The 60948-nt window shown below is 39.3% G+C and overlaps 3 protein-coding genes and 1 long non-coding RNA gene across 11 annotated transcripts; 3 read left to right on the top strand and 1 right to left on the bottom strand.

Moving 5' to 3' along the window:
• Positions 1–10262: 10262 nt before the first annotated feature.
• On the top strand, positions 10263–18908 carry lpar2b (lysophosphatidic acid receptor 2b). Of its 2 annotated transcripts, XM_079337383.1 has the most exons (5): positions 10263–10720; positions 12078–12572; positions 14341–14600; positions 18019–18119; positions 18419–18908. In XM_079337383.1, exons 1-5 carry the CDS (start codon positions 10465–10467, stop codon positions 18504–18506), a joined length of 1200 nt encoding a protein of 399 aa, XP_079193509.1. In that variant the 5' UTR covers positions 10263–10464; the 3' UTR covers positions 18507–18908. The 2 variants fall into 2 exon arrangements, with proteins under 2 accessions (XP_079193509.1, XP_079193510.1); XM_079337384.1 differs by having other exon boundaries at positions 18019–18908.
• A 62-nt stretch (positions 18909–18970) lies between these two features.
• Positions 18971–20121, top strand: LOC306819782. Its single transcript, XR_013778610.1, has 2 exons — positions 18971–19272; positions 19344–20121. It is a non-coding gene; the product is annotated as an uncharacterized lncRNA (long non-coding RNA).
• Positions 20122–23216: 3095 nt separating this feature from the next.
• On the top strand, positions 23217–42831 carry LOC306817878 (calmodulin-regulated spectrin-associated protein 3-like). Of its 7 annotated transcripts, none has more exons than XM_079335114.1 (20): positions 23217–23473; positions 23637–23904; positions 29314–29591; positions 30004–30144; positions 31290–31376; positions 31534–31569; positions 32069–32116; positions 33924–34062; positions 34495–34634; positions 35048–35141; positions 35241–35292; positions 35554–35615; positions 35698–35728; positions 35899–38350; positions 38449–38561; positions 38729–39015; positions 39109–39208; positions 39884–39996; positions 40375–40493; positions 40682–42831. In XM_079335114.1, the coding sequence occupies exons 1-20, from the start codon at positions 23432–23434 to the stop codon at positions 41009–41011; spliced, it is 4932 nt and encodes a 1643-aa protein (XP_079191240.1). In that variant the 5' UTR covers positions 23217–23431; the 3' UTR covers positions 41012–42831. The 7 variants fall into 7 exon arrangements, with proteins under 7 accessions (XP_079191240.1, XP_079191244.1, XP_079191239.1 ...); XM_079335119.1 differs by having other exon boundaries at positions 23453–23499; XM_079335118.1 differs by having other exon boundaries at positions 23437–23904; positions 36001–38350.
• A 2020-nt stretch (positions 42832–44851) lies between these two features.
• soul5l (heme-binding protein soul5, like) lies at positions 44852–51990 on the bottom strand. The gene is made up of 7 exons (XM_079335167.1): positions 51773–51990; positions 50954–51013; positions 48830–48911; positions 48294–48414; positions 48069–48208; positions 46597–46760; positions 44852–45969 (listed from the first exon to the last, which is right to left on the bottom strand). Coding segments are annotated over exons 1-7 (1158 nt in total). The 5' UTR covers positions 51775–51990; the 3' UTR covers positions 44852–45380.
• Positions 51991–60948: the final 8958 nt, after the last annotated feature.

Genomic DNA, 60948 nt, shown 5'->3' with positions numbered 1-60948 from the left:
AGGCCCGATACAGCAAACTGGAAACTCTGATCGCTGGAACACACACTGAGACACGCAAACATGCTTGTAAGGAAAGCAGATTGTTCATGTTGGACAAACACCCCTGTCACATCTTTCAAAACCTCCACGAGCTCGGCCTTTAGTGTAAACAGGAAAGTGTGTTAGCTTTTTCCTCACCCTGCCTCTTCACTCCTTGCCATCTGTATCATCTCCTGCCATTTCATCTTCCTGTTATTTCCCCCTTTATCTTTTCTCTCATTTTTTCTACTCATTTTCATTCAAGCAACTGAAGTACCATATACTTTATAAAGCAATCTTTAGTGCAAATAGCGCAGCCTACGCTACAAGCTTCATCCCCATTAAAACAGCATGAAACTATGAAAGACAGACAAAACAACCAAAGACACAATCATTTTGTCTCTGACGTCTTTGTTTGTGGTTTTAAACTAATCAAGAAGACATGAAAGACTTTGCAAAAACCCCCCATCACTCCAAGTTTTATACAAACAGAAAAAGAAAAACTGAAGTCTTTTAAACAATTGTCACAGTGCAAGAACAAGCTCAAATGACTAAATGAAAAAGTAATGTTGAGCTCACTTGCATAGCCTATAAGGTTGTACGCTACAATGCAATGCAATATTTTACTTTACGACGCAAGACAGAAGACTCTCCTACTGCTGGTTGTTAAAGTTAAGTGAATTGTAGGCTTGAAACTTCTACCTAAGTCGAGCAACTCAGAGGGATTTATTAAGTCTGTACAGCCCATGAATTCCTTCAGCAGAACCACACTTGTGTGTCTTAGTTTCGCCTTTTTAGTGATGCTTTGTTTCAAACATTGGTTATGTGAATGATCCTCTCTCAACTCTGCCCTCTCACTGGTGATCTGTGCTGCCTGTAGGCCTCGTGCCCTCATCCTCTGAATTAAACATGAACCTGACAGCCCATTGTTTCTGGTGTTGTTTCTGCGGCTGTCACTGTCCTTATTGTAGAGGAAGATTTGGTTTTTAGAAGACTGAGGACAAATCAGTACAGTACCCCTATTACACAATGAAGGTCCAGGATTTGGAAGGTTTCGAAATGTTTCCGTATTTGTAATTTAATTAAATATGCAGGACAGCATGTATACTTGTAAAATAGTTACAACAACAATATCTTAATTGTTTGTTATTTCCACCCTTTTAATATTTGGTAATCAACAATAATAGCCTCTTTTTAAAAAAATACTTTCATTCCATTAACAGCTCTTCTCCCTGGTTGTTTCATAAAATAAAACTTTATAGACAGATGTGATATCACTTTTAAAGCAACAGCCTGCATGTTTAAACCAAGTATTCTGCTACAGAAGAACAATGTTGGCATAACAATAATCTCCTGACACACAACAACCTGCAGAAATCGTACGATGGTGGAAAAAAATGAAGTGATTCAGACCAGGGAATGGATTAGTTATGCTTTGCACTGAAAGACAAGCTGAAACGGCAGCTGCTCCAATGGAGATTTAAAAGAAAAGATTTGTGTATAGTGGTCTTTCATAGTGTAAAGAGACCACTCTACCCTGTAATGTAGTGGTGAAGAAGAATATAAGCTATATTATAATATTTTATAATATAATATTTGAGGTGCCGGCACTTTAGATGGTTGTTTTCCTGTTTTCAGGGACTTTCTACCCATTAACTTTAAAGCAGGGCCAGCGGATTTAAGTATTTAAGGCATTTCCCTGTTATTCAATAGAACACAGTTGAAAGATGACAGACAGGAAACACGGAGGAAAGATACAAACACAAAGGTCCACAGCTGGAGTTAGTTGAAGATTTTAAATGTGGTGTCAAGTTTCTAAAGTTAATTAAAATTTTTGTTGGTGTAAAATTTTTCTTAAAAATGTCTTCTCTGTCTGAATGTTGTATTGAGCTGACCCTGAAAACTAGTAAAAAAAATAAGTTAAATGTTACAGATAATTTTTTTTAAAAGTTAAGTACAAAGTCTTTAAAAAGTGGAGCACAAGAGTAAGTACTGCTGTCCAAAACTGTTATTTGATCATGTAGGCACTTTTTTTTATAGCTCTTGTAAGAATGTATTGTTTGTTTCCTTAACAGTGCCTCAAATAATCAATGAGAAAGTGAGAAAAAAAAGGTTAGGCTTATTTAGTTTTCTCGTGCCCTTACTTACTTTGGCCAACAATTATCCACTTCCCACCTCTGTCAAATATCCGAAGAAATTCCCTAGTCGTTCTGTCAATCAACCTCAGCTCCACTCACTCCTATTGGCTGTTTCAACTAATCGTCAGTCAGGGAGGAGGATACCACGCGCTCAGGTTGGCAGAAGCCGCATACCAAAGATCTTCAGCTTGCTCCTTTGTCACACACAGAGAGGCAGCAGCAGCAGCAGCGGCAGTTCGTTCGTGCCGCACCCATCCTGCTCCCATTGCGCGGATCACTGCGCGCAGGTAACAACCGCCCGAAACTACCGGAAGCAAGGAGAAATTCCAAAAACAGGTGAAGGACACTTTTTATGACAAAAGGTTGACTTTTTGAGGACGGAAAGAAATGGCTGAAATTGAGCCCTGATTAAAACAGACTTAGAGACAAAAGGCTAAGTCAATTTGAAAAGGGAGTTCAAAGTGCTCGTGGAGGTAAACTCAGGTAGACTACGTCCGTGTACTCGACGAGGATCTGGATTTACTTGGCAAACGAGTTCGTATACACAAGTAGCCTAAAGGTGAGTTACGATTGTTCTCCCTCTTGCAACGTTTTATTTCTGTGTAAAATTCCTACAGGCTGACTATTGAATGTATGAAGTTGGAGAAGCTCAATCCAACAACAAGAGTTTTCATTAGTATGCTATCCTCATACATCTGCCCTGTCTCTGAAGTCTGGGGTTCATTACAGCTTGAACATCCCCATCACTGTCTGTTAGATCATGCCCTTTCTGAGAAACTATGACATTTTTTAATGCAACAAAGAGATATGTCTTTTTCTCAAAACAAAAAAGGCTACGCTGTTATCTTCAGCTCCAGATTGAAGATACAACATTTTCTGTATCTCCCTTTGGACACTAGTTGGGTGTAACCTGCACTTTGTGGCCTAAAGAAACTATTTTATCTTTATAATAGTAAAATATATATAAATGGTGTGCTTTTACAGTTTACATTTCATAGTGCAGGTGTTACCTGGATGATGTAATGCAATCCAGAACAACTTTCCTGTCATAAATCCTGTCATTGTGAAGGCTGTGAAATGGTTGGTTAGATTGTGCTGACTAACCTTTAGGTTTCTGAGGTTGTAGATGGTAGTGGTGTTGGATTACTTTAGGCTAATTTGTTGTTTGTTTGTTTGTTTTTTTACATTACCAGTGATTAGAGGTCATACAACAATCTATAGGGTGCATAATAAAGCCTTGACATGAATAGTCTTTTTAAAACATTTATGAACCTTTGTGTCAATCATATAATATCACAAAACAGTCAATGCAACTTGGTTCTTTTTGTCAGACAAAACACACATTCAAATGACTTGTATTTACAAAGACGTTATTTGTAAAGGAACCATGTGCAATATTAAACTCACGGGGAACACCTTACTGACCTATCATGCTTTCAATACTAAAATACAATACTGTTGACATCGCTGATGCACTTTGAATGGAGGACTTTGACTTGTGGTGGAGTTCTATCACAGTGTTGTACATTTCAGCACATAAGAGCTTCAGATTGAACCTGAACATGTTCAACACAGTTTTTTGTATCTTTAAAAGGAAAGCCTCAGCCTTATAAGGTATTAGATATTATACGACTTAGATGTTTGTCAATAACTGCTTAGGGAGGCTATTGTAGGCTTTTTCTGTTCGTTGTCGCATCAGCTGGGTGCTCTGCTTCACGTGTGAACACCAATATTTACTCTCTCTCCTTCTTGACAGACGGATTAGATGCACAGTTGGGGGGAAATCGAGTGTCCCACAGTTAGTGCTGTTTGTCATGCTAACGATAACTAAACACATGTTGTCAGCATTTTTATCAGCTCGTCATCTTCTCGTCTTTATCATTAAGAGAAAAAAAAATGCCGTTGATGAACATGCAAGTGTTTTTGTTATGGTATTAAACTGCAATGAAGTAGATAGTTTTCACATCTTAATATTTGAGTCCAGCAGTTTTATGGCTATTCATTGTTGGTTTGTCGACTTATTGTTTCAACCAGTCTGTGGTTTCCACACAGTAACTTGTCTGACTCTCATACACAGTCCAACCTGATAACTAGAGCTGACTATCACTCCTTTTTTGGTATCAAGACTCGTGTGTCTGTATTTCACTTTTAGACACTAATAGAAGTACCAGAGCTGCCTCTGAACGTCCTGTCTGAATTAGCATAGTGCAGAATTGTTCTTTGATGAGGTGGCTTTTGCTCATTATCATCTTCTCCGTTTTTTCAGAACTCTGGCGACTTTTGTTGAAAGCAGTTATCTAACACTAGCCTATTGATTTATTTTTTTCAAAGTGAGGAATATGAAACAACTTGCACTTAAGTGGCCAATAAATTCAGACGGCTGCCTCAGTAGTGCACAGTTAGGGACAGTTAAGCCCACTATCATATAAAACAACTCATTGTGAAATCATAAAGTGAGTAGATCAGTTGTCAAAGACAGAGAGCAGAATGGACATATGTCTAAGAACATGTGAGTGAATCCTGTTTTAAACTCAGGTTAACAATCTGACCAATGCCTCTCTCCAGGGACATGATTCTGAAATGTAGGTGATGTTTAACTTGGTTTTTTGTTCTATTTGTGTCAACACACAACATGGATTTAATCTTCTTTAGAAGTGTGAATTTTTGAGTCTTTTGTAACATTCAGGTGAGGTGAGGTCTCTTTATTTGTACCAATAGGTAGATAAGCTCTCGAGTTTCAGTTCAAGTTTCTGCAGGGGGAAGTGTCTGTGCATGTGTCTGTATGATTAAATAGTTAAAGTTAAACATAACGCAGATGCTCCCCTGTTGGTCTCACCATTTTCACATCTGAACCCCACAGCTGAATAGACGTGGTTTAGAGAGAGGCGTTAATTACAAAAAAAGAACCGCTGAGAGAAAACTAAGCAGACTTTTGCGTTCTACCTGGAAATAGAGGTTGAAACAGTCTTGACACTCAACACCACTTCCTCTGCAGTATTGGTTTTAGTAACAGATGCGTGTGTGTTGTCAATCTTTTTTATCACAACAAAAAAAAAAAAAATAGCTGACTGAAGTTGACATGCTGAGGATCTACTTTCAGAGAGAAAGCGAGGAGGAGGGAGAAGAAGAAACTCGGGTGTGGCTGCTCTGGTAATGACCGGTTTGCATTCAAACTAGTGTTTACTGATTCAACCCAGTCCATTCACACACAAACACAGGCATATGGTGCATGAAAACACAGTCATGCAAACGCAGTCCCCTAGAGCCACACAGAGTGAAAGCACCACAGTGAGCCTGCATGGTGACTCATTAAAGTAAAGGTTCCGGCAGTTTCTTTGGAAAGAGACACACAGCTCTTACACAATAAGATCAAGATTCAGGTGGTGTCAAAAGAAATAGACACGGAAAGCTTTCATTTTTAGTATTATACAATTGGTTGGAAAGCAAAATTGGAAAAGCTTAAAGTGCACAAACATACAGGCATCCACAGCTACAGACGGCTTGTGTTCAAGTAAGAGGGACAATGTACAGTATACAGTATGTAGGAAAGATTAACAGCAGATTTATATTCCACAGTCAGAAAGTAACTTCACACATGTAAAGAAAAAATGTGTTTTGCGCAGTGGAGAAGGATAATACACTGTTGATTATTGCACAAGGAGACGAGGGAGGGAAGAAGGTTCCAGTGAATGAGTGCGCCAACGAGCTGGACTGGAACATGGACGATGACACAATCAGTTTGAGACTGTTCTCTATTAGTATCTAGATTAAACAATGCAGCCAGATAGTTTAGCACAAATACTTAGGGGAGTGGTGTGACTAAGTCCGGTTTTGCTAGATGTTAATAAAGATGTTCTGCGATAAATGTCTTTTAGAAAACATTCAAATGCGTCTGATTCCAAAAGCAAATGCGTTTTAACGTTTCTCCTCTCAATTTCATTAGCACTTTACTGGACTATTTATTGGCTGTATCCAGTATCTGGAATGTCTACAGTAAGCCAGTGAGAGGATCAGAGCCAAAGAAGCTCTTAAATTATTCTCCTTAAACAGAAAAAAACCCCTTTTTAATTAGTGAGCTTTAGAAATCAAAACCCTGTGTAGTTGTGATGGTTCAATAACAAAGTAAAAATGAACGCAAACAAAAAACAGATGCCCCATACCGAATACATGTCTCTTGCCTTTTACATTCGTAACACGTACAGAAAACTAAATGGAGTTGATTATTGTCTGCTGATTGATGCAGGGCATGCACTCGATTCTATCCTCTTTTCTTGAACTGTGCGAGGAAGTGAGCTGCCTTCAGCTGTTAGGAAACGGGTGCGATGAAGTCACGACTTCTCTTGGGACTCTCTGCTGATTGAGATCTGGATTGTTCCTCGTCTTGGCGTGGTGCTGCAGCTGCTGAGGTTCGAAACCTGTTGCTGAGCAATCGTTGTCCGGGCACATGTGTCAGAGAAGACTTTAAACTTTGATGACTCTTAATTACTAGAGGTGCACAGGCCACAGATCCACTTGTCAACATGTCGATATGAATTCAGCCTTTTCAAGCCTGTTGACCCTTTAACTCAGATCAGTCTTTGTATGCTCCAAAGAAGGGCAGTAAGTAAGAACTGTGTTGCACGACTGTGACAAAGAGCTTTGGGACCTTTGCTACAGTAGTGTCATGTATTTCGTCTCACTTGACTGCTTTTTAGTATCTGTTTGCAAGGTCCATCGAAGAGGACAATCTAAGCTATTTGAAACTTGTTTTAGCCCAGAAGGTGCTGGGCGAAAATCTGCCATAAAGACATTGCGTGACTCTCCTCTGAATATGACGCAATTTTACAAGTTTGGTTTTGTGACCGTTGTAAAAGTCAATATCCTGTTCTTTATGTTTCAGAGGAGAGGTTGGAGTTGAGATGATAAATGTTGTCTTAATACAGCTTTAAGCTAATGGAATTAAGATAGAAAGTGTTTATTCAAACTAAAATCTGTCTGACTGAGCCTGGCTCACACTGCTGGAGTTTTCACATTCTTCCTGATTTTAAATTCGAGTCGAATCACACACGAGGAGAATCTTAAGAGAATTTCTTCTCCATAATCTCAAGCATGCACACACTACAGTATGATATCAAAATCATGGCACATCACATACTACAGGATTTTACTGACATCATCGTGCCTGACGGAGGAACGCACCACCTCACATGACCGTGGAATCAATGAAGCCGACAGTTACATTTGTCCGATGCATCCAGTGTTCACATGCAGGTTGCGTCTTGCCACCGGTCGACACATACTGCCCACTTATTACTGTCCTCTCTCACAGTGACCTTTACGTGACGTAATTGTCAAGATTTTAAATTCTAAATATCAAAATAAATAAATAAATAAATCAGATGTTCGGCTTGGGTGTCTATATGACTCAGACTGTCAGATCTTGTGGTTAGAAAAGCAGTTCCAAGAAGCCTTGAGTTGGAAACAACCCTGCGAATGTCAGAAGAAATCACACCTCAAATCGGAAGACCCGGTGATTATCTGTTGTTCCATCCTAACTGACCAGAAGATAACCAGTGGCGAGCTGTGGTCATGTCCGTATGCGTCAGTTTCTATCTTCAATTGATCTCAAAATCTGGAACAGCACCAAAGAATCGTGATAAAATGTGATCAGGTCAAAAGCAGCGTTTAATTTCTGTAGATCGATACCCACATAAAAATACTGGTATCTGCGTCAGAGCAAAATGTTCGAGCAGTGAATCTCTCTTTAACTTTTCACTGAAAAGAGTGAGAACTGAACTGAAAAGTTCACCAAAGACAATAGATGTTGGTGATACAAATGTAACCCACATTGTTTCCGTGTGAGTTTCCCTTGAAATGATCTGGCATGTTTTTAACATTTCCAGGCTGAACTCAAGCAAAGTTGAGGGTGTGATTGTCATGGAAGTCGGCTTAAAAGTTGAAGTCATAATCTCTTTTAAGCTTTTATTTAAAGACAACATGGTGATAGTGACCGAGACACAGAGACAATTAGAGGGGTCAACCGCAGAGTTTATTGACTGTCCAAAAGAGATGGGGGGGGGGGGGGGGGGGGGGAAGAAGCAACTGTGTGAGCACGACTTTGATCTGAAGGGTCTGGTGTCAAAGATCAGTTGTAGTTCTCGTGCTTGATTGACAGCTCACGTGCTGCAGAGGAAGACCTTCATGAGAAACAGAAAAAAACAAAAACAAAAAAAACCGTGTCACTTCCTTTTCTGTAAACCTTTTCTGAGAACATATTCAGCTAATGTTACAACCTAACACATCTGCATGAGCCCACACCATAACCTCCTATATTAATCTATTCCTGTGCAAGCAAGTCAAGATTTTTTATTTTTTTTTACTTTGCTCAACTGTTTAATGCGTCCTTTAATCAAACAATTGTCTGCCATCCTCGTCCATTATCTCATTCTTAAACCTCCAAAGTTCTCTCTCTCTCTCTCTGCAAATTGTTCTGTTTTAGATTTCTTTCTCTGCACATCCTCGGCTGGAGAGTGGGTCACAGAGGTTCCCTCCCTGTGCCTGCGTGCGTGCGTGTGTGTGTGTTGTGCATGTTTGGATTGAGATAGAGTTACATAGCTGGATTGTGTAATTGTGAGGTGTGTCTCTGCTGTAGGGAGCTGCTCTGCTGTTTCCATTGTCGACCAAGTTGAACTTGAAAGCGATGGTACAGTGTGCGCCGTGGTGCTGCGCTGGTTTTACCATGAAAACAGGTTGCCTGTGAGGGAGAGCTGTTGACTCAAAACGCACCGCGCAGCTCATACACGTTTACTGTAAATACAGAATTAAAGCACTTTGTTGTGGGGCCGCATCTTGAATTGAAGACTGGACTCTGCTGTGGCTGCTTTCAGTCTCAGCTTCATCATCATGAAGCTCTTCTTCTGAGGTCCTGTTGTGACTTGTCAGCCGGGAAAGATGTTGCTCATTGAGCTTTACTAATATGAAAATTACTGCTGGTGCTGCGTATCAAGATATTCTGGTTAAACATAATTAGCAAACAAGTAAGTTTGTGAATACACCTTTTTTTATGATGACTTAGCATAATTCACCTTTTTCAGATTTCAACATTTCCCATATCTCATCTGGATTAGCCTAGTGGATTGCACGTTTGTCCTCGTGTGTGTTGAGGACTTTATGGTACAAAATATTTTTTGGTCACGTAAGCAGAAAGTATGAACTTGCTGCTGATTATGCATCTGTTATCAGATTGATGTTATTTCTACTTTTTTCTACTACAGCAGTATTAGTTGTACCATTAGTGTAAAAAAGCTGAGGACCTTGTCATATTATGACCTCAAGTTAATAACAGATTGATTGACATGTTGTCCTTCTCATATTCTAATGTTAAATATTATCCGCTGATATAGCTATTCAGCTATATAACTTTCAAGTGAGACTTCTAATCAGCACTTTCCACAGACACGGAGCCAAACTTAACCAGCCAAATGCCTGAGAAAAGCTTTTCTTTCTTTTTTTGCCTCTGTGGTATCATATCTATACTGATACTTCTAGTGACAGATGATTTTGTAAGATGATCAACCAACTGTGAACAGAGGTTACTTGACTAGACTGGAGTTTCACAGAGTGTGAGAAAAAGAAGCCATGTGCCATCATAATAATTCAATATTGGGACGTATGATAAAAAACAACATTTTAACAAGTTCTATTAAATTATGTCTTTGTGTCCTTCTACTTGTTGTATATCTAGGTTTGCATTAAATCCAAAAAGCCATTTTTCACTAAAAAATATGTACCTGAAGGTAGCTGATAGCTTGAGCTTCATCTGACTGCATCAAAATGTTAAGCATGGTCAATATGCACAGGCCTCCATCCGATGGTTCAAATGTACACATGCTGAGTTAGAAAACACTGCCTCTTTGGAATGTCTTTATACCAATCAATACTTATTTAGCAATTATGATTATGATTGATTGTTCAGTCTTTCAGTCTGTTCAGAATTTGTCACGAATCAAGACATTTTCCAGATCATCCCTAGACCCATAATGTTGCTACCCAATACGTTGGGTATATTGATAAGCACTTACAGTACGTTCTTATACTAACACTTCTTTTCTCCGCAGATTAAAAACCCCGTGATTCCAGAGTTCCAGTGGAGGCCTCAGACTTCAAACTGGATCCCTCCAGTCCTCACCTGTCCAGCTGATGGCATGCGGATCCCCAAACTATCAGGACGGGCGAGTCTGAATGAAGCCCTAAACTTTCCTCTGTTACACCGCTCTCCTCTTTTTCCTCTCTGACTCTTTTCTGATCATCATCCACGTGACATCTCAAGATGGACATCCTAACTGACGACGCGGAGGGTTGCTACCTGAACAAAACTGTCAAGTTTTTCTATGAGAAGAGTGGGAAAAACATCAGCAATTTCTGGCGAACACGCGACTATGTGATTGTCACTATGGGCATGTCGGTCTGCTTCATCGTCATCTTCTCAAACCTTTTGGTCATGGGCGCCATTTTAAAGAACAGACGCTTTCACTTTCCCATCTACTACCTGCTGGGTAACCTGGCTTTGGCAGACCTCTTTTCAGGTACAGCAGTTTGGATTTTCATATGGTCTTACTTGAAATGATCGCAGTATGATGCAAACCCAGGTCTGATAGAGGAAGAGATCGATCTTCATTGCCTTTTTCATAAAACAAAAACAATGAAAAGCAGTTAAGCAGGTCATGAGCAGTAGCAGCACAGCCAAGCACACAAAAATAGGTCAAATAATGGTACAGTGGTAATAAAAAAAACTGTTCTAGTCTTCAAGTGAAAGTTTTGCAATAAATAAAATCTAACCAATAAGTGATCACGTCTTAATAAAAAAAAATCCTTTCATATATTACATAAAGTTTTATAGTTTTACACAAGGTTTTAGTCATAAACAGCAAACATTGTTACTAACTAGTTTTTCACTTTAGCGTAAGGTTAACAGTTCCTACATTCCTCGTCGTAAACAGACTTTTTTTATTCCTCGAAATATCAAAGGCATTGAAAAGCAAGGCATCTTGAGATCATTTCATTTGTATATGTGTAATTATTTGTATTGTGTTTATCTAGTCATGCACTGAAGGCACGGCATCTACTTTGTCTCTGTGGAGTCTTTTTAATCTCATGATAGAAATCACACACAGACATTACTGTCTTTATACTTGCTGATGTCTATAGAGAACCGAAACAAACGGTTTCATATAGCATGAAGCTCTGAATGTACCCATTCTTAGTCTTTTTGTCCCTTCTGACTCTCCATTGTATTCTCGCACCTCAGTATATCATGGGTGTTATTATTAGTACTAAGAAAAAGCGTCTTCTAAAGAAATGACGCTTGGTTGACCCAACAGTCTGATGACTTAGCTTTGTCATTTTGGTAGCTCTCACCGAAGAATGAGATTTGCCACAGACTCTTTTAATGAATGGATAACACTTAATTATCCTTTTATAGTAGTAGTAGTAAATAGTTACATTACAAAATGTGATTGTCTTTATCAATGCAGTAGAGTGTTTGGTTTAAAGGACTTGCAATGCTGCATGTTAAAAAGCTGTGGAAACAGCGCCTTAGAGAATAAAGGCTGCATAGATTTGATCTCACACTATTTGTTCTTAAGACATCCAAACCTGCCTCACACTTTAAGTTAAACTAAAATAGTTTTTTTTTTTTTTTTTACTTGAGTGTTTACAATTCTTCTTAAATATCTTCTGCAACAATAACTGTGCACTGTAGTAATGAAAACTAAGTGAGACATTTTATTGTTCACATTGTAAATACCAAAAATGACAAGATTGAAAAATTGTTAGAACGGGTTCATTTTTAATACCTATATACATGCATGCAAGTCTTAAAAGAACAAAATAAGCCACCATGTAAAACCTTTGTGTATTGACCCCTGGCTGTCCTCTCTCCAGGTGTCTCCTACCTGCACTTGATGTTTCATACTGGTCCCTGGACCATTAAGCTGTCTAAGCAGCAGTGGTTTGTGCGTCAGGGGTTGATCGACACCAGCCTGACAGCGTCGGTCTTAAACCTGCTGGCTGTGGCCGTGGAGCGCCATCAGACCATCTTCAACATGCAGCTGCATAGTAAGATGAGCACGCGGCGGGTTTTTGTCATCATGATCTTCATCTGGCTGGTGGCCATCATTATGGGCCTGGTACCCACCATGGGCTGGCACTGCCTGTGTGACCTGCTGAACTGCTCCACCATGGCGCCCATGTACAGTCGCAGCTATCTGGTGTTCTGGGCCGTCCTTAACCTGCTCACCTTCTCCATCATGGTGGCCGTCTACACCCGAATATTTCTCTATGTGAGGCACAAGAGCAAGCAGATGTCGCAGCACACCACCCAGATGAGGCACAGAGAGACTGTGTTGAACCTGATGAAGACGGTCTCCATGATCCTGGGTGAGGAAACACTGTTATTTTTAAACAACTTCAAATGCTGTTTACTTTAAGTACAATAACTGAGGATGTGATGGCTTTGATGTACAGTATGTGTAACAGTATAGGACTACAAATTTAAAAAAGCCAATTTATTACTCTAGTTTTTTTTTTTAGTCTGGGATACATTATAAAAATGCCTGCCACAATTCCCAGAACCCAAAGTGACATCTCCAGAGGGTTTCTTTATGCAACCACAAGTCTTACACTCAAACATGCTTCATCTGTTGTCTTGAACGGCAACGAAAAAGCAGCAACTTCCAACATTTAAAAGGCTGAGTCCAGCTAATGTTTGCTTGAAAATGACTTTAAGATTTATAGCCCTTTGATCATGAAAACGGTTGAATGTGAGAAATTACAAAGGAAGGAGTGGGGGGAAAATTGCAGTCACACCGCACACCAAGAAATGTATTATTGAAGGAAAATAATTAAGATCGACTGAGCAATAATCTAACTTTAAGTCAGCTCAGACTATCTGTTGACGGACAAAACACAGACATGTGTAATACTGTTAACAAGGTATACTTGCATTGTGAGACATCTTTAAACAGAATAAAAAAAATGTTGTTGGAACTTTAAATTGTACAGAGATTACTACATATTGCTTTGATGCTCAGATGTTGTCATATTTGGGGCTGACAGTACACACACACACACACACACACACACACACACACACACACACACACACACACACACACACACACACACACACACACACACACACACACAGGCATGCAGTCTTCTCTCTGCATGTTTGTTCTTGTTCAAACAGACTTTACTCCCCCAACATATCACCCCTTCTCCTGCCTGATTTCTCTTGTTTTCTCCTGCACTTGCTCGCTCCTCTCCTCTCTCTTTCCCAGCCTCCCCTTTTTCTCCGGCTCTCGCATTTTGAACTTTCGATAAAATTCCTCAACATTTTTAAAATGTTACTTTTCTTTCTCCCGTCGCCCAGCAGCCAGTATTCAGCACCTCTGGCATGTGAGGAGGGCGAGGAAAACCCTGAGCATGCCCTGACAGTGAGCTGCATAGTTCAGTTTCTGTGACAGAAAACAGCTCCTCTTCTGCAAATACGACCCCACCACACAGCAGTCTTCTATGTTTGTGAGGACCTCCTCAAAGGTTTTCACCTTCACTTTGAGGTCTTTTTTAAGTATAATTAGGATATATTGACTTTTTTTTTTTTTCAGGCCGTCATATTTGTCTTCCTGAGTTAAGACTTGGATTCCGATTTTAACGTGAGGGCCGACATGTAGTTGTGACACTAAAGGTTATGATCAGGGACTAAGGAATGCATTACACACTCTTCATGTATGTGTGTATGTTACCACATCGTTTCCGTCTGCAGCTCATGCGTTTACATTATCCAGCTCTGTAACGTTGTGTGTGTGATGTGTGTGGTGTGTGTGTGTGTTGATGTGCACGCGCATAATGAATTCCTGAGCTGCCTCATCAAGTATTATCATAATGAAATTTGATAATACAGACTAAACCCAGTCCAAATGCCAACATGTTATGTATCTGTGTGCACACATTGTCCAGAGAGGAATTTAACAGTACATTCCCTTTCTCCCTTAGCTGTCCCTCTTCTTCTTCTTCTTCTTCTTCTTCTTCTTCTTCTTCCCTCCTCTTTTATCTTTCACTCCTCTTGTTGATTTTATCACTGTTATTACAAGTCTCCTAACAACTTTACGTACTCTCCTCTCACTCTCTGTCCTTACCCAATCAGGCTGTTTTGTGATCTGCTGGACGCCCGGCCTGGTGGTGCTGCTGCTCGATGGACTGGGCTGCGACCACTGTAAGGTGCTGCGCTACGAGAAGTACTGCCTAGTGCTGGCCGAGTGCAACTCTTTCGTCAACCCCATCATCTACTCATTCAGGGACAAAGACATGAGGAGGACCTTCAGGGAGATCCTGTGCTGCCTATGTCGACGGGGCGGCAACAAAAAGAACAGCTCCAAAGTTCTTTTTAACACCCTGGACCACGAGGTATTGTCTGAGAGCAATGGCGGCGAAGACGACAATCACAAACAAAACAGCCACTCGCACTAAGGACTCTTAAAGAGAAATCACAGTGAGAACAAAGCTGAAAGCATGACCACTGCAGTCACCAGTCAAACTGATAAGATGGCCACTATAAAATGCCAGGTTACTTTTAAATTCAGCTCCTTAGTTTTACTGTTTACTCTAAAAAACTCCTTAAACTTATGGTTTAATATAATTTTTTAAAGTGAAGAAAAAGTCAAAAACCTATGGTTTGAACTTTAGGCTGGTCCCATCCACTAAACCACCCTGTGCATAAAGTATTTTACAACTCAGTCAATCATTTGCTAAAATGGTCTGATTCACTCATACTTCTCTCCTGACTGGTTTCTGTTTTTTATTTTTTTTATGTACAAAACTCATCAGCACTGGCTGATCAACACAGTTGGCAGCTAGCTGGTAGGCATAGTATTGCATTTTTACATTTTTTAATAACTAGAGACCCTCAAATAATCCTTTTTCGCTGGTGAAGACCAGCATTGATTTTAGACTTAGGGAGTTATTTGGTCAACAGATAAACAAACCAAACTGAAAACTTAAGTTTAGACTTAACTGCCATAGTTCAAGTTAGAAACTTAAAGAGATGATATGTTGATATTTCTCTTTTGTTAACACTCCTGTATGTTTCTGCAGCCCCCAAGTGGCCACCCAAGTCTTCTATTGTAGGGTTAAGGAGACATCATTGTCGTTTTCTTTCTTTTATCGATTTTGAGTTCATTACCTTCCTGGAAATAGCTAAAAACAGAGATTATGAGCTTTGCATATAAAACACAAATGCACCTCTTTCTTCTTACCATAAACAGACTGTTATTAGATTCAAACTTGTTGATTTATTGTTAAAAAGCGTAAAGCATAGTTAGACTTTAAGAACTGTTAAGTCATTGCTGTTAACATTTTGTCTCTCCTGCTTTGAACAAATCTAAATGAATGTGCTTCTGCTTTCTGGGCGCTCTAAACGCTGTTGAATATGAAACCTCTGTTGTCCTGCAGTATCACTGTAACCACTGGAGTCTGATGTTGTTGTGTTTCAGCCTGCCGTCTGCTGAAGCTTCTTTGGCAGCACTGCTTAAAGTTTGAATTAATTGTGGAGCTTTGTGCAGACTAATGCAATGCTAATTAACAACGGTAGATACACAAGTGAGCAAATACAAGATAGATATACAAGACAGCTCAGCACTCGGTATGGTAGTTCTTGAGCGTGAGTTTTTTTCCTCTCTGCCTTTATTTCAATTTTATCAGATTTGTGTGACAATTCCGAGCACACATGGGACATTTTGTGCTCATTGTACCCGCAAATGTTATATTTTGTTGTGTAATGATTCCTTCATGAGAAAACTATATTATGAGCAAACCAAAATCACTTTTATGCTCAATAAATCTTTGGAGGGTTCTCTGTCATCGACAGATGTTCACAATAACAACTTTCTCACACAGTTTCTGGGACCTGCAGACTGTTGCTCAATTGTGGAAGTTTCTGATTGGGTCTTTAGGCTTAAATCTGGTATGTAGTACGAGTGCTTGCATGACTGGACAGCTGAATGAACCTACAACAGAGTCAGGAGACCCCTAAAAGTGAAATGTTGCTCAAAGTACCATTCGTTGTTTGAAAGCCAATGAAACAAAGAGACCCAAATGACCACTAAGAGGCTCAAAACGACTACAACCATATTCAAATGACCGCTACGAAATATGAACGGCTACAAAAGACACAGTATGCAGATGATCACTTCGAGGCACGGAACCCTGCTAAGAGCTGAAACAAACTACAAAGATCACAAAACAAGAACAAACGAGCACAATAACGTCTAATCATTTGTGAGGTTATTTCCCCATGCATGTAGGAGCGATGAGGAACTTTTTAACTTCAAGTCGCCCGTGTGTCTCCTTTAATTCAAGCATGAATATCAGGCATTTTTCTTCCCATTGATCATTATTCAATACAAATGGTCTCTTTGCGTGCGAATATATTGTGCTCAAAATATGTCCCATGATGCACTCGAAAAAAGAGACGCAAGTGTAACCCTATACACGTGTGCGACTCCGTTGAGTCAGGATGTCAAAGTTTCCGAGAGACGAATTAGACGAAAAACATGAAGGACGGGGATGACCTCGATCAAACCCCTCTGATCTCGTCAAACTTCAACGTCACGCTGCCTCGTACTGTAAACACGTTAAATAAAGTCCAATTACACAAATGCCCTGAATCACCCCGCTGTCTAATGTTGCTTCGTTTTATATGGAGCACCACATTTCTCTGTCGTCTGTGAGCTGTTTGCTAATGTGTGTATGCATGTGCGTGTTTGTCAGATGGCGTGCTCTTGTTAAACGTGTCCAGATGTGTGCTTGTGGTTGGAGTGGGTCATGCTCCTCGCCACATTTCCTCTGACTTGTTATTCTGGCATGTGTGTATGTTGGAGGCATGCTCTCTGTCATTCACTCTCTCAAACACACACACACACACACACACACACACACACACACACACACACACACACACACACACACACACACACACACACACACACACACACACACACACACACACACACACACACACACACACACACACACACACACATACATCCAGGCTGTTCTGTTAGCAGGAAGTGCTGTCATAAGTGTGTGGTCTTTTTATTGTTAGTGTGAATATTGTTTCCCTTCTTTCTTGTTGGTGACATTAGATCAGAAAAGAATCCTAACAGAAGGAGGCGATTGTTCGGACAAACGTGCATTTTTTTGTGTTTTGATAATAAAACATGCAGGGATTCATGCTTTTAAAAGGAAGCAAAACATTTATAGATGTTGGAAATGATTAACTATAAATGCTCCTGAAGTGAGTGCCTTTTTAGAAATCTTTTAAATATTCAAAATATATTCTTTGCCTTTAGGTTTCACATACATCAATATGATCTTTCTTGCTATTTTCATACTATTATAGAAGTGTTGTTTTGACAGTTTAGGAACATGTTCATATTGTTCTGGGTTTATTTTTGTACAACATTGTTACACTAATATGAATAAATGCCTACATGTATGCTGTCTGTCTGCTTTTCAGCTTGATCGCTTTTTGTGATAACCAGTAAAATAATCGTTTTGGACTCATGCCGCCAGACTATGTGGAAATGTTGTTGTAGCAATAAACGTGTTGTTTTGTATCTTTCTCTCTGAGCTTGCCTTTTCTCTTGTTGCTAGTTCAGACACGACTAACCCAATTTCTCTGTTCTGTTCTCTTTTCCTTTCTCTTCTTCACCTAATCCTTACTCCTTTGTTTTTTTCTCTCTCTCTCCCCCCCCCCCCCCCTCCTGATTCCTAACCTCATTCCAACTTCCTCCTCACACTCTTATCTTTCTCCCCACCTCTTCAGAAGTATAAGTCTCGTACCACTGAGCTGACAGAGAGGAGCAACGGGACGCTTCTCAAGCGCGAGGGCTTAGAGGACACGCCTGTCTCCTCAGAGAAGTGGAAGTAATGCATAAAACCACAAACTTTCAACACAACAGACACAGACACTTTACGATGAAATCCTTCCGTCTGTTCATGTTCACATAAACAAGCCATAAGACCTCAGCGTAGTGTGTGACAGGGTCACAAACTGTTTATTCTATAGGCTTCTTCTGACAGCACACAATGGTTCTATATTTTTTTTGTCTTCATCACTGGGCAAGAGGACCTTGGAAACTTCTAATAATCGACTAACACTACCTTGGAATGAGAATTTAAATGATTGGCAGAAGAGGCTGATTTGCACTGTCATCGACTTTCAGCAGAAGAAAGGAGACAAACCATCCATTCCTCATCCACTCTAAACAACATTGGGGCACGTTGGAGAGCGTACATCCTGTGGAGACATAAATGAAACTCCATTTTTCCCTAAACACATGCGGGGGAAAGGGAACGGTCAGGATAACTGGAAGAAACTGTCAATGTTTGGAAGAGCCGACTGAAAATGTGTTTGTTTGCATGCCAACTCGTTCAATTTGGTTTGAATAACAACAAACGGCTTGAACTTGTACCCTCTAATCATCAGGGTTGTAATGTTCAGTGTGTTGAAACGACTGTATGATCCACTATGTGATCATTTTCAAGCTGCAGTTGTAGTTGATGTTGAAATATTCTGCATTTCTGTTCCTCAGCACGCTCTAATTGATCAGTATAGGTATGACTAGAATTATCTCACCACACAACCAAAAACAAAACCGTATCAACATAACATTGGGACTCAGTGAATAGTAATTGGTAACATTGTCTATGAAATAACATGATGCCATGATCTCCTGGACCCATTTCAAAAGTAAACTGATGTGAAAATGAATATGTAGATTGTATCAAATCTCAATTTATTTATTTTTTGAAGAAAATGGAATTCAGCCTAAGGACTTTATTAAGCAGTCCAGCCTTAGTTTCGTCTACATAAAAGCCTAGTTTGTGTTGTACAACTTAAGAGTTGTACTCGGATGACTTTGATACACATAGTTAGGCAGAAGGTTCGATTCATGGCAGGAAATATTAATGATCAAACTATGATGTATTATTTAATTACCTTCATATTTTAGACATTTTTGAAATGTTTAGCTTTAAATAGCTGAATCTCTACCATGGCATTGTAGATAAATGAGACGTTACAATAAATAAAATACCCATCATAAATTCACCAAGTAAGTCAGTATTTTAAGAAAAAGCTATTTGCAGCAGCTCTTTCAGTTTATGTTGATTTTAGTTCCCCCTGTGGGCCAAGTATGTGGTGTGAAGCCCCTTTCAGAGCACAGGTAAAGTTAACCCAATCCAACTTGTATTTAAAACACCACAAATCAACTGGATTACCTGATTCTGATGAGGTGGATTTCCAAATCCAGATTATTCTAATTCCAATTAAACCTTTTAAACAATTGGGTCCCGGATTTTATGAAGGATTGTTAGTTGTAACTAATGGATTGGTTAAATCAGTGACCACTGTTGCTCTGATCATTCACAGAACCTGTTTAGTACTACATTGGGGTTTCCAGGTTGTTAAAAATATGAACATCTTGCTGTTTAAACCATCTTATTTTAATTATGCAAAACTTCAAGTAATGTGTGTCCTATTCTTTAAAAAGGGTGACAACTATCTGATGTTCCAATTGTTCTTTTAGTAATAAATTGTGCTGACCACACATCATGGATTAGATCCTGTTTGCAGTACAGGGATTTCGACTGGTCACAAGTGTTTCTAGTTGAAGACTGTTGGCCGTCCTTTTTTTTTTAAACATGAGTTTTTTTACATGTTTTTTTTTTACTACTGGCACTTTTTTGCATCCTGTAAATTCTCTCTGTGCTGGAACCACAAACAACATGCATTTGTAAAATGATTGTGATATAAACATTTATTTAAGATCACAGTAACTGTATATATTATGTATAGTATTTAGTGCAGTTTGGAAGATTTTGCCATGTCAAAAAAAAAAATTAAAGTCTCATGAATCCAGATGTATTTAGTTTTAAATGTTTTTTTCATTCATAGACTAAGCAAACAAGACAAGTAAGAAATTATATGCAATTTTAGAGTTGATATATTCCAGCAAAGATATATTCTAACTGGTGTCAAGACGTTAGCAGGAAAGAGCCTTTACGAGTAAAAGTCCAAAATCCAAGGTGTAGAAGCTTTGGGAATTTCGTGCAAGTCTCAATGAGTCTGTTTGAAGAGACTTCAGCTTCTTTTAACTGTCAATCGGTCTCATTTTCTTACAGTTGTTCCTTGACTGAGGTAAAGAAAACTTCATGTTGAGCCCTGAGCTTGTTCCAAGGTTCTTCATCTGCTCTTCCTTGGCCTTCTCCTTCCCTCCTGGTGAAGTTTTCTGCATCGGCTCTTTCCCTATGTTCCCCAGAGAGAATCTTTTCAGTGATATTGGCTCTTTCTTGTCTGTTGGCAGAGAGAACCTCTTCTGGGAATGTTTCCTCTTCTTCAGGTTATCCAGGTTCAGTTTACCCAGAACACTCTTCTTTTTCTTCTTCTTGTTATTTGGCAGTGCCCCCTTCAGGTGACTCCAGGCTTTGTTCAGAGACGATTTTTTCTTCCTCTGCCAGAAAAATGTTTGCTTGGAGGAAGAACCACCCATCACCAGGGTGCCTGCAGAACATTAAACAAAAGTCTTTTTAAGGTCTGCAAATTCACATTTTAATTTAATGCCTATGAGAGCTTTCAAAAAAGGAGAACATCAGAATGTAGATCAATTAATATGTAATTAATAGTACATATGCAGTGGAATTCAAATTGAAATAACTTGTGTTCAATGGTTGTGATGTTTCTCTGCTTACAGACAAGATTATGTTCTGAATAACCATTTAATCATTCAATACTAAACGTGATTTTGTCTACATTGTAGCAACTAAGTTTATAAGAACCACTGCTTCGATCTATTTAATCTCCACTGATAAAATATTTGACTTCAGAAGTACAGTGAAGTAGTGCTAAATATGTTATATTCACAAGCTTCATGTTAGTTTTGTTCACTTATTAGTTCATACAAAAACAAAAGTGTTTTTTTCTTACGTTGTTATGTAACACATCACAGACATGACAGAATAAGACATAATGACAAATAAAAACTGAGTCACATTGAGTCATTTAAGTCAACATGTGGCCTTGTTTACACATCAAACACAAAAAAATAATAGCCTCCATAACAGAAACTGTTCTTACTCACCTGGTTCCTCTCAGCAGTCCTTCAGGGACGACAGGGTCTTGTGGCTTGTTTTTGTCCTGGTTCCAATTCCATAAAATGCAAGTTTTGATGTGCCAGATCGGATGGTGACAGAGTCTAAATCCGAACCAATGGAGAGATCAGGAGATCGACAAAGAGAAACGAGCTGACCTTTTCTTTTAAAATCTTTGAGGCTACCAAACTGGTTCAGTGACATTCCCAAAAACTGACAGTTTCTGCTGTTTCAGCGACGCCTTAAATATCAGGACCTTGAAATGTAATCAGGCTCTTACTGCACGTTAACCAGAATCAGAAATTCTACGAATCCCGGGGGGAAATTGGTGATTTCAGCAGGTATTTTGACTCTTAGCAGGGCAGTTCAGGTGTTACAACTCAACTTTTAAAACATTGTTTTTGTTTTTCCCTACTGTGATGTAACAAAACTACATACAAAAACTAAACATCCATCTGTAGGCCACAGCAACACTCTAAAAGTAACATTTTGTTTGTATTAGATAAAGTCCCCTTTAGAGTAGTACTGTTCAAGTTTTGGTAACCCTAACCTGGATCAGGTTGAACCTTTTAAATTTTTCCTTAGAAAAGCCCAGATGACAGTGAGTTGGATAAAATGATTATGGGTCGAAAAAAGAGTCGCTCAAATCTGTATCTTTCCTGCATAAATTAAACCATTGGAATAACTGGGCCATGAGGTTATGACACTCATCTTAAACATGTTTACTTAGGAACAAGAAGGAACTTCATAAGAAGATGTTTTGTCTCTGCTGCTTGTGTTTTTTTGGTTTTGTTTTGTTGGTTTTGTGTGTGAATGTCTTTCAATGAAACTGAGAAAGATAAAGAGTTGTATCAGCGTCTTTATTTTTTTAAGTATAGTTTTGTAGACTTCTTGGATAATGAATGAGACATAAAATGTTGGCGATATTTGATAGCCTGACTCTGAGCAACATGTGAAAAATCACCAAAGTGGATGGGGGAGGCGTTAGCTGTGCATGTGCCTCATGTACAGAAGCTGCAGTACCCCAGGCGGGCTCAAATCCAGCCTGTGGCTCCCTTCCCGCATGTCATTCCCCAGACCCTCTATCCCATGATTTATGATTTTATATACTGTCCTATCTCAAATAAAAGCATAAGAATCCCAGAATTAAATCTAAAAAAAAGAAAAATCTTTAATGGGGCTTTGCAGTGTTTTGTGTCTCTGAGCTTTTGTGTCAGATTGAGGCAGAACGTGCAAACATGAACTAGATTTTAAGCCACATGGGTTTTTTTTCCACTTCAGAACCGTTTACAGGGTCTAAATGATGACTGCTGTGTTGTGTTGTCTAGTGTTGTTGTACCAGTGGTTATTTAGAGTTTAGATACTTTGAACATGTCTGTTAGAATAAACATCAAGACCAGTAAAAACAATAACCTTATATTAGATTTCATTCGATTTTGTACACAATGCATGAAATAAGTGTGTTTCTTAACACACTGCAGTTTAATTGATCCAAATTTGTATGCAGTATGATGGCATGGACAAGTACTTTTCCAACATATCTGCACAACATTACAATACTACTTTAACAATGTATTATATCAGAAAATAAATGCAAAGATGCTGTGCACCTTTCTCTCTAAAAGTGTTGCTGTGGTTTGTTCCTAAAACTGTAAAGGTTTATTTCCAGTATGAAAGAATATAGGCTATAGATATACCTGTTGGTTGCACTCTCTGCTTATTTAATGTGCTGCATTTACATAACCTTTTGTGATCTCAGAATCACGAAACTCAACTGTGTAAATTTTTCATGAACATTGTGTAGACGTTTCTTGTCTTGTTATGCTCTTTGCAATACACCAGGCTATGTCGGTACCTTGCTTAATTGACACCCCCTTGTGGCAGAAAGGAGTAATGTAACTGACAAACCTCTTCCCAACCAATTAAAGAAACTGTGAGCTACTCTCGCAAACCTAAAAACAGTGATTTTTATTCCATGACTTCTTCTTTGCCTCCTTTTTCTGCTTTTGGCCCATGTCAAATAAAAATCTAAAGCAGATAGGTCTATACGGGTTTTATTTCCCCCAAAATCGTCTTTATTGGTCGACATGAGACGTTCAGGGGGCGTGGAGCCGGACTGCCAGCCTAACGTGAGGGGATTTTATTCTGCCAGAAAGTCTGTTTATTTTTTTTATTCAGCTATAGGTTAATACAAGGATACATATTTCTATTAGACCTATATCTTCCTCCATGCTCTCTCTTTTAACTTTGTATTGCCTGTTTGTCATTCTGGTTTTTCAATCTGCGTTACAGTGTCCTCCTCCCTCCTCTCCTCCTCCTCCCAAGTCTCTCCTCTTCTTCCTCCTCCATCCCTCCTCCTCTTCACAGTTCCACGGCGCTGCTGCTGCTGCTGCCTGCGTGCTCTCCGTGTGGCGTGCCTCGGCCATGGTGGACTCTCCGGGTGCGATGAAAAAGACCTTCTCGGTGCCGGAGATCAAACCGCTGGACCAATATGACTTCAACCGGGCCAAAATCTGCACCAGCGTGCGGTGGCTGCTGTCAAAATCGTACGGCTCTGCAGGTACACTCTATTTTAGTCTCATCTATGAGGGGCTGTTTGGGTGGGGCGCTTAATAATTGATCATGGTTGCCTAGAGCCCATATGGTGCTCTCGACTTGATTTGTGGTCCAGAGGAACCTACTGCGTCTTCCTGCGGAGCATCCGTGTTATATCAGCCGCTACAATGATGCTCCATTTGCTTCTCAGTGCACGCGGTATGCAGCTTTATGGTTACCGTGTTATTGATGAAGAGCATTTTCAGCTAATTACCAACATGCGAGTCCTGTCTGGAAGGATCTCCTCAGTGCTGCGTGACGAGGAAGGAGCTGAAGGCTGTCATCGCTGCAGAGAAACAAAGCCTTTTGTCAGAGCTGAGCTGCAACATGCCTGTGGAGGGATCGTCAGACAGACACGTTATAATCTGCAAATAAACAGCTTTATAGTCCGAATGTTTTTGAAACAGCTGCATACATTTGAGTTGTCTCGCTGTAAATGGGTCAGGGCCGCATAATATTTGTGTCAGTGTTACGCACGCACGTTCTGCTGTAGCGCGTGGAACTCAGTGAAGGTGACATAGTGGGCTTTTAGACAATGGGTTTTGCTGCAACTGCATATTTATCTATCCGTTAAATAGAGCTGTAAAGAGTGAGCTCACAGTTTGTTTGTTTGTTTGTTTGTTTGTTTTTTTAAAATAAAGTAAAACACCTCAGTACTATTACTAACGTCTACTTGTCAGTACTGATAAAGCCTTACATTAAACGGCCAAATTACAGTAGATGAATTTATGTAGGCGGGGCTCTTAAAAAGCAACCTATCAGTGTCATGCCAACAAATATAATACTATTATTTACCTCTTAACAGGATTGTATAGTTCAAGTTTCAGTTAACACATAGCTCAGAGATGTTGTCTAAAGTTAATTTGTGCTATCGTTGTGTTGAATGACATCTTCTGAATGTCTCTTTTAGAGATGAGACAAATCTAATTCTCAAAAACATCAAGACTATCTGACATCCATAAAAGTTCGAAACAAATATCACACAAATATAGGCTACTACTTTGTCAGACCATCCCTCAAAATCCTGCAGAATTTAAAATCATATAAAGCTGGAAAAGCAGGAAACAGAGCAGAAAAACCTACGTTTTTAACCCTTACGTTTTTAGAAAAAAATAGCTAACATAAACATAAAATGTATCATCAAAATAGTTCATCAATTCTGTCAGTCAGTTTAAGTATCAGTGCTGTTTCTCAGTGGCTCACCCTGGCCAAATATGAGTTCTATTTAAAATGAAGAGACATGAATAGAAGCTTTATGAGATTAGTTTGTATGTCTCAGAGATATACTCTTTAATTTGTTGTATTCAATGACAGCATAAAGAATGCACCATTATTTATGCTGTCCTTTTGAAGATGCAACATCTCACAATCTATAAATCTTTTTTTCCCGAGTATTAATAAAGAATTTTTATTCTTATTTATTTATACTTATTTTGAAGTGTATTAAATGTTGAAAACATGGGTTTATAAGTCATATTGTCAGACGATCTCTTTCAAACGATATATTGAATTTTAAAAAACAATAACAATAAAGTTAATAAATAACAATACAGTAAAACAATAAACCCTCACTTTGAAATGCTGGACATAGATTATTTAGAAACATTGTTTAGTGATTGACCTAAGTGAAATGTTTTTTATTAAAAGTGGTTGATATGTTGTCTGTTGTTAACTTGATGCAAACCTCCAGTCAATTATGAACTAATGGACAGTGATGTCACTCTGTGATTGGCTCGAGCAGCAGAGTCTTCTTCTTTGTGCAATAAGCCGTGTACATGTCTCAGTATAATAGCTTTGGACAGAAATTCCAGTCATGTTTGTGTCCACTTTGCCTCTCAGAAGACAGGAGGAGAGATGAGATGAAAACCTCCCAGCAGGATGCTTCATTGTTGTCTTTTAACTGGAAAATGCCCAGTGGGTGTCTCATTGAAATTTAATGGAGGCCCAGAAGAAAATAGCACACACATGGATCTCATACAGACATGTAATCTTAAATCTTAATAATAAGGAAGTCTTTGTCTTTTTGTGGTATAAAATAATCAGCTCTGTCAAATGAAGTAGGATTCTAAATAGGCTCTATAAATTGCCCTAGTTGCATATTTTGATCAAACCAAGAATTTCCTCCCTGAGATCATACTGTCCGTCTCAGGTTTTGAGCTTTTAAATCTCTGTCAGTTCGCAGAGATAGGTAATTTGTAAAGCAGAAATACAAACTGAAATCTGAAATCAACTTCTCTGAAACTTCTCCAGGGTTTTCCATCTGGGAAGCTTTTTTCTTATATGATTATTGAAAGTTAAATCCAAAATGCAACGGGACTTGGTTGTTGTACTTCAGCTAAGTGTTTGATTTATAAGAGTAAAAGTCAATATTACTACTTTTTTACAGTTACATTACATTACATTACAGTTTTTTTATGCAATTTTACTGAAATTTTATAGAACTGAAAACAATTACTCTGGGAAATGATTGGTTGGTTAAATGATTTTCAAAGCTATTAGTTGTACACTTATAGGCTGGTGTAGTTTTGAGTCCTAAAACCAGGAAGTGAGTTAGCATTTTAGCGCCGTAGGTTCCTAACTCTAAAAGTCAATGGGGATTTTGAATGGGTTTGTGTTTAGACACCTGAAATAAGGTCTGTGGTTAACACAAGCTGAAGAGATGTTGATGTTTTGTTAGACAAGATAAACTACGTGCGCTAAGACCCCACTTGTGAATTTTAAAGTTTTTACGTGAACTTTAAACGGCGGTTGCTAACGAGTAGCTAACTGAAACTACAGTGGTTGTTGCAGACATTACACGTCATCACACCGGGAACTCTCTCACTAATCCTCCTTACAGCCTCTATTCATGTTTTTCAGTGCTCTTGTAAATATTAGGTTAATAAACAACTTATTAAGCTAACGTTTAGCTATCTTTTCAAATCCGCTGATTAGATCGATCAAGCATAACGGTCGTGACGTCATTATTAACCGACCGCGGTGTAGTTCGCTAGCGCATAACGTTAGCTTTTTACTTCTCTCGGCTGCATTAACTCTTCAAACTTCATATAAATGATGTTCATCTGTAAAGATTATCCCGCTGAACAAAACAGCAATGCATCAGAAACATGTGTTTGACACAGAGCTTATTTTCTGCAATGATCCAAAATCCAATGCAAAAATCCCATAGGCGAATTTTCGTAGGAACCACCGGTGCCATTTTTTCGGGTTGGCCTACAAAAATACGTCATTACTATACCAGTCTATATCTGTGAGCATGTTGTGGAAGAAAAGGTTTGATATAATGAGCCATTTTGTGAAATATTTAGCAAACATCTGTGCGTCGTAACAATGCTGAGTTGTTTCTGTGTTGTTTTTCTCTCTGATACAATCAGTCAAACATTAAATGGGTTAGCTGGTTCCTGCTCTGCAGTCCAGTCCCATCGTCTCTGCTGTGATTAAGACAGCATGGCCACTTTCCAGTTTCACCGTCCCCATAGTGACGGCAGTCTTATTTCCTCCCACTGCTGCAGAGAGTGAAAGGCGAAGGTTTAACCCCTGAACAGTATGTGTCACACTGCAGTGGTGTGTGCTTACATAGTGTTTGTGTAGCTGTTTAAATTCCTTGTTGTTATGAAGTGGTTTCTCTGCTCATTGAGGGGATGGGCAGAAGGAGTGACAGTTACATAAGAAGGCCCCACGGATACACAGACAGATAGGAGCAGTTGTAGTTCTCATTATGACTCACAGTAAGATGTACACGGACAGTTGAAGGAGTAGAAACGAGTTGGCAAAGGCTTTGAGGGAATGAGGTCTGGCTTTTGTAGGAAATTGGAGCAATGTGAACTCTGATATTCCCTACGAGAAGTCCGTTCCAATCTGCAGGATTACCCCGAGTCCTGGTGCAGCCTTCCAGAGCTGGAATATGGGTCAGTCAGTGAAGAGTGTGTTTTTGTGTCCACAGTGTGTATGTTTCTATGAAATGACCGACTCATACTGGTCTGATATTCTTACTTGACGTGAAAATCTACACACTCACTTGTCTGGGGGACCTCGGCTGAGCTGTTCATGCACATGATGACATTATCTCTTCCTTCAAGCTCCATAAAGTCAGACTCTGTCACTTACTGCCACCTCATTTCCAGAGTTCACTTTTCTGCTGTAGTTATTTAGTTTTTTCACCCAGAACAGATAATACAATGGAGCTGCAGTCCTTGTGACCTTTGTAATGTTTTCCACGTGGTTCAATGCGACAAAGCACTTCTCTGCATTTGTAGGCATCCCCTATTTCTCAGAGAACAATGCAGGGAAGCTGACTCATTATTCCCTCTTCTTGTTTCTGCAGGAAGTGCAAAAAAAGGTCTCGTATTTGCCACATAAACTGCATAGTTTATTCTCCATACGTGGTGCTCAGAATGTCCTTAAGCATTAGACAGAGTACATCCACTCAATAATCTGCTTGCAAATAATGATAGAGTAGGCTCTTTTGTGCACTGAAATATTAATCCTGCTCTTCTGAGTTCATTAGCATGGTTGTTTCTTTCATTCTCTAGTCCACTTTAGGCCCTGTAAGGCTGAACAGCAGTGCTTTGAGCTAAATGCTAATTACATACATGAAGCCAATCTGCTAATAAAAAGCAGATGTGTTTCCTTGTTTACTATTTTAGTACTTTAGCATGCCAACATTTGCAAATTCCCTCTAAATGAAAGGTGTTATGATGGGATGTTATTAGTTTTAGAGAAGCCAAAGGGCCTCAAGTCATGGATTATTAAAGTCATATGGATTGATTTTTTTAAACCATGAATGTATTCTCTGTTGTTTTTTTTATGTACAGTAAAATGTTGGGTTTTTTATAGAAAGGTGAAAACTTTGGCCAGCAGACGACACTTAATGAAAATTAGAGGATGTGTAAAGTTAATAAGATTTATCCTCTGGGCAGCCTGCACATATCCCTGATATTAAAAGAAAATCTATTCAAAAGTTTTTAAGGTTTCAATTGTATCCCGGAACAGTTTATTGCTACAGAGGGGAAATCAGGGATCATCCAATTCTGCAAGAGTTACCTTGAGGTTTCCATGGATGTCTCATCTGTATTATTTTTAGCAAAACTATGATGAAAAATATAGAATTATTCTTTTTTTAAATTGTCAAAACTTTGACCTAAATATAACAAGAAATAAAAATTAGAAAATGGCAAAACCTTTTTTTTAGGACATCGTGCCTATTTGTTTGATATTGAAGAGTCAATAATATCTAAAAGTTTTCATGTTAGAGTTGTTTTGCCATACATCATGGGGGTCTATGTCAAAAACGTATTTTTGCATTCTCATTCCGAGCTTGGTGAAACTAGTGTAGCTAAAAATCTGAAAGAGACTTTCCTCTTTTTGTTTTCAGAAAATGTTCCTGTGGAGTTGCGGGAGCCGCTTTATAAGGACCAGTATGGACAAGAGCACCTCAAGCCATCAATCTCCAAGCTGCTTCTCTCCCCGGAGATTTACTGCAGGGCTCAAGCCCTGCTAGCCCAGGCTCATGCCACCTCTCCTCCTGCGACACAGGGGTCCCCTGCAGACAACTCGGCCCTGCTGCAGTTTCTTACTAAGAAAGGTGTCCCTGCAATGGTCCAGGATACAGACGTCACAGAGGAGGACCTCAGCCATGTACCCATCAAGACGGTGGGTGCAGGGGAAGAATATGTCAGCTTCTTTGATTTCTGCTTCTTAGTGTGTCAATAATAATTTCCAGTGGGTATAGTTCACACAAATACAATTAGGTATACAATAAAGAATTAGCAATAAAATTAAACCAAAGCAAAGTAAAGAAAAGTCTCTAATATACAAAAGTAATACAACATGCGGTAATGACACTAAATAAATTGCCCATGCTCATGTTTAAGTACTCAAGAAGCCAATCACAGTTTCGGCTTTTTTTACAGCAGGTATGGGCATTCATATTCCTCAGGCATTAACTAACCACAATGTGAATACCTTGTTGAATAACTTGTACAACTTTGCTGATTTCATGTGACTGTGTCTATAAAGACAGTCAGGTTGACTGGTTTAATGTTCCCTCTTGTGGTTGGTGCAGAAAGCCCACCTGGCTCTGATTGAATCTCTGATCACCCTGGCTGCTAAAGAAGCGGTGGGCCAGGTGAAGATGGCGCCGGAGGCGGAGCAGATGGGTGTCGGGGCTCCATGGGAGAATGCCCTGCTCTTCTGGGTCAACAGGGTGAGAACACATTATCACTACAGTATCACTTTGCCGATGTCACTTTCAAACGTTGTCACCTTAATTTTTTCAATATAGTTATTTGATTTTAAGACAGAGGTTTCTCAGTCAAAATAAACATAACGTAAATGTGATTTACAGTCATAATTGACACTCCCACCACTGTGCTGCAGCTTCTTACAAGGATTCTTTATGCTCTTGTGTTTTTCATGAATTATCTTCAAAATATGATCACAAATCACACTTGTCATGGCCAGGTTTTAGTGCATGCAGCCAAACAGCTTTTATTCCTTATGCACTATTATCTTATTTAGTATTGAACATATTCTTTGATAATCTTTAATTACCTGTTTTTTATTTTTAGCAAATTGTTATTATTTAATGTTTACATTATACAGAGAAAGCACAGTCTACCGAAGTTAAATTCCATGTGTTAAACATACCTGGCCAATAAAACAGATTCTGATTCTGATTAAACCTTCCCATGTTGTTGTGGGCCAAACTTGATGAAACACTTGTAAGGGAGATTCCTTCTTGAAAACCCCGGTGATGTTTTGGCTTTTGCTGCCAATCTAGTGTCACAGCTGAGGTTCGGTAATATTGTCAAAACTCTCACCTCGCCTGTATGGAGCCTGCGTCTGTTATGTTGCCATGCTGTTGGGGTTGTGGGGGCACCTCAATGTCATGTGGTGGGTTACAGTAGGTAGGTTACTCGTAAGGTCAAAAGCATATGTTGTCGCAATGAATGTGTATGGAAAGGGGTTCCTCACTGAGCGCTCCTTCTTTTTATTAGAGCACAAGTGTTATAAACTCATGTTTTTGCTTCTGGTGGTGTTGTAGCTGTAAAACAACTTAGAAAACAACTTTTGTAACCTTAGCTCTTTGAAACAGATTTTTTTATTTATTATTTTTTTTGCTTTTTCTAATTTTGTTGATGACAATATAGGAAATCTAAAAGATTTTATTAGCAAAACAGTTTTTCTAAACTCACAAACACAGAAGAGAAAACTATTTAGAACACAGTGACGAATTTCCGGCTTGTAAGGCTTCAGTACATCTCAGTTAAGCTGTTTTATGTTTTGGATTTTTACCACCCTGTGTGCCTCTATGTCCAATTGAACTGTTTCCTTGTTTTCTTAATAAAGCTGAACCAGAAGTTAAGAGAAAGCACAGAAGAAGAAGAACCCCCCAGATCACAGACGTGTACAGACCTGCAACCTGCTCAGGACCCGGTAACAAGACACACTTACTAACATACACACATGCATGGTGGTTTGCTTTATTAATAGTCTGTCTCTCATACCTTGTCGCTGCTGCTAACATCACCCTTGCTCTCCGATTATGTTTTCTCCCCCTGGTTTGTCTCTGTCACACCATGCTCTCTGGCAGTGTCAGTCCACCCGCTGGTACTGGAAACTAGTCCCTGTAAGTGAACTCTTCTCCTCTTTATTGCTTCATCAGTCTGTCTATCTGCTGTATGTGGCTGATTTAATGTGCCTGCTGGAAATGCCACACATAGCTCTAATCTGTCCTGTATTGACAAGTGCCTTTGTGTATGATGGATATCTTTTGACCTTTTCTCCTGACCAATGAGAAGCGACCACTCATTTCCTGTAACTGCTTATTGTTATTATTAACCGATGATTAGAAATTGTGGTATTTATGACTTTGTTGCATTCAGTCATCGGTTTCATCGCAAACTGTCCAGATTATCAGAGCTGAGAGAGAGAAGGAGGTGTGGGAGAAGGAAACTACCTCCCAGTTCATTCCTCCCCCTTTTATTTACCCCCTTCCTCTCTTCCCCCTCCTCCTCCTCTGTCGCTCTCCTCTCCCTGAGCAGTGACTGTGTGGTGTGGCGGTTCCCATGATGACCGGCCCCTTTGTCATTTATGCTTGTTCCCTCTCTCTGCCATCCCCCATCCAGCATGCTATCGCTTTTTGTTTGAAGGAGTCGGGAAATAAGCCACCTGTGGTAATGTATAACACCTCGCTCTTCTTTCACCCTCATCCTCAGTGTCTACCGTAACAACGCACCTGACTGATAGACTTACCTATCACCACACCTCTCTCACACTGTCGACCAATGACTGACTGAATGACTGCAAACTAATCACTACTCCAACCCCGAGGTTGGATGGATCAATACAAACTCATTCGCTTTTAACAGTATTTATCCATATGTTATTATGTTTCACTGCTTTTATTTAATGTGTATGTCACAAATCTATGTTACAGGAGGCATCATAGACTGGATTGGATGTTGAATGTTTTAAATCCTTGTCCTCCTCTAACAAGATTGCTTGACATCAAGTCACAGTTGGTGCACATATTTTGGATTATGTTAGGTTTATTTTACAGTGGAGAACTGGGGCCACATTAAAGATCTCAGATTTTGAGAATGAAGTATCAATATTACAAGAATAAAGCCGTTAAAAGATGAAGTCGAATAGAAAGCCAGGATGAAATTGTAATATTCAATTGAATTCAAAACCTTTATTTTAACTCAAAAGACACTGAGGTTTCCCTCATTTACAATGACATCAAGCTCACACCATAAATGCAGAGACAAAATTAAAAGCAAGTAGAAAAGAAAGAAAAAAGAAAAGAAAATCATTTAAATTCAAATAAAACAGTTACATTTCCAGAAAACAGTCAGCAACACAGCTAAAGACAGTTACAAATTGACACACAATAATCTGTTACTTTTGCCATTGCTGCATATGAAGGCAGAGCATTCATTTTTACAATATAATAATAAAGTCTGCTCAGGTTTCCTTAAACTGACCTTTCTTTAAGGGTGAGTCGTGATACTTATGACCATGTGGTACTGATATACCATTAGATTAAGTTTTCAGATTTTTGTTTCTTTACAGATTTATTTTCCTAAAGTTCATGCAGGCAGCTCACTTCTCTTCTGGTTCACTCTTTCTAAATAACATACCAGCTAACCTCAGCAACTGTAATAGTAATTTACAACTTAATTTCTTGTAATACACAAAACTTTTTTTTACTGAAACTTAATTTTTGCGAAGGTACCACTTTAAATAAAAAAAGTTTTTTTCCTGAGAAAATTACAGATTAATTCTTGTGACATAGCAACTTTGTTGTAATATTACTACGTTTTTCTTATATGCCACTTAATTCTAAACATTTCTCTTTTTGTCTTTAATGTGGCTCTAATACTCCATTGAGATGTGTTAGGCATTTAAAAAACTTCACTTTTTTTCTTTTTATGTATCACTATTAAAGGCCCAAGGTGTTGCCTGTTTCTGCTGCATGGACATTGAAGGAGAACATTAAAATCGATGGCATTTTTTTGTCCATAATTTTGTGTCAGTTGTTTATCAGTTAGTTGTTTATTTTGAAATGTCTTTGCAAAACCTTGCATTGCACTACATGGTGGGTGTGTGTGTGTATGAGTGTGTGTGCAAATGTTTCTTATGTGAAGCATCGCTGGTCTTGCGCTTCAGTTCTGGGTTTTTTCTCTTCAATATCCCTAGTTTGGCTGGCATCATAGTTTAATGGCTTTTTGTAATGCTTGAAAGAAGAACATTCCTTGCTGGTTTTACTTTTTTTTAACCGCTGTCTAAACTTACTAAACATATCCCTTATTTTTATATCTGTTACTTATTTCATATGCTTTATAATCCTTACCCTTTCCTCCTCACTTGCCCATTTGATCTTTCTTATTCCTACCTGTCTTTGCACAACTCTTCTTCTTTTCACCCTCTTCTCTCTCATCACTTTTTTCCTTCCCCTCCCTTTCTTTTCTTCTTCAGATTCGCTACAGAAAGGACAAAGTGCTATCTAAGCTCACTCCTACTTTCCCTCTGGTTTCTGCGGTCAAAGATCTGTCTAATGGCTGCGCTATAGCCGCTGTGCTGCACTTCTACTGTCCCAGCCTGCTGCCTCTAGAGGGTACACACATGACCTTAGAAGTTAACGCATGCATACATATACACACTTTTATTAAATATTTATATTTGGCTGATAGGTAGGTATCTATCTCAACATAAAAGATGGTGCAGTCACTAAGAAAATGTTTCCATTATAAATGGGAATCTTGTAAAGACGTTATGTTCACTGGGAGATAATATCTTATTTCTAAATCTGTAGTATTTGACTCTGAAAAACTATTAGAATTTTTCAAGTACATTGTTTCTTTTCTTAATGATTCAATTTAATATTGTTGTTGTTCCAATTGGTTAACTTTATTTGTATTTATTTATTTTTAAGTATCTTTTGAAAATGATCTATGATCAATCCAAAACACTTTGATGTTTGCCTTAAACATACATATAAATAGACAAAAATGTAATATTTCAAATATGTGTTCTTTGCTCCTTTCAGATGTGTGTCTGAAGGATACCATGTCAGTGGCTGACAGTCTCTACAACCTGCAGCTGATTAAAGAGTTTTGTGAGAGCAGTTTACAGAGCTGCTGCCCCCTGGCTGTGGAGGACCTACTCTACGCGCCCCCTGTTTTGCATGTAAGTATTTTGACCCTTTGAATTAACAATGTAATTATCATTTTGAAGATGCATCCAAATTGTTAAAGTGAGGAGCTGCAGAGCTGAAAAGAAATTGAGATAGTGAACAAGGGTACACAAGGCTGCCACAAAGTCAAGTCTCTGAGAAAGAAAAATTACACTGTACTGACTTCAGAAGATCAATTTTATCACAAGGCCAAACTTGGAACCCTTGTTGGAGGAGCGATTCTACTTGGTGACATACCATCCGTGCAGAATGCCTATAATGCACGTAGGAATTAAGTCAATCTGCCAAGTTTATACTTTGGATTTTTTCCTCTCTGTTAACCAAAGTCTTTACTCTTTTTTGACCCTGTTTCATCTCCTCGAATATGATTCATCTTTATAATAACCGTGTATGCTATTTTCCACAGCTGAACATCATGAGCTTCATGGCTGAGCTAATGGAGTGGTTCGAGATTAAGAAGCCAGATTTTGTCAAACCCATAGAGCCTATCGACCTCACAGGTCTGTGACATTCAAAACATCATTGAGGACATTTCTCTAGAGTTGTTATATTGGCTGTTTCATGCATTGACATCTCACAGATGTTTAATTATCTTTTAGATGTCTCAGGTATACTAGACTGCACAAGTCCTGTGAATGGAAACAGCAACAGGTATCAGCATCCCACAACATACCAAACACTACAATGATTAAATCAGGAATTAAATTGTGAGAACAACCAATCTTAACCTCAAATACTACAGTGGTTATTCAACAAAAAAAATGTTTTAATCCATAATAAACTTCAATTGAAGTTCAATAGAATACAATTGTTATGGCAAGAACAAATGAAAATGTGTTGTTTTTTAAGCTTTGAGAAGTTATAAATAGAAGAATTGTAGATCAAGATAATTAAGGTGTGTTTCTTTTTTAGCGGTTCACCTTCATTCATCTTTAAACAACCCTTTGTGGCAATCTCGTCCCCAGTTTCGCCAGGTAAGAAACCCAAAAGATGTGCACACAATGTTTTTAATATATGGAAAAAGATTCTAATACATGTTTATGTTTGTTGTTCCAGAAAACAAATGTTGGACAAAGAAACAAATCGGGTACTTGTACTTCAAAACTTCACCTGATTTCTGTAGTAAATGTGGTACATTCATATTTTATCTTAATTTTGGTCTTCTTACTTTGGCTTCTGTGGTCTCTGCCTTTCCATTTTTGTTTGGCACAATTCATCTATTTTTCCACCCTGCCATCATCACCTACCTCTTTGCAGTCGTCCTCTGTCAGCAGTGGCTTTCAGCATCCCATTTGGACTGGACAGTGATGTTGACATTGTCATGGGAAACCCAATAGATTCTGTCTTTCGCTCTGTCAGCACTGACAGCCTCTCCACTGGTATCCCTGCAATGACTTCACCCCCAGAAGACTTCAGCCACCTGGTCAGCGCTTCAGTACCATCACAGCGGTCATCCTGGGGTCCTCATGCACACACAACCCCTCTTGGAGAACTGCCAACTATCGAGGAAGCACTCCAGGTAGTTCATAGTACTGGAAATAAAGATCGGAGAAAGGAAAAGACAGCAGAGAAAGTTGGAAGAGGATTGCTTGGAGGAAGGCCAGAACCTCGGTTACGTCCTGAAGGCGCACCTGCTGGTTTCTTCCTACATTCCCCTGAGGAGGATAATCCACAGCTCAGCAGTTCTGCTCCCTGCCGCTCCGGAGTCCTCTATCGACCTGTTGGAGGAGAAGTGGTCGATGCTAAAAGACAAGGAAGGGGAGAGAGGAGAGAGAGAACAGGGCGCACCTCTGATATGTCCCGTGATGACGACTCTGTACTGCGAGATGGAAGTGTTGACTCCTCTGAAGCATCAGATGATGCCTCTAGAAATGCCCCTGGTAATATTCGACCCAGTACAAGTCGCCAGGGAAACCACAGTACCAGCAACAGTCCAAGGATGACAAACTTTGCTGAAAGACGAGACAGTAGACGACGAAATCCAGGTGCTCCTGGGGAAGATTCAGCCTCTGCTTCAACCCCAACAACTCCAGGCACTCCACATACACCCTCCACCCCAGCAGGGGCACCTAGCCGCCAGGATAGCCCAGGTCCAAGAGGCCCTGAACCAGGCTCAGAGGCTTGGGAGTTGGGGGCTCGTCTGGAAGAAAAGCGAAAAAGCATTGAAGCCCAAAAAAGACGTATTGAAGCCATCTTTGCCAAGCACAGACAAAGGCTTGGAAAAACTGCTTTCCTTCAACTGAAAAGAGAGCAGGGAGAGGGAGGCCAGGGAACAGAGGAGGATAATCTCACCCTGGAGGATCGTCTCAATCAGATGGAGGAGCAACTGAAGCAAGAGGAGGAGAAAGAAGAGAAGGAAAAGAAGGACAAAGGGGAGGATGGAGAAAAGGGGAAGGAGAAGCCATCTGCGTCCAATCCTCCTCGTTTGGAGAAGCAGGTCACATTCTCTATTGATAGTAAGAAAGGTGCAGAAAAAGAAAAAGGAGCAGAGAAGGAGAAGGAGAATGGAGGTGAAGCTGTCATAGTTGAGTACAATGAAGTGGTTCAGAAATTGAGTGAAGCCCTGCAGTCACTACAGAAGGACATGCAAAAACTTACAGAACAGCAACAGCAGCTCATGAGCAACCAAAGACCTAAAAATATATCAAAAAACACTCCAAAATCAATACCAAGAAGTAATGCCAAAACCCAAGTCAAAACTCCTCCTCATACCCCAACAAAGACACCACCTAGAACCCCTACAAAGACTACAAGGAGTTCCACTAAAGCATGGGGGATTCCTGCTGCTTCTAATCCCCCTTCTGGTTCGTCCCCATCACGGCGATCTCATGTTTTATCTTCCCCAAAAAACCCCATCGTCTCTTCCTCCTGCCCCGCCCCTCGCACTAAGATCCATCTTGTAACCACTCCACGCAGCCCCAAGCATAATCCACGTTCCCAACATCAGCCTCATCCACGTCCTTCTGAACTCAAGTTCCCCCCACTCAACCGTGTCCTGACACCAACCCATAATGTGGACACCATCCCCCACTTGCGGCGTGTGTCCCCAAGCAAGTGTCAGGTTCAGACCTCCTCTTCCTTCCGAATTGGTGGACCACGGACTCCTCAAGAATCTTCTCAGCCTACCCAGCAGCCACTGCCGGATGATAACACCTCAGACACAGCTTCAAGTGAGACCCCAACTCAGTTTAGCCTGGAGCTGGAGCAAGAGGATATGGAGGTCGTAGGGGGTCTCCCGGTCTTTCAACAGCCAAGACAAGATCGTCTGAGAGCTGCAGGTGGAAGCAGCTCCGAAGCACTTTCTGAGTGCTCCTTTGAGAGTGATACTTTGTCACTTTCTGCTGCATACAGCACAGGAGGGGATGCTATGAGGAGTGGAGATGCAGACAAGCACTGCAGCCTGATTGAGGTATCGTTGTCATCTCTTGGAGGGCAAGAGGGAGGCAGCGACGAACCAACTGATGAAGGGCAGGAGTTTTCTTCCGATTCTATGAGCGACCACACTGAGTCTGCTGTGGAACCTCTTAGAGTACTGGCCGCTGAACCATTAGACCCCATAGAGCAACTGAATCTGGCAACAGGAACCATCAATTTGCCAGAACAGCAAACCGAATCAGAGGGTGAACAGACAGGACAGCCTGAAATGTTGGAACCAAGTGTAGAACAGAATGCACTTGGACCAAAAGGAGGAATTAAATTCTTCTTTAAGGTGAGTGCTTGCAAATCCAAATGAAAGTAAAATAAGACTTGGTTTGCATGAACATTGTATGAAAATTACACTTATGCACATATATCATTTGGTTGTAGGAGGAAGTAATAAGTGAAGAGGAGATGGCCCAGCGTAGAGCACTTCTGTTGGAAAAGCAACAGAAGAGAACTGAAGAGCTGAAGAGGAGAAGACAGTGGCATGAACAAGAGAGGTAAATTATATAATTATATAAAAATTTGTTTGAATGCTGCCACACAAAGCAGATATTTACTTCTTCACATATGCGCTCCTCCATGATGGAATTTATACAATTGTCAACTAGTGTGTTTAAGCTGGGATTGATCGATGTAAAAGTAACTTAATTTTTCTTGGTTTCAGACCATTATCCTCGGACAAAAGATTGGCATCTCCCTCCAATACCCCTCCTGCAGGCACAACTTCACCTTCACCTACACCTCCTGACACACCAGTCCGTTGGGGGCAATTTACACAAGGGGAATATGCTCGGCGGCATCAACTCAGGATTATGGAGGACTTGGGCAAAGTGCTTCAGCAAAAATCCACCTCTCAAGGACGACCGTCTGCTAAGAAAACCCGTTCAAGGCCTCGCAGCATGACTAGAGAGGAGACCAAGTTGTCACTTAGTCCCGCCAAAGGAACATCTGGTAAATATGACACCAAAAGTATCCACTTGTTAGATGTGTTTGGAAATGACTTTAATGACTAAAGTTGTTTTGTCAATGTATTTGTTTCTCCAGGCTCGAAGTTGACCAAAGTCTACTCTCATTCCTCTCTCAACCTGGCAGCCACAGATGAGCCAGGAAACAGATCTGTTGACCTCACCAAGAAACCCCAAAGGTATGTTGGTTTATTGTTACACTTCTTTAGTCTGATTAGTACTGTTTTGGCTGCAATAGTCTCCTGGCTTTAGCATTGCTGGTTGGTTAGATTTGGTCAGTGTTATTATTAATATTTTAGACAAGAGAACTCGTGGATGGCCATGAAGGCAACTTTTAGACTATTTTTCGAATTCCAAGTGGAACCCAAATGTAAAAATGCCATCCTCTGCATCAAGTCAGGGTAGTATTTGCCCATTTTAACACAATAAATGTTTGTATGGCGCCAGTTACTGTTATGATGCTAACTGCACAGCCATTAAAGAAACAACACTGATATATGGTAATTGTGGGTTTTATTTACTTTGGATTCTTCCTTCAAATAAAAAAAAAGTTGAAAGCCTATTAGTTGGCAAGATAGGAGGATATTGGGAAGCACAGTCAGGGGTTTTAAGAGAATAAGAATACTTTTTAAGGTTTTTGAACTATTGCTCAACTTGAGGTGGATTTCAGATCATTATCCAGATATGCTAGAAAATGTAAAAGACTGATTTTAAGACTCTTGTCACTTCCTTTTTTATTACTGATGAATCAGCAAAAAACCAAAAAAAAACCCCAAAAAAACAGTCCGGTTTCAAGAACAAAACAGAAAAAAGGTGATAGACTAACTGCTGTTTTTTTTATGTTCCTCCTACAGCCGCCCTGATTCACCTTCAGGATGTGTGATACCAAGCAGACTGGCAAATAAGAATGGGGATAAAGACTGGGAAACTGGTTCCAATGGAACATCGCCTGCCCAAGAATACACAGGTGCAGAGTAGTGCCACACAATACAGTTTCTCTGTGTTTTTAAGGACTACTTCCCAAAGCAAAAATAACAACTAAATAATAATAACTTAAAACCAACCACGAGCAACTGTCTCTCTGTCTGTCTGCTAGCTAATCTGTATTTTAAGCTTTGAAAGTTTTGCAAGTGAGAAAAGTCATCATTCATTCATTCACTTCAAATGAAGTAATACAGTATGTATTGTATAATAAGTCATTTGTCCGTAACAGCTAATGTTAGCAATCCTTAATTTCAAGCTAACATTACTGGTAGCTAGCTCATATAACTTTAAGCTGACAACTTTCGAAATAGACGTTAGCATAAACAAGTGTGCTTTTATTTATTTTTTTATTTTTTTGCAGGGCCAAAGCTCTTCAAAGAACCAAGTTTCAAGTCCAACAAATTCATCATTCACAACGCTCTCTCTCGGTGCTGCCTCGCTGGAAAGGTCAACGAAACCCAAAAGACCAAGATAGTTGAGGTAGAATTTTTATTTTACTGTACCATAAGCCTAATCAACCCTTCTTTTGAAACAATATAAATCACCCAACACTTTTAAGAATTTGGTTACTTGTTAATTTGAGGCACCAAGCTAGCTTGATGGTATGTTTGAAGCAACAAAGTGATAACTTGCATTCATCTTTCTCCAAAATCCACTCCTTTCTTTAGGAGATGGAGAAGAGTCCTGCCAACCACTTCCTCATCCTCTTCCGTGATTCCAACTGCCAGTTCAGAGGCGTTTACACCATGAACTCTGACTCCCAGGAGCTTGTACGATTGGCTGGCGTGGGCCCACGGACAATAAGCTCCACCCATGTGGAGTCCATCTACAAATACAGCTCAGATAGGAAGCAGTTCAGTGCCATCCCCTCCAAAACCATGGGCATGAGTGTGGACGCCTTCACCATTCCTAATAATCTTTGGCAAGGAGGAGGAGGAGGGGGAGCAGGAGGGAGCAGGAGAGCAAGCATCACCAAGAAGGCGGTCATTTCCAAGTGAGGAACATAAAACATGACAGTGACAGACTATTTCTTTATACAGTCATCATAGTGACAAAATGTTGTTAAATATGAAATACAGAAGGAGGGAGTGGAATCGTAAATAAGTAGAACTAAGAAAGTGAAGAACAAACACATCAGTAACAGATCATTAAGGAAAAAACTTTAATGTTGGTAGAAACTGTAAACCTGTTATGTGCACACAGGCAAGCCTTTGTGTGTGCTGAAATAAACCTTACCTCTCTTGCCTCCCTGGGATTCTACTACAAATACAAAATACTGAAGATTAGTTGTACGCCCCTTGAATGTGCATGAAAAGGCTAACAGCACAGCTTTTCTTTTGCCAAACAGAGACATACTCATATTCAGAGTGAACAGAAGAAGGTTTTATAAAATATAAGGATAACTGCACAAAAAGGAGTTACTTTTTAAAAAGTCTCATACTTTCATTGTTTGAAGTACAAACTCTAAAATGTTTTTTTTTCTTTAAGAAGAATAGCTTTATTAAGTTGTTTATTGACAGACACTGAATTTTAGAAGACACGATTACTGTCTGTTTCCTCTACAATTCTGTGGACTGAAGGCCTCAAATATAACGCCAGTTTTATAAGTAACAACAGAAACAACGCCTTCTCTTTTATCTTTTGTCACAATAATTCAAGTTCAATCCTGCCTGATGTCATTCGAAGCACATTTGTTTTGCAAAACAAAGGATAGCCATAATCATGAGAAAGAGAAAAGGATTGAAAGATCTGTAACTGTGGATTTTAAAGGTGATCACTACAGCATGAATGGTTATTTACTGTATGTGGTATAAGCTAATTTCAAAGGAATATCACGGTGACAGTGAGGTTTATTGAAACTATGTTGATAATGAGTGTACTGTATGTATGTGTGCATTGAATGCCAATGAAACATCACTCAGCTGTTTGCATATTAAGGATGATGTGTGACATGCAAAACTTTAGACATTCAGAAGTACAGGTTTTGCTGCACTCTAGGAGTGGGGTTCTATTTTGGATCCAGGTCCAAGTTTGTAAACCATCCCTATAGAATCCCTTATCAAATCTCTCATTGATGTTTTCACTTAGATGGCCTTTTTTGTACTAATTTCTGACACTACAGTGAACTGATGACAGACACAAACGTGCTAATTGTACACAAATGTTTCTATGACAGATGCAATGATAATAGTCGACCCCTTACAGTATCTTGAAATGTTGAAATCTAACAGAAAAAGCTGCTAAAAACATTTGCAGAAAGTCATGAGAATACAAAAGGTAATTGCAAGTCCATTGCAATGTGTATCTACTCGTCATCCTGTTTAAGCAAGAAAATAAAATTGTTGATAATTTGACAAGGACACTTTACACCACTGTATCATCAGACCTGATTTAGGCATCCTCCAGGTAACATTAAATGCATATTTCATGTAGATAAATTAGCAATTTACTTGGTATTTGCAGAATCAAAACAAAGAATCATGATTGTCCACTGTATTGGTTTTACACATGTAAGCTTCTGTGGTTTCTGCAGCTGTAGCAGTAGATCAGTGACACATTTTGTGATGAAAGCGCTGAAGTGCTTCAAGATTACTGGAATCTCAGTGGTTTACATTTTGAAATTGAATGAAAACATGTACATATTTTTTACTGAAAAGTTCCAATCAAGACGACCAGATTCATTTAGGGGGTTTAAAAGGTATTCCATTCAATAAGCAGATTCAGAACTGGTTTCAGTAGAGTGCACAGTTAAAAAAGTGTTTTTCAGACCAGCATCAATGTATGAAATAACAAACTGGAATAAACTCAACAGATCAAGCTTTTCTGTCTTTCAGTCTTTTTTCTCCTAGTTCTTTCTTGACATGTACAGGTGGGCTGTGTGCGACCCACCTGCTTCAGACAATTAAATGTAAATGTTTAATTAAAAAAAAGTCCAACAATAGTTTGTTAGGGATTTTATTGCACCTTACTTTGAACATACAGTATGAAGCTCAGATACACGCATAGAGAGAAAGTCTTTGATTAACAGATGTATCTCGTATTGCATTGGTTGACCAGTCATAACTCATTGGGATCTTCAGGACACTTTAACCTCTGTTAAGATCAAAAATAAACTACTTTTTGTCTCCCCAAAAGATCACCAATCAATCAGGGCTAAAAAATGTAAATCATTGTGTGTTGTCGACTTACTCTAATTGAGTATTCAGAGCAGAAACTGCTTTGTGCACTTTCTTTGTGAAGTGTGCAAAAACTTAGGGAGCGATGGAAGTCATGTATCGTTTGCATAGTCATGATTTTCTTTTTAAGATTTCTTTAAAACCCATTTCTAATGAAACAATGCTGCCACAAATGTTAATGCTCAGCAGAAATATGCTTCAAGTCACCCATGACTTTACGACATAATATGCCCCTAGTGGTCAAAACTCAGCAGGACACCTTTGGGCATAATGTTGAAATGTAAGAAATCCAATGTTTTTTATTGTCGAAACTGTTGCGAGAACAGTTGATATTATTGGCTTTAATATTCTTATTAATTCCTAAAACATTTTCTGCCGAAGCTGGGATAAAGATACATATTTGTAATTGGTGAATTGTATACCCAGGTTCAGAAGTGACTTGTAAAGATTGCATTTACTGTGATTCAAAGATGATACACAAGTATTTGCTTTCTTTTTGATTCAAGAACTAAAGGTCACACATCAAAGGCTGTATTCTGGTACAAAGCAGACTGTATGTTATGAACAATATTGCTTTTGTCATAGTCAAGGGGATGTTTTTCCTTCGCTGTAAATTGTTGTATTGTAGATAGGACATTGGAAAGAGTCTGAAACAGGGACATTTTGGAAAGGAGCCATAGGTCAGACTTGTATAAACTATTTTACAAAATACTTTATAGAACCAGTTATACTCAGGTTTGAGGCTGCACCAAAGATCCCAATGAATGTGCTCTCTGATAGTGTAATGATAAATCACAGACTGTTTAAAGAAATAAATTGACATGAAGCTAAACGGAGAGTTGAAGCTCTAGTTTTTGAAACTATGGACAGATACTTTAAATATTACAGCATCAAACTCTTTTAACAACAATGGCTAGAACACATTATGACTATTATGTTTCCTCTGATATTTTTGGCCTACTGTTTCAGATCTACTTTGCAAACCCATAACACTTAGATTAGCATTAAAGACTTAGTTGTTTCTTATTTTATTTAAGGGTTATATTTGAAATAAGCACCCCAGCAATTCCCCCAGTTGGAGTAAAAACAGGCCAATATGGATTGATAAATTAATTGATAAATCTACATTTTAATATCACAAATGCGAATCCAATGCTGTAACCATAGTGTCAGCTTAAGGTATACAGACTTATTTTAGGCACACTGAAATTTATGTATGTACTTTCCAGATTAAAACAGTATTTCAACATCTGGAAAGAGCTAAGCAACAGGTTTATTTCAATATAACTAGAGATGCTCCGATCGTGAAAAATCAGGACAGATACTAGTGTTTAAAATAACAATGTAGCTGATTGTTGATTCTGATACAGATGTTTTTTTCACAACTTCTTTGTAATTCTTCCATGTCTGTTTTTCAAATGAGTTGTGAGATTGGATGTTTTTAAGCTATTGTTAGTAGTCCATGTCTCTGGAATGTGACATGCAAACTCTGATCTTTGCCCGACACCGTCGACATTTTCTGCCTCATGATAGTTTGTTCAACAAGTGACCTCTTCTGCCCACTGACAAATCTCTTCTCTCAATCAGCATCAAGGTGTACCAGTTCTCAAGCTGGAATTAATGCTCACAAAATATAAGCATCAGCTACTGACATCCGTGTTTGTCAACAGAGCCTTTATTGGCCAATAGGGATGTTAAAAACTGATGCTGCAGTGCATCAATAAATTTAACTGCTTATTGGCCTCTGATATCTTATAATGATGGCAGGACATTGAATTGAATCATTTCACATTCATTTCTTTGTAGACTTTCGAAATGCAGCAAATATATCATACTGTCATTAAAATATTGTGTTGCGATGAAATGTGTTTTCAAACCCTAACATTGAATTCTCACTCTCAAACTGATATATACATGTACACTTTACTGCTGCTCTGTGATCATTTCAGAAAGACACAGTGGACGGGTGCATGTTTGCAGACAGAGGCTGCAGGTGCAAAGCTGTGATAGAACATATATTTAGACATTAAGCTTTATATGGTTGTTTTTTGTGATTTATGGAAATAGAGAGATATGAAAGATGAGAATAGCTTTATCCTTCAATCACACACATTCACAATGCTGCTTTCTTATTTAGATTGCGTGTGAATATATCTGCAATAGCTGCTCAAATCAAACCTGCCTGTTAATGCTAATGAGCATCATCTGGCTCGACTACAGGGTTACTGTCGTCTTGTGTGTCTACAGGGCTGTGGGCTGTGCTGTTCCACAGGGCAGCATCAGACTGCTGCTCCAGAGATGGGCTCACAGAGGCCGGATCTGATGAGTTATTTATCAGGGCGAGGGTTTGGGCAGAGGTGGGTGGGTGGCTAACAGCAGGTTCAGCAGGAAGGTTGGTTGAGGGGCTGGATGGCATGATAGATGTGGGGAGAGCAGTGGTGTTAGGGGGTGTTTGGAAAGAGGAGTTGTATGAGGAGGAGATGTTGGAGGAGAAGTTGGAGGAGAGGATGGAGGAGAGGATGGAGGAGAAGTTGGAGGAGACGATGGAGGAGAAGTTGGAGGAGGAGTTGGAGGAGAAGTTGGAGGAGAGGATGGAGGGGGTGAGTGCAGGAGAGTCAGAGAGGGTTTGTGGGAGTGGGTCAGAAGAAGAATCTGTGGGTGAGAGGGTGAGCGTCGGCCTAGGGGTGTGTGGGGGTGTTGGTTCCTGCGGATCAGTGCAGACTGGCTCCCCTTCCGCCACGTACCACACCTCATTGTGCCTGTTTAACAGCTTCAAAGGACTACACAAACACACACACAAACAAACAATCAAAGAGAGAAAAACACAAAGTCAAAATAGTTAAAACCCGACAAAACAGTTTCATTGACCATACTGTTAGGTTGTTGAACCCTCTCATACCCTACCCAAAAAGGTTAAACACTAACTCACCCAAAAACTATCACACCATATACTTTTTTGTTCAGAAGCCAAATATTATCACATTTACCATCCTCTGCTTTATTGTCTTCTGACAGATGCACTTTTGTCCTTTTCCTTATTAATGTTTGTTGTTCTTTTGCTTTTCTTTTGCATGGCTGGAGGTTTCTATTTTAATACGAGTTTTTTCTGAAAACATCCTCTTGGACACTGCTTATTGCTCAAAGTTAGACATGAAAGAGATAATTATTTATTTAGTTACTATCAATCAGTAGTTTATTATAGGTCGTACAGAGAAAACTCTTAGTTAATGACCTTTACATTATAGTATGTTGTCATGCAGAGAAAGTGGTGAGTAATAACTAAAGAAGAAGCAAAATGTTACTAAGATGCATGCTTATAGGTTGTTTTTTCATTTTGCAATTTTTACTTCATTTAAAAGTAACCAAAGATTTTAACGATGAAGGACTTGACATAGACATGAGTATACCTGTCATATCCGACTCCATAGTGGAAGCTGTGGTTATATGGAGCTCGAACTCTCTCCAGCTCTTTGGTCAGTAGGTGAGCGTGAAGCCTGGAAGTGACTGATAGCATCCAGCCTCCATAACTCCTCACGTACACGTCCATCTCTGGCATCTCTGTGAAATACAGCTGTGCAGGAGACATGGAGGCCAAATTACGAGTCACACAATGATACCCAATAGATTATGGTCAAAAGTAGACACAAGGCAGCACAGACATCTCAAATTAATGTTTCAAAGCACACAGAGTTAAAAGCAAATACAAATATCAAAGTAAAATTCCCCACTGAAATCCTGGATGCTGATGGCCAAAGATGTTGAGTACATTAGATTATTTCAAATACACTTTAAAAAATGATGGTTTATGGTTTAGGAAAGAATGCAAGAAGTTTATTGATCATTTACTTGAACGTAAGTAACAATAAAAACAGGGAAGTTCATAGCAAGCATGTATAAGATATGTCTATAGTAACAAGCAGTAGCTTGTCACTATCTTTGTATTCTAACCTCTCCTTTTGAGCTCTCTTAGGTTCCTTGAGCTCTCTTAGGTTCCTTGGGACTGTTGGTGAGGATGGCCTGCCCAAACAACCCCCCCCCCCCCCCCTCCCCCTGAGGATGGCCTGCCCAGACCCCCCCCCCCCCCCCCCCCAACCTATCCCATCCTATTCTTCTTTCTGCATCTTGTCCCATCTCCCCCATCCCATTTTCAAGCCCAGCACAGTTTAGCAGATGGCTGTTCCGTCATGGGCCCGGGTCTGCTGAAGATTTCTGCCTGTTAAAAGGAAGTTTTTTCTTGCCACGCCATGACGGATTAAGCTGGGCTCTTGTAACATAGCCATAAGTAAGGTCCTTTACCTGCTTTTTGTAAACATAACAATGAGCATGGTCTTGTTACCTGCCCTTTTGTTAATGTTAACAGACAAACAGTAAGGTCCTTTACCTGCTTTTGTAAAGTGTCTTGAGATAACGCCTGTTATGAATTGACGCTATATAAATAAAGATTGATTGATTGATTGATAAGCTGTTGTCCTTACTGTTTAAGGACACTTAGGGACACTACTGTTAGTTTTAACTGCATTACATACAGTTAGTTAGTTAAGTTAAGAGGTTCAGTGGTTATATTTGCTCCGATTTTACATCAGTAAATCATAAAGTACATACAGGAAAGTGGGACTGACATATTCATGAGCCAGCAACATCTATTTCTCTTCTGCTGAGAGCGAGCAAGCTGCAGCGGCTGCACTGAATACTGCACAAACATCAATGCCCTCTATTGATCAGGAAGTGATTATATTACTCTGATACTGGCAGGATAACAGCATTTGACCTGACCATGACTGGCAAGGGCAAACTCACCAACCACCTGGATAAAATCCGTCTGATCTCACCTTACACCCACAGCCCCCCCAACCTCCACACCCCTCACAACTCAGCACACCTTATCATTGGTGGGTGCAGGCGGTTTCTCCTGATAGGCTGATGGCAGCGGGAAGTTGAGCGTGTAGACAGCCGGCTCCCACATCTTGGTCTCCTCTGGGATCTTCACCAGGACAGGGGCAGTCATTTCCATCTGGAAACCTGCACACATAAAACACACACTTACAGAAGCACAACCTCATGAAAAATGAACACTTTTGATTCCCTTCCTCCATCCTGTCCCTACCTCCTTCGTTGGCTCCAGTGATGTATTGGAAAAGTCTTCTGAAGGCCATGGCTGCTCCAACACCCATGAAATAAGCTTCAGCGTCTGTGGACACCCAGCGAGTGGGGCTGTAGTGTCGCACCTAAACAGACACCCAAGGAAGAGAGAAATAATTGCTTCATATGAATATATATGCATGTGCCCATGTATGAGTAGGGTCTGGGCACAATAAAACATGTTAAACATATATATACTGCATGTCAGAAGCCAAATACAGGAAAACAATACAGTAGTACAATATAATCTTTTGTGTATTGGCTAATTTGGCTAATGGAGGCAAGTGATGTCCCCTTCAGCAATCACTTATTAAATCATTTAACTTTGGGAAAAACATTGTTTTCTCCCTAAGCAATGTCAGTGAAGGTTGGGAAGGGGACTCCTTACACATCAGTCAACATTGTGCAAAGATTGATTGAAGAGTAGTGGTAAGTTTGAAATTTCCCTGGTTTACTCCTTAGTCCATGGATAAACCTGCTGTTAGAGCGGTGCTCACTCACCTCATATTCCTCTGTTTTGCAGACCAGCTCATATTCCAGACATTCCTTTGACTCGGTGCAAAAACTGTTGTTGGTACTTGGCCTATAACAGATGGTAAATAAAAAAACATATTTAATATTTATCCAAACTATATCTCCCAAAGTACGTGGTCCGATTAGTTTATATCTACATACCATGATTGTTTTTCATGGATTAAAGAAGGTGGCAACTGAATACAAAGACATGGTCGGAAAAAGTGAACAAAAAAGTTTGGAGGGAAGACTTTGTCTTTGGCCTATAAACAGTCTGTTCGGGTTTTAAATTCCAAAGGAAATTATTGACAGTGAAGAACCAAAATCCTGGAAGACGCTCATACCCATTGGGAGCAACACAGTTTTTGATATAGTCGTAGGGTGCTAAAATGGGTACTTTGTTCTAAAATCCAAATATGGTTTATAGTTCAACAACTTCTTTGTCTTCAAAAATCCTACTAGATTGCTTAAAGCCTCCCCATATAAGTTACACATTTGCGTTTACTTGAAACACCTGCCAGAGAAAATAGAAGATGAGCTTGTCTACCATTAGCCTTAACGTTGTCTCGACCTAAACCAGATCTAACACCTCTCTTATTACCCATCTTCACATACCACTTCCATAATTATTCAGTGCTTTAGAAAGTTTGGATTATAAAACTTGGTCGAGGTTGAGATCAGAAGGGAAAGGTCACCTTCTGTTAGGAAAATCAACTGTTCAACTAAAACTACAAAAATCAACTAGGAAACAATCAACCCAAAAGAGAGAGAAATGCACATTTTATTCAATAACCATAAAAAGTAGAAACTGAATCACATTTATTTTACCGCTCTGACCTTTCAACAATTACAGGTCAGCGGACTTGTTGAAGTATAGAGGGGCATAATATTGTTTGTTGAAAGTAACATCTAATAACTGGATTAGACCTCATTAATGCTCTTGTGCCTGAATGTGGAAAAACAACAAATCCCTGCTGCAACTTAAAAGCTTTCCTGGAAGAGTGACGGCTGTAACCGCGGCAGATTAAAGCCCACTGTGATTGATAACGAATTTAACACTCACATACCACATATATGGCCTTTCCTCTGTTTTGAGCAAACTTAATCGACTTATCTAAAATCATAGCCAATCCACTTGAAGCCCTCTTCTGCCTATCTAAATCTGTACACTCTTTTGTCTGCTGTAAAATTAATGATAAAACTACATTGTGATGAAATTGAGAAAAAGTGCCGGTTTAAGTATTAACATTTCTTCTAACTGAAGTCTAACAGTTATGTCGAGCACGCCATGAGAAGTCCTCGTTGCAGCGTCACTAGGTTCGTCCCTTTGCTGGATTTCATCCCTCAGTCTCTCCTCTAATGAAGGTAAAAAGGCCTGATTTTATAAAACAGGTGAAGCAGCCATGAGGTCATTGTAGTGAAGCAAGGGGTGACCTTCACTGCGGAAAGATATTGGTTCATCTCTATACTGACTGACAAGCCTTGGTGCTTTGTACAGCAGTGACTTATCAAAGATAGCCACACCTTAAAGCATACCAAGTTTAGTCTTTACTCTCTATTTAACTCTGAATGGTGTTATAACTGTGTATTGAAGAAGGCATGCTACTATGAATGAGAACATCAACTCATTAGGAACGTTTTTGCAACAAAAAAAAAAGCCTTAGAGTAAGGGTACATTTCAGGTAGCTAGAGTTGTAACATTGCACAGCTGCCCACTGTTGGCCATCAACAAGACTGCACTTCTATGCTAGTTTAATTTTTAAAACCACGAGGCTTTGTCCTAGCTCAACATTACATACAGCCCTAAACCTAGACATTTACCTGTGTACACTCTATTGTGTACATTTAATATAATGTACGATTGTGGAGGTTAGGATTAGGTTTCAGTACCACAATGTACTAAACTTTCATCTTAAAATGACAAAAAAGGACAAGAGAAAGTCCAACGTGAGCCTGGATCTGCTCAAGGTTATTGTCTGTTAAAATGCAGTTTTCTTTGCCACTGTTAGTTTTTCTAAATGTTGTGAAGTGCTGTGCTCATGGTGGATGCGATGCAAATAAAGATTGATTGATCTGGGTGCAATGACAATGCAAGTTGTAAATGCATCTTACCCAACATTTCCTTCAGCTGAGACCACTACGGCCAGCACAGCAAAGAGTGAGATGAAAGCCCTGAGGAAGAACAAATAATGCATCTTCATTTAAAATGCATTTAATACCAGTAGAACAGTGCATTATTCATTAAAAGATCATTGCTGCATCCCTATAGTAAAAAAAAAGACTTCAATCTTTTTACGTTTCAGTACATATTTTTAATTTGACAGATATAAGAAGCATTGGAAGTCTGTCAGTGTTTGAGTCAGTGAACTGCATTTCTCACTGCAGAGCTGAAATGGGACACGTTTTTTTCTGCTCAAACAGGAGAGAGAGGAAGACGTGCTGCATCATCAGCCTCTGCCTCTATATACAAAAAATCAAAGGCGTTTTAAGGTCACGGAGGAACAGCGATAAGTAAAGCTCATTTCATCGTATTTACCATGACCAGTGTGATATATATCTAAACTTGACCAATCAATTGCTTTTAAACAAAGACCGTTGTAAAAAAAAAAAGAAAAAAGGTTTTTTAAAGTTCTGGTGGATTGTGCAAATACAATCTCCTTCTCATCTGTCTATCTAACGTGTTCTCTTTATGATTTTGAAAAGGTTATGCCGCAAAATATTGCGTTTAAAAACAGATTTCCATTTCCATCACGCACACCCGATCTACAATGACGCAAAAAAAAAAAAATTACTTCACCTGTGCATGACGCAGCACAAAAGTCGTCGCTACAAGCCATGCCAGACTATGAGTAGCCTATATATTTCTTATGCCATGCTCTACCTGTGCGATATTCATGAAAAAAAGTATTAAACAAAAGAGCTGATACTCACATTGTCCAGTGTGCGTGTGTTCCACCTGCCAGGGGAGCACAGGGAGGAGGAGGAGGAGGAGGAGGAGGAAGAAAAGGAGGAGTGATGGAGACTGCAGTGTGCTGCACTCTGACGGGCTCCTCAGGAGTGACCGCAGACTGCAGAGAGGAGCAGCGTCCTCGTGGAGCTGGCGGCGAGGGCGGGGCTGAACTGACAGCAGACTGCAAACTACTGAGCCATCAGTGTACAGATGATATGAGACTGCTCACAAAGAGAGATCACCTTCATCGCTGCAGCACGGAGGAGGAAGAATGATGAAGAATGCGCCATCATTAATCCATCATGCTGTAAAAAAAAAAAAAAAAACATGAAGAGGACTGAATGAAGCTCTAAATCCATTCTGAACATAAAGCTGCTGCTGCGGATAAGTTAAAACGGTAGATGCGCGCTTATCAAAAAGCCCCTGTTAAAAGAAACAATACGATATTATCAGATACTTGGGACAGGTCAACATACCATTTTTTTTTGTCTGAGATAGACCATTGTTGCAATATATTGTGCTTTAAAACATAACCAATATGTGTTCCAAAACGTTGTTATCATTTGTTTCATTTGACAGGTTTTCATCATGTTTATCGTATTTAACTGTACAGGCTGTAATTTCAGCACAATAGGATTTAAAAAAGGAACAGGTAGGCAGACAAACGAAAACCTGCAATACATTTTGCAAGTACCATAAAAAATGGACCTCTATTGTAAATGTTTCATTTGAATGTCATCCTTAAAAGAAGTTGTTTAGTTTGTGCTTGTACAAAACAGCTATTTCTTCTTTAAATCTTTTTTTTATAGTGTCATTATTTTTTTAACATTATTTGTTTTTATTTATTTATGGTTTGAAAGTCAATAAGTAAAGTTAGGGTAAATATAGGTGTCTCTCCCTTCATCTGACATCACTTGAAGCTGACTCATTAGAGGCGCTGTATACCAGACTGGGAACGATCTGAATTACATACATTTATGAAATTGATCATTTTAAAAAGTTTTACTTTTTGTGAATCAATTGTGGAGAAAATCATAAATGTATTATTTTCCTTTACATTTTTTGTTTGTTTTTGTTAAAGCATTTTGAATATGAACTGTGCTTTTGGACCTGAAGTTTAGGTAAGTGTGGTAATTTTAGAAGGATCCTTGCATCTAATCTAAGATATCTGTTTAGAAAAGTGTGTAACTTTTCTGAAGCTCTTCATTATCTGTTTCATATTTGTTGTCTCAAGGTGGTGACAGAACTATGGCTGAACTGCGTTATTTTTTTTGAGTTATCTAGACAGCCGTGTCATTTCAGATGAGAACATGTGAATCACATTGTACTGACCTTTTTTTCCTATCAAAAATGTGAAGTTGCCCCAGGGAACCCCTGTTGTGTTATCTTTCAACCATTTGTTAACAGCTAACAGTGAGACCAGTAGAATGCTCTAGTGTTGAATTACACATTAACTACTCAATATAATTGAGGCAAGAGATTGCACGCATTATTATCAATTAAATCCAACTTTGTTAAAAGTTGAGTTAATATAACTCAAATCAGCTGCTAAAGAATAATCTGTTTAAATTGAGTAGATTTAAATAAAGCACACAAACAAATAAACCAAATTTAAACAAGAATATTAAGTAGCTATCACGGTAAAGAGCTGGCAGCAGAGACGCCACAAATATATCAAGCATTTGTCTTGATCTGGATAAAAGATGTCAACCAGTCAAGGGACGATAGTGGCAATAATGTTGATACCCCTCTGATTTTTTTTTTAACCCGCCTGCCTCCCACATCCACGATGGAGGGCCGGCGGGGAGGTCGGAGGTTGCAGTGACTGTAAAGAGAGTTGATGTTGCTTCAACTTATCACAGTTTACAATAGATACACTTTAGATAATAAAATAACTAAATTCAGCATTTTAAAGATTTATAATATCAGTGCAACTAATAATACAACTTCATTATTCTGACTACACACAACTGCCTAAAATATGCTTTAATGTGATATACAAAATAGGCAATACAAACTTTTAAATGATTGAAATAAAGTTAGTGTTATTTGTAAGGGCAATGTCAACATGAATGCTGCTACTGTCAAACTGAAACAATAAACTGTAAGGTGACCCAAAGATTCCAGCTCAAAAGGAACAGACATACGTAGCTTAGAGTCTGCTTTAAACTATATACAGTATGCAATACATGTAATTTCTTGAATTTCTTATGAGTAACTGACCCTTACCAAACATTAAAACATCTGAGATGATAGAGACAGAATGTCGCTGTCAATATCAGAACATATGGACGAATTCAAACAATTTTTGCAATAATACTGCAAATTTAGTTGTTAAAAACACAGATGTAATAAAGGCAGATATTTTTCATTGTAATATTACATTTTATGTGCACTGTGTAGTATGGGGAAAAGAATCTTCTTCTTATTCATAAATTGATTGATTTTATGACTGAGAAACAAAACAATCGAATTGTCTTTAAAACTATGCATCAAAAGGGAAGAAAATGTGTAGTAGGTCTGTTGTCACTGTGAGCTAAGCTTCATTAGACCTTTAAAAAAAAGTCCTTTGACCAGATTGTTATGTGTTTGACTTCAGGAGAAAGGAAGGACTCTGTTTTAGTTCTTAGCTCCTGTGTGAACTGCTAGAGTCTGGGTGTGTGGAAAGGAGAGATGACTGTTGTATGGCTTGTCACTGTTCCTCTCAGCATTATTCCAGTGTCACTGTCAAACAACAAAAAACTACATATTCATAATGAACCAGAAATAAACAATATATACTCAAAAATAATGCTTATGAAGGTAATAATACCAATTCACATGTGACTTTATTTAGCAAAGTCAAACAATCATGTACATTATGCTATATTAGTTTTAAGTCTAACTGCTAATGCTAACTGCACAGGTTTAACATATAATTATGTTTATTCTTAGTCACATAGGGGCTGCTATAGCTTGTTTGGGGGATTTTGTATACAGAGGGGAGGGGGGACAGCAGGTGTGTATTGTAACTAATGTCTTGTGTCCTGCCTGTCTGTATACTGCTACTGGATGCCTTGAATTTCCCTCGGGATCAATAAAGTATCTATCTATCTATCTATCTATCTATCTATCTATCTATCTATCTATCTATCTATCTATCTATCTATCTATCTATCTATCTATCGAAACAACCCATGGAGGGAGAAATAAAAGAGAGCAGACTGACCTGCATGAAGTCCCATTCAGAGTCAGGGGGTTTCTTCAGTAGCATGGACACTCATTGACTGCAGGAGACTTCTTCTGGGCAATCAAATCAGGTCTTCTTGGAAAACCTTTGAACCAAATCAACAAGACATGTTAGTTCAGATACAACAGCCAAAGTGGTCTAACTACACTTTGAGAAGACAAGGATGACTCTTGTTGAGCTTTTATAAAACTCCAACAGCAATCTGGCAAAACATAGTTAACATTTAAATAAAGTATACATTCTCCTATGCCAGTATTGTGACACAGTTATTAAAACAGAAGTGTCAAGGTTTTGTGTTTGATTTAAAAACAAAAAAGAAAACAAATATTTATATGTACCGTATACATATTCATTTTTCGCGCAACCTCACTTGAGTCCTGTCTGCCTCCTACTCCCACCGTTAGAGAGCAGGGAGGGATGCGAGAGGTTGCGGCGAAACAATTCTCCTGTGTCACTATTGCGACACAGTTAGTTGAGGAAAATTGTAATTGTTTGAATTTTAAAAAAAAACAACAACATTTGTATGTGTACACAGAATTTTTTTTTGCACAACCTCTCCTGACCCCGCATCACGCCTCCTGGGGGGCGGGGGATTACCACCGCCCTCCCGATATGATTGACACTGACCGGGTGATATTTACACGAATTCAAGTCTTCCCTGGGAAGTCTCTACGATGTCAATATACACGTCAAAAAGTTTGTGTGTCAATCTGCCACCCTTTTACACATTTCAAGAAAAACAACAAATCCTTACCTGTGCTGTAAGGGCCATCGCCCCTCTCTGGGTCTGAGCATCAGAAATATTCCAGCTTAGATGAAAATCTCAGTCCTTCTTTTACAGTTAATATTCACAGAATCTCTCTTTTTTTTCGGGCTTTTTCTGCCTTTATTATGAGAGAGAGAAAGTGGATAGATAGGGATATCGGGAGAGAGAGGTGAATTTTATTTAGAGTATCCAATAACAGAAATTCTTATATCAAAAGGTTTTCTGCTCACCTTTTGGTTGGGGGCCCCCTGAATCGTCTGCAGAGAAGTCCACCAACACCACCACACATGGTCCTAACTTCAGACTCGTCTTGTCAATCAGACATCACATCGGGGTCACCAGTTGAAAGATTTTTAGGCTGTGTCGTTTTATCTGAAAGGAAGATCGCGACCAAATGAGATCAAGTCAAAAGCTGGTTTATTGCAGGTTGATCACAGGTAATACAAAGAGCCACACAGCTGAGAATTTCTCTGCTCGACCCAGGTCAGCAAGAAAGGAAAAGAACTGATAATGGCAAAACAAGAGTTTTAATAAAGACAGTTTCATGAAGGATAGTTTCAGGGGACTGTCTTCTGCTATCTGGGCAGTGGACTAATACAGAGAGGTACAACTGCTGATTGTTGTGCAAAAACAGGAGACGAAGGGGTACACAGTGCTGATTGTTGTGCAAAAACAGGAGAAGCAGTGACCTTGAGCAACTAGAACAAAGAGCAGCTGGTGAGAAATATATGAGCAGTACACTAACAAAATATAAATTTGTGTGATTCTGTTTTATATGTATTAAATTGAACAAAAATATTTTTTTTTGTATTTAGAAAAAACCCAAAACAGCTGCTATCACAGATGTATGGGACAAATGGGTCGAAATTCTACCTTTGTTGTACAATCCTGGTCCCTCCCGAGAAGACAGTAAAACTAGTACCTCTTGTGTGAAATGCAAGAATTACATCTGCAGGGAGCACACAGTTACATTCTGTCCATCATGTGGAGAACATTGAAAATATGAGAAAATGGGACTGGTTCATTATGATAGAAAAGTTGCTTGTGGATAAGGAAAAACTTTAAATACAAAGTTGTTATAAAATAGTGTTGAAACTAAAAATGTACTATGTTTATTTTCTAAATGTTGACATAATCTAAAATACAGTTGTTTTTGGTTTAGTCTTTTTTTCACTATTCTGAGTGGATTTAAACTATACGGGTCAAAATGACCCGCAACATAATCAATGTAATGTTACTTTCAACATAATACAAATGCTAGACTTTATACCACTATTAGTGGTAGAAGATAAAGGGGTTAGAAAATGTGCTACAGATAGCAACGTGTGATCCAACTTTCCAGCTGCTGTGCAGAAACCATTTCAAACAAGCTTTAACAGCTTTATGAAACTGAGAAGCAAGTAAAATTGCATGCATTGCATTCATTCATCCACCAAAATCCATTTAGATTGAAAAGTGTTGCTTTTTAGGGCAAATATTGTGACGCACTTAAAATGCGATTAATTTCGATTAATTAATTAGAAAGCCTGAGTTAATTAGTTAAAAATTGTTAATCAAGTCCCACCCCTAGTATAAATCCATTACCAGTAGGCTGTAATGTTTCCCTCCCTCTGCCTTGACCTCTTTGTGATAAATTGCCGGATTAACGAGTTTCCGTCCTCTCACCATTTGGCTGTATTCATTTTAACCTAAATACAACTAAAACTGCCTAGAAGTAATGTTTTTACACAATGTAAATCTAATCCTCACTCATAAATTACTTGTTCATGGGGGCGCTGGTGGCGCAGCGGCAGTGCGTGCGTCCCCATGTATTGAGGCTATAGTCCTCGCGCGGGCGGGCGGGCGGGCGTCCGGCCCGTGGCCCGTGGCCCGTGGCCCGTGGCCACTCTCCTGCATGTCTCTTCCTGATTTCCGCCTCTGTCCACTTTACTCCCTCTATAATAAAGGCAAAATGCCAAAAATAAATCTTGAAAAAAATAAAATACATAACTTGTTAAAATCAATACCCAGACAAGCTAGTGCTACTGAGGATCTGTTTGTATCAAACATCCTCTGCAATATCAATGAAATATTAAATAAGAGCGTCTGATTTGTAGTTTTAAAATCCAATGCATGTGAAGAAGCAGGTCTTTGTAGCGCATGTCCTCCATATTGTGTTTCCTTCTCTGAAAACTGCTATTCAAATGTTCCTACAAAGATTCTCCATTCAGGAGTTGGTGGCTTTGGGTATTTTAATAAAGAAAACTGAGAAAAATAAGCAGTAGCACTTTTTTGAAACAAAAGACAAACCTAACATACCACACGAGTGATCGCGCTCCAAGTTCTCAAGGCAACACCCTTTTAAAAAAATAATAATAATACTGTATTGTCCTATAACTTAAAACATCAGTAGTCTATACTGTTTATGGCCTTTGTCAGTTTGCTTCCCACAATGCATTGCTAACTACAGTTCTGTTTTAGATCAAAACAGTATTTTAGTGTTGAAAATTGGCCGTAGATCAACAGCAATTGCTTACAATGTAACTATCAAAATAAAGCTTGTTTTCTTAGTGCAAATACTGTTATCTTTCTGATTTCGTCGCACAATACATCACAATAACATAACATGCATCATTTACCTCAACTCTCTCTCTCTGTATTACTTTGCTTACTAATTTCGTTTTGTAATGTAGCATCATAAACTGTAAATATTACCTTACACCCACAAGTTGTCATAAACAATACAATATAAAATAACTTTCCTTGCCTTTGTCAACCAAATGAAATTGTTGAGTTAAATTAATCGCACTTCCTTTGTCTTGTGACCAAACGATCGCTGCTGAATTCAAAAGCAGAAAAAAGGCGCAAAATAACAGGAAGTGCTCGTCAACTAAAAACTGACAATAATATACTCAACAAAAATATAAACGCAACACTTTTGTTTTTGCTCCCATTTGTCATGAGATGGACTCAAAGATCTAAAATTCATTCCAGATACACAATATTACCATTTCTCTCAAACATTGTTCATAAATCTGTCTAAATGTGTGATAGTGAGCACTTTTGCTTTGCTGAGACAATCCATCCCACCTCACAGGTGTGCCACATCAAGATGCTCATCAGACACCATGATTAGTGCATAGGTGTACCTTAGACTGTCCACAATAAAAGGCCACCCTGAAATGTGCAGTTTTTGCTTTATTGAGGGTCTGGGGACTCAGAACCAGTCAGTATCTGGTGTGACCACCATTTGCCTCATGCAGTGCAACACATCTTCTTCGCATAGAGTTTATCAGATTGTCAATTGTGGCCTGTGGAATGTTGGTCCACTCCTCTTCAATGGCTGTGCGAAGTTGCTGGATATTAGTGGGAACTGGTACGCGCTGTCGTATACGCCGGTCAAGCACATCCCAAACATGCTCAATGGGTGACATGTCCGGTGAGTATGCTGGCCATGCAAGAACTGGGACATTTTCAGCTTCCAAGAATTGTGTACAGATCCTTGCAACATGGGGCCGTGCATTATCTTGCTGAAACATGAGGTGATGTTCATGGATGTATGGCACAACAATGGGCCTCAGGATCTCATCACGGTATCTCTGTGCATTCAAAATGCCATCAATAAAATGCACCTGTGTTCTTCGTCCATAACAGATGCCTGCCCATACCATAACCCCACCACCACCATGGGCCACTCGATCCACAACATTGACATCAGCAAAGCGCTCACCCACACGACGCCACACACGCTGTCTGCCATCTGCCCTGAACAATGTAAACCGAGATTCATCCGTGAAGAGAACACCTCTCCAACGTGCCAGACGCCATCGAATGTGAGCATTTGCCCACTCAAGTCTGTTACGGCGACGATCTGGAGTCAGGTTAAGACCCCGATGAGGACGACGAGCATGCAGTTGAGCTTCCCTGAGACGGTTTCTGACAGTTTGTGCAGAAATTCTTTGGTTATGCAAACCAATTGTTTCAGCAGCTGTCTGAGTAGCTGGTCTCAGACGATCTTGGAGGTGAACCTGCTGGATGTGGAGGTCCTGGGCTGGTGTGGTTACACGTGGTCTGCGGTTGTGAGGCCGGTTGGATGTACTGCCATATTCTCTGAAACGCCTTTGGAGACGGCTTATGGTGGAGAAATGAACATTCAATGCCCGAGCAACAGATCTGGTTGACATTCCTGCTGTCAGCATGCCAATTGCACGCTCCCTCAATGCTTGCGCCATCTGTGGCATTTTGCTGTGAGACAAAACTGCACATTTCAGAGTGGCCTTTTATTGTGGGCAGTATAAGGTACACCTGTGCACTAATCATGGTGTCTGATGAGCATCTTGATGTGGCACACCTGTGAGGTGGGATGGATTGTCTCAGCAAAGCAAAAGTGCTCACTATCACACATTTAGACAGATTTATGAACAATGTTTGAGAGAAATGGTAATATTGTGTATCTGGAATGAATTTTAGATCTTTGAGTCCATCTCATGACAAATGGGAGCAAAAACAAAAGTGTTGCGTTTATATTTTTGTTGAGTGTAGAATTAACTGATAATTTAGAATTATATAAAGATTATATTTAATGCAACCAAAATAAGCAGATACTATCTTCAACATTTTTGTTTGAAAGTCACTTAAATAATTGGCACAAAATCAAGGACGTATTTATACTGAATACATTTTATCAGCTATATTAAGTTAAATGTACATGACTACAGAATCCTTCATAGTACAAGAACACACCAGAGTGAAATTTCACATTTTCAATGAATTGACATGTCATTATAGCCACAATGCTCTAGAAGGTCTTATTTCAAGTTTAAAAAGTTGTTTTCATTTGTTTGGAAACGGCCACATGTCCTAAATAGCTGTAAAATTAAAAAAAGAAAAAACCAAACCAAGTCAATTAGAGTCCTTTCCAGAACACCAGCTTTATTGTGACAGTTCACACAGACATCAAATTTCCCTCTGTAACAAACACAAAACGAGCCTGCTCATTGTTTACTGCTTTCCTCCTGGAGACCCCAAACCAGTCTGTAAACTCTGCAGCTATGTACAGGAGTGTCTGCATTTCCAATCTCAGTAGTCTTTCCTTATTCCTCATATTATTTTATCCTCCTCTCAATCTGTGAAAGGAATCAAAATATTTTCATTGAAACTGATTCTGTGTCATTATAACCATC

Source organism: Symphodus melops, assembly GCF_947650265.1.
Source record: "Symphodus melops genome assembly, chromosome: 2".
Lineage (NCBI taxonomy): Eukaryota > Metazoa > Chordata > Actinopteri > Labriformes > Labridae > Symphodus > Symphodus melops.
The sequence above is the reverse complement of the archived record's forward strand: the minus strand, read 5'-3'. Positions and strand labels throughout refer to the sequence as shown.

Bases quoted from the DNA above. Each gene is read 5' to 3' on its own strand.
- soul5l (XM_079335167.1), bottom strand. The intron at 48,912-50,953 runs GTAAGATGCATT...CATCTGTTATAG, and splicing joins TCAGCTGAAGGAAATGTTGG to GCCAAGTACCAACAACAGTT. The intron at 48,415-48,829 runs GTGAGTGAGCAC...GTGTCTGTTTAG, and splicing joins GCAAAACAGAGGAATATGAG to GTGCGACACTACAGCCCCAC.
- LOC306817878 (XM_079335113.1), top strand. From the start codon at position 23,574: ATGCTCTCTCTTTTAACTTTGTATTGCCTGTTTGTCATTCTGGTTTTT. The intron at 30,145-31,289 runs GTGAGAACACAT...TTCTTAATAAAG, and splicing joins TGCTCTTCTGGGTCAACAGG to CTGAACCAGAAGTTAAGAGA. The intron at 39,209-39,883 runs GTATGTTGGTTT...TTCCTCCTACAG, and splicing joins CTCACCAAGAAACCCCAAAG to CCGCCCTGATTCACCTTCAG.
- lpar2b (XM_079337383.1), top strand. From the start codon at position 10,465: ATGGACATCCTAACTGACGACGCGGAGGGTTGCTACCTGAACAAAACT. The intron at 12,573-14,340 runs GTGAGGAAACAC...TTACCCAATCAG, and splicing joins GACGGTCTCCATGATCCTGG to GCTGTTTTGTGATCTGCTGG. The intron at 18,120-18,418 runs GTAATGCATAAA...ATCGACTTTCAG, and splicing joins GTCTCCTCAGAGAAGTGGAA to CAGAAGAAAGGAGACAAACC.